General features: G+C 37.5%; 1 protein-coding gene across 1 annotated transcript; it reads right to left on the bottom strand.

Moving 5' to 3' along the window:
* Nucleotides 1-18,296: 18,296 nt before the first annotated feature.
* On the bottom strand, nucleotides 18,297-70,860 carry EMB3126 (Ribosomal protein L1p/L10e family). Its single transcript, XM_089797198.1, has 7 exons — nucleotides 70,206-70,860; nucleotides 68,218-68,397; nucleotides 67,277-67,331; nucleotides 48,399-48,526; nucleotides 46,533-46,616; nucleotides 18,840-18,965; nucleotides 18,297-18,649 (listed from the first exon to the last, which is right to left on the bottom strand). Exons 1-7 carry the CDS (start codon nucleotides 70,593-70,595, stop codon nucleotides 18,518-18,520), a joined length of 1,095 nt encoding a protein of 364 aa, XP_089653324.1. The 5' UTR covers nucleotides 70,596-70,860; the 3' UTR covers nucleotides 18,297-18,517.
* Between the last annotated feature and the right edge of the window lie 1,229 nt (nucleotides 70,861-72,089).

Below are 72,089 nucleotides of genomic sequence, written 5' to 3'. Positions count from 1 at the left end.
TAAATCTCACTTGGAATTAAATATTAAATTTAATCCTATTTGAGCACATGGCTCCTACCTTTAACCCTCACCTAACCTCACTATCTTAACTAACCCACCTTTCTAAACCTACCCACTTCCTAATCATGCTTGCTTTTCATAATCACCTTGCTAATCACCTTTTAATCCTAAGTGTGTTCTCACACATGTGTGAGAGATGTTCACACTTTCCTCATCCCTCATGTCTTGCATGCCTCTTGCACACTTGTCCTCTTGCATGAGAGTCAAGGTGTCTCACACATGTGTGAGAAGCCATGCCTTCTCACACCTCTTGCACACTTGTCCTCTTGCATGAGAATCAAGTTGTCTCACACATGTGTGAGAAGCCATGCTTCTCACACCTCATTGATCATGTCATCATCAAAGGTTTCTCACACATGTGTGAGCATATTGCCCCCTTTGAATGGTCAAAACCCTAATCCACTTGAAGTCTACTTGGCCTCCACCTCATTGACACCTCATCAATCCTAAGAGATCCTAGCCCTTCATCTTGCATTCAATCTCAACCATCTGTTGCATCCATTTTCCTATAAAAGGAGAGACCTCTCCTCATTTTCACAAGCACCATCTACCTCATTGTTATGCTACTGGATTTGTGAGCAACCACATCCCACAACAATGAAATCATCTACACTTGATGATTTCATGAGGTTTGCACTAGTGTTATTTTGAAGTAGATTAAGCTCTTTTTAATTCATGTCATCCTTATTTGCATGTTTTCTTACATATTTTGAAATTTGCATAATCATGTAGGAAGACACATTATTTGCTTAGTGTTATATTCCTTTATTACATTTTTATGCAACACATTTTGGCATGCCTGGTGGGACCCACTTCATGGGTTCAAACTAATCATCTAACGTGTGTTTGATTTTATTTGTGAGTTTTCAAGCTTGTCGGTTGAAGGCTTACACTTGAAGATCAAATTTCATAAGGAGCCTCTAATCGAGCCATAAAGCCCATCATCACGTTTGGAGGACATAAGGGAAGTCTTTGGACATACAACACTCTATATTTCATTTATTATTGCTTTATTTTCAAGTTCTAGGAGCGTATGCACATTGAACATATTTCTTTGCTAATGGGAAAATTTATTAAAAAAATACTCCCTTTTTGTTAATATATAAATTGTTTTAAAAAAAAAAGTGGGAAGATTTTTTTATTTCATTTCGTTTTGTCTTGTTTATGTGCTTTTAAAAAAAAAAAAAATCATTTATGTTTGCATATTAAAGGGGGGAAGATTTTTTAAAAGCATTTTTTTTTTTTTTTTTAATGGGGGGGTTTCCTTTATTTTTGCGTTATTCTATTTATGCTTTAAAATTTTTGCTTTTCTTATAAATTGGAAAAACAAAAAAAAGGGGCATTAGTTTAATTAAAAATCAAAAATCTAAATTTTAAAAAAACAACTTTTTTTTTTGTGCAGGCTGGGCACCCGCGACGCCACCACCGACAGTGACCGCTCTGTCCTCGCCACCCCCTGTCTCTCGCAACGACCGCTCTGCCCGCGCCACCCTCGTTGCTTCGCCCTCCTCTCCGCTGCTCCTCCCTACACTTCCCATGGCCCAAATTCCCATCTGTCACCACGCCAAAACCCCCACTCGGCCCGGCCGATGCCGCTAAACTGGTTGCCACCCGACTTCACTTCGCCCCGTTTGCAGTCACCTACATCACTAGCTCCGCCAAACCCTCGTTCGCGCCACCAGCTCCGCTCCAGCGGCTCCCCTCTACCCCACCACCACTTTTCTGCCCGCTCCAACCCCTCCAGTCTCCGCCTGCCTCTGTCGCGTCAGCCACCATTCACTACTCGGCCACGGCCCGTCGCAAACTCCCCCACCTCACTGCCTTCGCCTCGACCAAAACCCACCGCTTGTGAGATCCGCCGAACCTGCCTCCACCACGGCCTGTTTAAAAAAAAAAAACCTTTGCTTCCAGTCCACCAAGCCACTTCCCCCGCTCCGCGCTCCATCTTGCGGCGCCGCACAACCCTCCCTCCCTACGGCCACCGACCTCCGCAGCTCTACAACTGCGCTTCCCCCGCGGTCACCCACGACCGAAACCCCCGTTGCTGGCTACAATCACCCGCGGCCGAAACCACCACCACCCATTCGCTCTGCCTCCTGCGACCACCAGTAACCTGCGCGTGACCTCCACCTCGGCCCTACGTCCACCTCCCACGACCGCTCCACCACCTGCATCCAACCCTCTCAAACCCCCGCCCTTCAACCTCTCCACCTCTGCCCACCCTCCACCCATTTAAACCCTTCCCTTCCCACGTTTCCTTTTTAAAATATTTTAATGTTATTTTTTCATTTTAACAACACAAAACATTGCATTGTCCATTTTAGTTTTTAAAAATAAAATTTATTTTTTTTATGAACCATCTAGGCTTTCTTTTTTTTTAATTTTATTTTTCAAAACGTCCAAATACAAAAAAAAATTGGTTGACATGTCCTTAACCATTAATTTTTTGCTCGCAGCTCGTTGATGTCAGCACTGCATCAATAGTCCACTTGCCCTTTTAGGCCATAAGGAGCAGCCTTTGGTTTTTTGCTCATAACTTGAGCATACGATCTCCATTTTTGAAAAATAAAATATCATCGGAGAGCTGATTCAGAGCCCATCGTCATGATGCTAGTTTCATGAGATTTTGATTCTGTTTAATCTCTGATTTTTCTGTCAAAGACCAAACTTTGTGTTAACACTTCCATTGCAAGGTTTTCGATGCACTAACTTGTGTTTTTGTAGGGATATTTGCTCACTAACCATATTGCTTGCAGATTTTTGTTTCAATTTTGTTTTGAAAATGAACTTGTATGCTTAAACACTCATCTTTGAATGCATGGTTAAATGCTAAAACAATCAAATTCAATCTTGAATGCCTTAAGGGAATGGACATGTATGCCTAGGTTAGCAAACATTTAGAATTGGTGCTTAAAACGGACTCACACAATCTTGAATGCCTTAAGAGAAATTGATTTCATTTCCAACAATTTTGCTTATACAAATGCTCGATTTACTTTCTTGTTGACGAATCCGCATTTTCATTTACGTTGGTGACATTTCAAATTGGAAGGAACATTGTATGTTATAAACATGTGTGTCTTCAAGTAGATTAGAAAACCTAAAGTTTCATTGGGAAAGAACGCGTGCCTTTTGAACCCTAAGGCCACTTACGTATTCTCTCCCCTCGCACCTTCGGGTGATCTTGGGTGCACAAGAAATAAGTGGTCTTGTTTTTTCTTTTTTAGGAGGCCTGCTTGGGGATTTCATCACCCCTTGGGATGACCTCAACTCCAGTGTTCTGGTGGAGTATAAAAATCGGGAGGTGAATCAAAAGACACCTCTCTTAGAAGAAAAATATTGTCACTCCTGGCTAAGCCCCAAAGAACTTTATACCTTTGGGAAGTGAAGGAGGAGATTTTGGTTATCGTCTCCCCCCGGCTGTGTGGCAGTATTTTCTTTCATCTACAGATTTGGGCCTCACATACTTTGCGTATATCGAGGACACCCTCTAGTTGATCCTTGTACATCCTAGTTGCAACCTTATAGGATTGTTGGTGTGTTTGACATTCTTGAGTGTTTGAAACACACTTTCCTTGTACATATTTCATTGTATATATTTTTCATCTCAAATTTGAAAAACCCAAAAACATCATAAAACATAAAAATTCAAAAAAATCGTAAAAGTTCAAAAATCCAAAAAAATTGCAAAAACAATTTCAAAAACAACAAAAACAAGTCTTGGTTTAAGAGATCTTAGTCAAGTTGTCCACATCATTCCACGTTACATCTTCTTTCCATCCAAGTCATCACCCTCATACATCTCGTCTTCATCATTCAAACCATTCCTCCACATCTTAATCATCTCCATTTGTCCACATCATTTCCTCGTCATTCAATCTCATCCATAATCTTCATCCTAGTCTTGCTTCATCATCATCCAAATTCAATTTCCTCTACCAATCTCATAATGCATTCTTAATTCAATCCTCCACATCATCATTCTTCTAATCCAATTCCTTGTCAAATTCTATAATTTCTAATCAATTCTTAATTTAATCCATTTGCATCTTTATCCATCATCAATCTTTCTAATTTCATTTACACCTTCTTCTAATTCAACTTTTCACCAAATCTTCTGCTTTGGACATAGGAGCATTATCATCACCATTGGACTTTAATTCAAATTTCACATTCACTTGTTTGCAATCTCATAGGGTTTTTATCAAATCAAATCAAACCCTCATCCAATCAATATCAAATCAAATTCAATCAAATCCATATCAAGTCCAATTCAATTCAAATCAAATCAAGTCAACACAAAGTCCAAACTTGCTCCTAGTCCTAAGTTCATATTTCCTTCATCATCCATCTTTCTTCTTCTAACATCTATGGATCTGAGTTTGCTTAATCAAATGGGTGACAATCTTCAAAGGCAATATGGAGTTATACCTCCTGTTCAACCTACATATCAAATTCATCCTCAACACTTCATATCCAATTCTAATCCATTTCATGTTCATTATTCTTCTACCTTTGACAAGGGAAATCCACCTCATAATCCTTCAACTCCATACTATTGCATTCATAGCCCACCCCATTCCTCAAATGCAAATGACCTTGCCAAGGAAATAGAGCAACTAAAGAATTATCTCTTAGCAAGTCAACAGAAAGAGGCCACCTTCCATGCCATGTGTCCTCTTCCCCCATCTTTTGAAGATGCTAGTCGTCATGTCCCATCCAACCCCCATCCTCCATGCAATCCCCTACCCATAGTTCCACCTTCACACAATCCGAATCCTCCAAAATCCACATCATCCCCACCTTGCAAGGGGTATTTCTCATCGTTCTTGGCTAAGTGTAAAATTCAAAATGAAGAGAGCCAATCACCCAAAGTGATACCCCTAGTTCCATTTCATGATCTTCCTCCAAAGCATGACATTAAAGATTCCTCTCTAGATCCAAGCATTTCTCCATCTCATTGTTCCCCTATCCCTCAAGGTGCATTTACCCCTCCTAGTCCATCTCATGATTCCCTTCCTAACCAAGATCAAAACATTCCATGTACCGCACACCTTACTGATTCCACTCCATCTCAAGAGTTAGCCTCCATAGCTCCTCCACTTCATGAAGAACTTCCTTCCATGACATCCATTAATACTTCTCCATGTCAAGATTAAATCACCCTATCTCATGGCTCCATTCCCTCCACTCTATTCAATGACCCTATTCCATTGCATGATCCATGCATTACACTCCATCATCCTCTTGTAAGTCAAGATCAAAGAACCCATTCCTTTGCATTTCATGACACCACTCCATCACAAGATCCTTTTATCCCTCATAATCCCCTTCATGATCCTAATCCTTTGCATGACCCTATCCCACCTATCCAATCCACTCATGAATCCCATATACCTGGACTCGCATCTTCTGTTGAAAATGCTAACTATCCCATTGAAGAAATAATGTCTCAAGATGTTGGTACACCTTCCACTTCTTCCAACCCCACAATTCCTCCATCCAAACCTAAAGCTTACCATCAGTCATCTTCCAAGTCCATTCTAGGTCCTTATCTTCCATCCATTTTAGGTACTTATGTTCCATCACCAAATCCTTCATCCCTTCCTTCCGTTTTGGGCCCTTACATACATCCATCCACCATTTCCATGTTTTCCACTTCATCCCCTCATGTTCCTAGTAAAGATCAACAAAGGCACACATCCTTGAATTCCTTAAAATTTTCACCATCTATCCGCTCTCCATCCCACTTACCTTCATACACCCATACCATAGCCAATGGCAGCAAATTGGATGCTAAACAAAAAGCAAATAAAGCCAAAAATCCACAAAACTCCAAGGATCAACATGTCACCTCTAAAAGACATGTTCAAGAAAAGACAAATATGATCCAAAGAAAAATCAAAAAGCCACAAAGGCTCAAAATCAAAAATGCAAAATTTTTGTGGATACCAAAGCTACTTAATGTAGCAATGAATCTCAAAGAAAGATTCAAAATGACATCCAATTTTGCTAATCCAAAGGCTTCCCTCATGCATAAATCATCCATGCTTCCATTTTCCAAATCCATTTTGGGTCCTTATATACCCAAATCCACCTTCCTAAATCCATCGTCTCCTTCCTCCATTTTGGGTCCTTACACCCCACAATTTCCTCCTTTCCATCACCCTTCAAGGTGTGTGCCAATGTTGATCTTTTTGCCTCCTTCATCCACTCATTCACAAGCCTTCCAACCTAGCATCCATCAACCATATCTTCCTCCCACCCACTCCACCTCGTTAATCCAAACCTTTTCATAAGTCATTGCCCTCCATTCCCCAATCCACTTCATCCTCTTTTTTGCTACCCTACCAACATCTATGAGAAAATGATAAAAATTCCTTGAATTAAATATTTTTTTTTTTAAAAAAAGAGGAATAAATATCAAGGGATACCATCCACGTATCTAGATGCTTGAGTCCTCCCTTCATTCTCCTATCATGTATCCATTGCCTTCCACTTCCACTTATCCTTCCATCTATTCACTTTTCCTCTTCCACTTGCACTCTACACTGGGGGCAAGATCCATCCATACCACTCTTCCTTACATATCTTACATACTTCCAGTTACCATTCCTTATCCTTTTCCATCTTTGATCTTGACTTTCACTTTCCTTTCATCCATCCATAAGCACTTTCCATATCCTTTGTGCATTATACACACACCATCCTACATACTTCCATCATCCTTTTACATATTTGATCTTGACATGCTATCCATATCTTTCATTCCATAGTCCTTCTCATGTTCATCCATTTTCCATCCATACTCCTATATACTTCCATACCCCTTTCATATGTTCTTGATATTGGTTATCCCTTTCATTTCATCCACTTCATATCTCACATTGCATCCATACCCTTCATATCATTATCCCTTTTCCATACCCTTCATATCACTATCCCTTTTTCATAACCTCCCTCCCATATCCCTTATTCATTCCCCTTTCATACCCATGCTCGTGATCACTATTAGAGGCACACTACAAAAGGTTCATACATGCTTTGGAAAAGCACATGCCTCTCTTCCTCCACACGCTAGCCTTCGTACCACCTTTCCATTTTCATGCATCCTTTCCCACCATATCTTCTTCTATTTTCTTATCCTTCGTATGGGGCATTTGGACTCCTTTGAAACATGGTCCTTGGTTCTGCACTTTCTTACACCATATCATTTGGCCCCCTCATATCCTTTCACTATTCCTTGCATCCACCAACATCACGTTGCTTTTCCTCCATTTACCATACCTTGACCCTCCCTTGTCATTGGTTCCATTCTATTCATTCTCTTCCACATTCATTCAATCAAAAATTTTCTATCCATTCTATGCATTCGTTCATATCACATTCAATCTAATTCTTCCAATCACTTCAATCAAATTCATTCATCTTCTAATTCAATCAATTTTCCCTTCTTCTAATTCTTTCACATCAAATCAATTCTACTCTAATCATTCTTCATCCTATCAACATCATTCTTCCAATCTCATCCACATTCATTTCAATTTCATCTATTCCTCCAACTCCACCATAAAATCAAAAAATCAAAAAACATATCAACTATGCAATCAATACTAATCCAATCAATCTAATCTTGCACTCTTGTACATCAATCCCTAATCAATTCATCAATTTGACCCAATCAGCTGATAATCCATTAACCATATTCAAACATCATTATCATGGGATGAATCCTTCCCAATCCTTGGATGTGCATTACGCTTAGCATTAGCTTTTCCATCCTTAATCAATAATTATCAATCAATCCATTAATAGGTTTTTAGCTTGACTAGGGGCAAAATGTTGGTTTGCTTTTGGTTTTTTGTGCATGATTGCCTGTTACTTGTCTGCATTAGTATTTTTGCATTTATCATGGTCTTTGCATCTTACTGTCCTAGGAATCATGGTCTTCCATATCATGGTTTCATAAGGCAGATGGTTGTATTAGACTCTTTTTATCACGTACTTGACACATTGTCATCTTGGTTCCTCATACCTTGATGCATAGTGTTGAGTACAATATCAAACTTAGGTTGTTCACATAATTGCAGCATAACTCTCGTCCATCTTTCCATCCATTTCAAGAGAACATCCATGTTCTCCTAACCCGCATGTCCTCTCGAGCGAGCATACCCTTCCATCCTTGTCATCCTTCCTCATCCTTCCATGATTGCGGCATCATGCTACTAGTCTTATCCTCTTAGCCACTATATTTTATTCTTCTTTGATATAACATTACTAATGCTATATCAAAGAGGGGCAAAATGTAGACACCTAAAATTGTCCAAATACCCTTAACCTAACCAATTAAATAAATATTCATTATTTATTTAATTCTCCTACCTTAATTAAATAAATTTTACATTTATTTGATTATGTTTGCCTTACCTTGATTTAAATAAACTAAAGTTTATTTAAATCCTAACCCATTCACTTTAATTAAGTACTTCATTTACTTAATTAATCCCTTTCCTAACCCCCTGGGAATTAAATATTGAATTTAATCCTATTTGAGCACATGGCTCCTACCTTTAACCCTAACCTAACCTCACTATCCTAACTAACCCACCTTTCTAAACTTATCCACTTCCTTAATCATACTTTCTTTTCCTAATCACCTAGCTTATCACCTTTTAATCCTAAGTGTGTGCTCACACATGTGTGAGGAATCCTCACACGTGTGAGAGATGTTCACACTTTCCTCATCCCTCATGTCTTGCATGTCTCTTGCACACTTGTCCTCTTGCATGAGAGTCAAGGTGTCTCACATGTGTGAGAAGCCATGCCTTCTCACACCCCTTGCACACTTGTCCTCTTGCATGAGAATCAAGTTTTCTCACACGTGTGAGAAGCCATGCTTCTCACACCTCATTGATCATGTCACCATCAAAGGTTTCTCACACATGTGTGAGCATATTGCCCCCTTTGAATTGGTCAAAACCCTAATCCATGTGGAGTCTACTTGGCCTCCACCTTAGGACACCTCATCGATCCTGAGAGATCCTAGCCCTTCATCTTGCCTTCAATCTTAGTCGTCCGTTGCATCCATTTTCCTATAAAAGGAGAGCCCTCTCCTCATTTTGACAAGCACCATCTACCTCATTGTTATGCTGCTGGATTTGTGAGCAACCACATCCCACAACAATGAAATCATCTACACTTGATGATTTCATGAGGTTTGCACTAGTGTTATTTTGAAGTAGATTAAGCTCTTTTTATTTCATGTCATCCTTATTTGCATGTTTTCTTACATATTTTGAAGTTTGCATAATCATGTAGGAAGACACATTAGTTGCTTAGTGTTATATTCCTTTATTACATTTTTATGCAACACATCTGCATTATAGGCCAATAGTAGGACCTTGCCACTTGTTCTAATGTCTTGTCTATCCCAAAATGACCTCCAAGTGTATCATTGTGCTTCTCTCTAATGATATTTTCCCTCATTGATGACTTAGGGATGCGTAGTTTGGTTCCCTTGAACAATAGGGAATCCTACAACACATAATCAAAGAACTCATCATGGAAATTTTTAGCATAATCCAAGCAAGTCTTATAAGCCTCCCTAAAATCAGAGTCATCCTTATAGAGGTCTTTGATCTTCTCTAAACCCACACTCTGCAACTTGACTTCTTGGATTGCAAGAATCCTTCTTCTTAGAGCATCTGCCACCTTATTGGCAATCCCTTTCTTGTGGGATTTGTTCCACCTACTTGACATGTTTGTGATTTAGTTTATCTTGTCTATTTAGGAAACTAAGGGTGTGATTGTCAGTATAGACTACAGATTCTTTTGGCATGAGATAGTGCTTCCATTTCTTCAAGGCTTGTATCATGGAGTATAGTTCAAGATCTTGAGTATTTCCTCATTCAACTTCTCTGAAAAGAATGTAATGGGATGATTTTCCTAACTTAGGACTACCCCTATAGCATTTTTACAAGCATCACACTCCACAGTGAATACCTTATCAAAACTACATAACATTAGGGTGGGCAGTTTTGTAACCTTCCTCTTCAAAAATTGAAAACTCCCTCTGTTATTACAATCCACTTGAATTTGCATTTGACCCCTCCTTTGATAGTGTCAAGTATGGGAGCTACTATCCCACTGAACCCCTTAATAAATTTCCTATTAAATGTTGCTAAGCCATGGAAATTCCTAACATCACCCACTTCCTTAGGACTAGGCCAATTCAAAATAACTTCTACTTTACTAGGATCCATTTTTAGGCAACCTTTTGAAATCACAAAACCAAGATAAACTAGTTTAGATCTAAAAAACTCACACTTTTCCAAGTTGATGTGTAACTTTTCTTCATGCAATTTCCTCGTCACCATTCCAAGATGCTTCAAGTGCTCTTCTATGTTCCTTCTAAAGATCAAAATGTCATCCAAATAGACTATCACAAATTTGTCAATGAATTGCACTAATACCTCATTCATCAATCTCATAAAGGTGCTAGGAGCATTGCTCAAGCTAAATGGAATTACTAGCCAATCATATAGTCCTTCATTAGTCTTGAAAGTCATTTTCTATTAATGTCCTTGCGTGATTCTTATTTGGTGATACTTTGATTTTAAATCAAGCTTGGAATATATGCATGAATCTCCTAGATAATCCAATAAATCTTCAATTCTAGGCATGGGAAACCTATACATGTTGCAACCCTATTGATTACTCTTGAATAAACACATAGCCTCCATTTACCATCTTTTTCAGGTGCTAAAGTTGAAGGGCATGCACATGGCTCAAACTTTTTCTCACTAATCCTTTGTTTAATAGACTTACTTCTTCATTGTGTTGGGGTGTGAGTTTGTAGGTAGTTTTGATTGGCAATGTTGCCCTAGGTACCAAATCAATTTGACAGCTTATGCTCCTAATAGGTGGTAATTCCTTTGGTTGTTCCTCTGCAACCAATGAGGGGTATTATCTTAACAAGTTTTCAACCTCTGCAGGTGGTAGCTCTATGTCCTTGACCTCATCCTTTGGCTTCACTATTAAGGCATAACCTTTAAAATATTCCTCTTTGGTCATCTACAAGAATTCTTTACCCTTGATTAACATAATTGCATTGTCATCATTATCTTTCACCATGTGATCAGGTAGTGGATCCATTTTAAACTTTCTGCTATACTTCTCTATCAAATAGGTGTTCTTCTCTCCATTGTGTTGGGCTTTCAGATCATATTGCCATGGCCTCCCTAGGATTAGATGGTAGGCATCCATAGGGATGATTCTACATAGGACTCTATCTTTGTATTTGCCTAATTCAAAATCTACCCATGCTTGTTCTTCTACTGTAAAACTTTGGATCTTATTCAACCATGAGATCTTATGAGGGGCTACATGAGGTAATCTTTTGAGTTTACATTTCTCAACCATTTATGAAGCTATAACATTCTCAATGGATCCAAAATCAACTATAATTTTGCATCTTTTACCATAGGCCTTGCCTTGAGTCTTGAATATAGACTTCCTTTGTGGTGGCTCTAGCTTCAAGGGCATCTTCAGCATAGTCCTTTTTAACATCATGTTCCCTCCATCAAATATTGGTGTTGCACACCTAACTTGTGCTGCACTATTACTGTTGCAAGCCTCATCATTCATGAGCAATTGCTTCCTTCTATCTCCACCATTGTTAGGGGAATTTGTGGTCTTGAGTGGGCATTGAGCCATTGTATGACCTCGTTGTCCACAAGAGTAACTCTTTAGGACTTCATTCATCTTCCCCATCCACCTTCATATCCTCTTCCTCTGCCAAATGGTCTCCTGTGGCCTCTGAATCCTTGATATGAGAACCTTCACCTTTGTTACCACTGTTATTCTTCTATTCATTATGTTGATGATCTTTGGTATCCGGTCCTAATTTCTAGGGAATTTTCCCCTACCTCTGTGCTGATTATTTCTTCCCCCTTTGCTCCTAATTGAATTCACGTGTTTTCTCTTTATCTTCTCCCCAATCTTAACAGCCAACTGAAAACATTTTGCCACTATATTGGGCACAAAATGCTTACTTCTTCTTGAATATTGTATCTTAGACCAGTTAGATATCTAGCCACCTTCACACTCTTTGGTTCTATCATCCTCAACCTTATACACAACGTATGGAATTCTTCAATATACGAGCTCACATTTAGCTCCTTCTAGCTCAAGTTTTGTCTTCTCATGTGTAGTTGGATTTCATAGTCCTCGGGAACATAGGTGTCTCTAATCATGTTTGACATTACCTTCCATGAGGTAATCGTGTTCTTTCTTCTTGGATGAAGTTCCACCATGTGAAGGTTGCTCCCTTTATTTTTGATCATGCTAACTTCTTTCCCTCTGTTATCCCATGGCATTCAAAGTGACTATCAAGAGCTTCCATCCAATCCATTATGGCATCAAGATCCATCTTCCCCCAAAAAATAGTAGTGGCAATTGATTTTCTACCAAAGGATTCTAGGGCTCATCATCCACATATTGTTCATCTTTCTCTTCAATCTCTCCTCCTTTATTGAGATCTTCCTCAATCTTCTCTGTATTATTCTCTACTACCCAAACCTTTTTTTTCCAATTGTTCAAGCCTCTCTCTCAAAAGTCTATTTCCTTCCTCTTGTTCTTGTAACTTCTTTGCCAGCTTTACATTTGTCACAATCTTGTCCTTCTCTGATGTAGAACATTGATCGAGTGTGAACATCCAATCTTCAAGCTCCAAACTAAGCTCTGATACCACTTATGATGCAAGTGGTAGGTATAATTAGCAAATATGCTCACAATTCCTTCCTTAGGCTTCTCCTAAGCCCTACCAAAACTTCTCCAAGTCCCACAGGACCTACCACTAGCTAGAGGTGTGGTGAATGGTCTTTCTATCTATTCGCATTCACCTTCCAAACTCACCTCTACCTTATATACAACAAGCCTCAAAAGGCATCCAAACTTCACCTTACTCCCTTGCACCCTCCATGATCTCAAGCATTCCTACACTCCTTTACAATGTTTTCCATCTCTTCCCAAGGTTTCAAGATTAGACAATAGTTTTTTTGCACTCTACCAAACTCAAACAACAAACTTGCACTGGGAGACCTAATTGGGGCTCTTCCTTGTAGCCCCATTTCACTGTCTCATCCCTATAACACATAAATATTACAAAGGACCCACCAAAAAAATTTAGGAATGTTTCATAATTCATTGAGCCCTACCAAACTTCATAAGATGGGATCTGGGTTTGTCTTCCTTACCAATAAACTAGCGAGCCCTAGTTTAGGCATAAAAGGGCTAATACCACAATTTACTCTAAGACTTGCCTTGCTCTACAACCCACTTCCTAAATGAATATACCAACACCTAAGGCATCTCAAAACATCTCCAACTACATGGTTTCAAGCATTTGTACTTCTGCTGATATTTGCAATGCTTTCTTTGATTGTCTATTCGCTAAGCACATGAAGATGCTTAGCCTAATGACTTCCAAAGGAGTCTAAGCTGGTGGGTGATACCAAAACAAACTGAAAAACTTTGAACTCCATCCTATACCCCTTCTTCATGCCAAGTTTCAGGATTTTCCACTGTGGGGTTTAGGAGGGAGAGTCCATTTTGCTTCAAACCCTAGTTACAGGTTAGGGTAACCAGTGAACAAAAACAAATCCAAAACTTTATGCAAGCTTATTTACAATGACCAAATGATTTAGGCTCGTGGCTATACAGCCACGAAAATGCACTTTCTTTACATTGCTTTTTCTAACTTTTCAAAAAAAATTCTAAGTCCTCTCCTTCATAAGGAAGTGCATTTTCGTGGCTGTATAGACATTGCCATGATTTAGTACATCTTCTATAAGTCAAAAGTCAACTATCTATATTGGAACATGTACAAATTGTTACCAAATACAATCAAATGTCAAGTTGTACTTACTGTCCTGCAAAGAATCTTCCACCAAAAACTTGAAATTGCTGTATTACTTCAACTCCTCAACTCAACAACCTTTTCCTTGGTTGGTATACATCAAGATATAGATCAAATCTTTGGAACTTTCACCTTCTTACATGTTTGATCAATCATTCAATGGCCATGACTATTGGCCTTCCAAAAATTGTCAAAAAATTGCAAAATTGCTTAGCAACAAAAATTGTTGTTTGACAACATTTTTGACAAATTTTTCATTTTTATTGCTTCTAGCCTCTAAATACCCTCAAATGGGTTCAAATGCATGCTTAAACATACGAGACTCATTACAAACATGAAAATGCATATTTGTGGTCAAGTCCCAACATTGACCAACGTTGACTGACCCAAACCTTGAACATAGGTCTTATTACAAACATGATCAAAATTGCTTAAACGAAAACTAAAGATGCTTGAAATCTAACATATTGTTTTATGTCAACTTAGACACTTATCACCATCCTAACACATCAAAATTGTAGTTTAACCTGACTAATCGGGACCTTGGGCCCCTACACTACTATCTCTTTGTATGTTGAAAGCAGTCTCTTCTCTAGGCAATTCTTCATTATGTTTCATCCACATCTTAGATGTCTACAATCTCACAAGGAAAGTCTCTCTTGTAAAGTTAGGTGTGCAAGGAATAATGTGTTCAATCATCTGTGTTGTTTGGTTATAAGCAAGTGTCAAAGTCTTCAGTATTTTTCATAGAACTTCATCTTTTGTTTTTGAAACTCCACAACTCTTTCATGTAACAATCTCTAATATCCTAGCAAAATATCCTTTTACTGTTTCATCTTCCAACATGTTAGCATCTCGAAATAAACATATCTAACTTTGCAATCTAGCCTTTCTTGCATGATCATCACCTTCAAATATTTATTGTAAAGCAAGCCAAATCTCATTAGCAAGTCTCAAAGATTTTGCTTGTCCATATTCTACTTTGAGAAGGGTTGTCAATAGTGTTTCTCTAGCAATCATATTTTGCATGAATAGATTCTTCTAAGCTTCTTCGCAATCACCAAGTTTTTCTTCTTGAAATAGATCTATTTTACTTATTGCAATCAACCAAAATTCTGGACCCATGCATAAAAAATGTATCTTGATCTTTTATCTCCAACTATCATAGTTAACTCCATCAAACTTTGGACTTTCTCTTCTGTAAAACACGGTAGGTCTCCTCAAGCTGTTAAGCTTTTCCTTCAAGAACCTTATGCTTTGATACCAATTGTTAGAAAGTAAAGTCCACCAAGATAATATAGAGAGTGGGGGTGACTCAGTTATGAATTTAAAACAACTCTCAATATCTTTATTAATTCTAAAACATGTAAATGATAGATGCAACAAACATAGAATGATAACCATGCACAATAACACCAGATATGTTAACTAGGTAAACTCTTGATCAAATGGAAAACCATGGTGGGAATGATGCCCACAAGATGATGCACTAATATTAAAGTTCCTTGTGAAAGAATAGACTCTATTAGGAATCAATATAATACAATCAGTACATATGAGTCTCTGTTAGGAGACTTTAAATCCGTGTTAGGAGATTTCAACCCTGTTAGGAGTTGTGCCAACCCTATTAGGAGTCAAAAGGAGGACAAATGAGCCCACTATCCAAATAGCGTTTGTCCTATTCTCACTAAATAATACAAATATGAAGTAACAATTGTCCAACCAGCAACTTATCTTGCGAAATCAGTTCATTTTAAGCTCGAAGTGCATCAACAACATCAATCTCTACTTTGATCAAAAGATATTCTCATTCAGGTTCACTCATACAATAACTATCTGCATTGGATCTCACTTTCGAGTTCACATAACCAACGACTAGTCACAAAACCACACACTATCACAAGGAAATAACATTTCCTTTATACCACATCCTAAAGAATAAGTATTCAATCGGTCTCAGGGCAACCTTAAAATATTACAATACACATTACATCATAATCTTACATCTTTTCAAGATTACACAAAAATTGTTGTCTCGCAATCTTCATAATTTTCCATAAGATGATCTGCCCTCTTAAGGAAGGCATCTTTGACATGTCTTCAACCTCTATCTCAGTTCACTTAAGCCAATTCCATCCTTGTGAGGAGATAGAATCAAGACAACAGTACTTACTTTCTAAAAACACAATATGAAAGTTGCCTTCGCTAAAATCCTCATAGATTTGATCAGACTTTATATTTTTGTGTGTGCTTTAAATGCAATTTGAAAGTTGCCTTCGCTAAAATCCTCATAACTTTGTTCAAACTTCATATTTCTGTACATGTTTTTAGCTATAGCATCTAGACATACCGTATAACATAATATCAAGTGTGCATAAGCCAATATTCAATCCTCAAACAACACCAAACGCTTGTTGTTTTGTAAATATGTCAGTCTTCACATAATAACAAGTATGTTGACATCAATGCCGAACATTGTCATGAAAGCAACACATAGCCACTGAATTATATCTCCAACAGTGCTAATATACTCATAGGAATATTATCTGCAATTCTGCTTACAATGTTTGTGTAAGAAATGTGATCAAGTTTACAAAACCATACGTCTAATACATTTTGAGAAAGGAACTTTGTTATGTAGAGGCTCAATAAATATTGTTAGTATTGTCGATGAAGATTTTGGTTAGAAAATCTTGTATGAGACTATGAGAGGATGTGTGCAAAGGTTTAAGAATATCTGTGTTGTGATTGGGTATGATAGTTTCTTTTAAGTTTATTCTAAGTTTGTAGAAAAATCTTAACAATTGCTAATAACAAACATATGTTTGATGACAATCAAAAAGTGTTTGGTGGGTTGATGATTAGAAGAATTCAATTCTCTTTTACAAATTCTTAGTTGCATAATGCATTTAATTTTCCAAAGGTTTCATGGAAAGTGATCTTATCAAAAAAAACAAGACTACACGGAATAGTTGAAGGATGGCATGGGTGTGTGTGTGTGTAGTTTTGATAATAGCAATCTCTTTTTTTTTTCTCATCAAGAATGTCTCATCTATGGATCGATGAAGAGACTCTGTGTGTGTGTCTATGTGCATGCATGCGTGTGTGTGCTTGTGTGTGCTTGTGCGTGTGCGTGCGAGACAGGTGTGTGTGTGTGTGGGGCAGGTGTGTGTGCATGTGCGTGTGCATGTGCGTGTGCGTGTGCGTGTGAAACTAAAATCAATTGTAATGTAAATGTGTTTGTTGTTGGAAATAAGTTCAGACTGATGAAAGTGTGCTCATATTTAAAAGAGTCAAAGAGTTTGGTGACTCTTTAGAGTTGGTGTTCTTAAACAATGTAATTAGAATTATTTGTAAGGCCAAATTAAGAAAATAGATCTTAGCAACATTTCTCACAAGTCTTTACCATCCTCATTTTTTATGCAACTCTTTTCAATTGTAGTGCTAATTCTTGTTTTATTAAAAAAGTAAAAAAATTATCTACTACTAAAATATTAAGGTAAAATACACTAAAGAACCGTGCTTTCATTGAAGGTTGATGCTCCGTATTTAAAACAATTTCCCTCCAATGGCAATACTAGGGAAGAGGACTCAGTAATTGGGCACCCTAACTTTGCGCTCCTCAAAATCCCATGTGAGAATTTCAAATCACTCCCATTTTTTGACAGAAGCTTACTTGGCAAGTCCCCTACTTATAACTAATATTTCAAAGCCACATCATCAAATATGATGCCACATCAGCATGTTTTTTGCCAAGGTGTCCAAAACAGCCCAAAAAAAAAGTGAGACCAATCATAGTGCATTGGAGACCCCCATACTTGTGCAATTGATGTGGCATCACACTATTGGTTGTTTTTTGGGAAAAGGGACACTTTTCATTCAATTATGGCTAGTCATCATTAGCAACAACTACTTCAAAGTCACAACTATTGGTACAATCTTGTCAAAAATGTTGGATATTAAATCAACAAGTGTGGGTGTTAACAACTCCTATCACAACCATTGGAACACACTCAACCACTGGATCCTCTCCCCTAGCTAGGTTTTCCCCTTTCCTCACTTTCATCTATTTATGGACACAAATGAAAAGAGGAAGGATCCTAGGAAGTATCATAAGCATCTGATAGTTGAAGGAAATGTAAAATAATTAGGAAACAGTAACATATATCCTGCATAAACCTGTACTAATTGCCTATAATTGAACCAAACATTCAATACCTGCTAACTCCTGATTTTACAATCATGTAAACAAGAAAAAAAACTAGTAAAACATAAACCGTGTCGGTTTAGATCCTAATGCATATAGTAAGTTATACGATGACACAAGAAAGCTAAAACTCATTAAGTTGAATGCCAACTGTAAACATTTGAAAGAAGAATCCCTCAAAAAGCTCACTCAGTCTAATCTAGATACATTTGAAAGAAGAATCCCAATTCCTTTTTGTGAAAGGAGACATTGCTCCCGTCCGTGTGAATAATCCCCAGCAAAACAAACCAAGATTATACTATACACCAGCCAAAATGAATAAACCATGAATCTCATGATGGAAACTTAAAATCGCGGAGTTCTTTTATGTCCAATCTTATGGAGGGACCCATTGTTGCACATATGTAGGCAGATTTCCAGTAAATCCCCTTAGCCCCAGTTGGCCTGTTAGACTCAACAGATTTCTGCCAAAAATGAAAGGGACTGTCAGTTGTGTTTGGAGCTAAATAGACTTGGGCATTCTAAAAGGGATGAGACAGAAGTCCAAATTCAATTTCTTTTTAATCATCAAAATACAAAAACGTAAAAAACATCACTGAACCACGTATGCAAACAGCATGACCGTAAGTGTTTCCATTTAAGGGTGATACTTACAGCTGCGGCAATTAGATTTGCAAGAAGATCCTCCTCCGCAAAGTCTGTCTTCCCGAACGGAATATGAGCAATTCCTGTCTTATCTGCTCGATATTCTACTTTACCCTTTTTGAATTCTGATATAGCCTGAACAGGAGAAGCATTCATAACCACATTAATAGGTAAGAAACCATTCAATATCTGGAATGCATAAAACTTTGATCCTTGTCTTGTCTTGGAACTGCAACTTTGCACACAAATCCAATGGGATAGAGATCACATCTTCATACATTATGATTAACAAATATGGAGTAAGAGATAGCCAGGAGAAAATTAATATGGAACTCTGTATAAAGAAAAAAACCAGAAAACAAGCACATATGCAATATGGAGAATCTTTATAGTTCTCAAATAGAAGCAGAAAGGGAATGAATTACGAGATCAGCTAGCTATGCCAATAGGGCATAAAGGTGACAGACTCGGTAATCTTATGCTTGCCCATAATCCTTGATAAGATAAAGAAGTTTGTACAAATGACGAAAGCACAGAGCGGCAACATGGAAATGGATCTGCATCTTCAGTCCATAAGGAAAGGAAAGAAAAAACAATCTGTGAGAAGAACATCGAGGTAAACTGTAAGTATGAATTATCTTATTAAACTTCAGGGTAAGGAATGAATTACAGCCATCAGCAAGGATCAGAAACTCATACTAGTATTAAAATTTTGAGATTATATGCCATTTGACATTTATCAACTTGTTGGGATCTGAGATTGCTAACTGTGGGCTCATCTTCAACCAGATTGCCTTAATTATCACACTCGTGTATCAATAAGATTACTAAATTCCTTTTAACAATCAAAAATAGCCCCAGGGGCACTGAACAAACATACAAGATTAAAATTGATTCATTGACTTCCCTTGTGGTTTCACCATATGCAAATCCGAGCCCAATGACTGTAAATCCATGTGGAACCATCATGAGGGCTGCCAAGAACAGGGATGGAACACTTTTGTTGCATGCCCCTCATGAGAACTCCCAAGACTACTGATAGATGATTGCTTATGCAGCTACATTAGGGATCTCATTACCTTTGTAATCAATAAGGATCAGATACTGGCACAAAAGCTTTCATAAATACATGCCATCTGAGATTTATGAGCTTGTTTATCAGCATTCAATATTGCTAATTGTAGGCTCCAGCCTCAAAGCAAGTTGCCATAAACATCACATTTATGCATCAATAAGATTATGAAGGTCCTCCGAATAATCAAGAATAACAACACTGGGCCACCAAATGCACAAATGAGATGAACTGACTTCCCTTATAGTGCTGCCAAATGCATATCCAAGTTCAAGGACCTAAAATCCAGGTGCGACAGCCATGAAGGCTGCCAGAAACAGGAATGGATGAATCTCGCTGCATAGCTGCCACATAACTCTCGAGACCAATAATAGGTGATAGCTGGCATCCCCATAAGGATCAAGGATAGGAAGGAAACTTTATTAATAAAGTAATGAGAAGATGTTAACAATTAGTTCGTAGATACCTCTAGATCAATCTTCTTGACCTCATGTATAAATATGTTAATCATAATGATGGCAGAGCTAGACATAAAAAGTAATCATAATGCACCAAACAAGATCTCGCTCCTATCAAAAAAATGTAGATGCCCCACAGCATAAACATTTTGATAACACAATACACTCATATCAAGGGAGGTGAAATGTATGACGAGACTTGTAATTTCAAAATAAAGAATAAAATATATTTAAAAGGAGTTGAAAAATCCACTCAGCACCCAGCCATTGCCGATAAGCATGGAGGGGATGGATTCAGTACTTTCTTGCTTTCTTATATTGCTTGATTAAGACAAAGCAATTTGTACCAAAGTCAACAGAAAACTGGGCTACAAACTAGAAATGAATCAGCAAGTTAAGTCCATTAGAAAAAAAGTCAGCAAGTGAAAATTAACATGAGTGATCTATGAAGGATCTTATCAGACTCCTGGTGGTAAGGATTGAATTATAGCCATCAGTAAGGATCAAATAATGGTATAAAACCTCTCAGAGATATATGCTATTTGCCATTCATCAACGTAACCACCCATTTGAATTTAAGATTGCTAATTGCATATTCTAGCCTCCACCCAAATTACCTTAACCATCCTGCTCGTGTATCAATAAATTAGGAAGGTCCTTTTACTAATCAACAGTAACAACCACAGGGTTACTGAATGCACATTTAACATTGACTAACTTCCTTTATACCAATTGATGGAGAGGTTACATTGATGGTCTACAAACTTCTTTAAACCCCTTGGTCAAGTTCTTATACAAGCTTACCCCTAGAGGCTCAAATGCTTCGTGTAGACTTCACCATCCTTCGGTACACAAGGGAGCAAGTTTTTGGCAACACATTTGATCTTCTTACACATTACTACACCCAACCGTGGATGACACAACTTCTCACATCAAATGCCCCCTTTTGATAACTTGACAATCTATGACTCCTGTTTAGGTTAAATAGGAACGCCAACACTTGATCTATGGGGAATCTTGCACCATGACTTGTTGACCGCAGATATGTCTTATTGGACTTGAGACAACACAAAATGAACACTATGAACAGACCCATAACCAGTTCTTTACATACTTGCTTTGTTAAGGGAGCCTAACTCTAGTAGCCCTATTTTCAGACAAATCTGACAACTCTAAAACTTCCCACACAAGGGCCTGAACAAACTTGATTCTCAGATAAACTTTTCCAAGGTACTCAACATACTCCAGAATTGGATCTGGATTCTACTGTCAACTGGTCAAACCAGGGGTGATTGGATAGACCTAAAAGGAGCAATTAGGCCTATTTTACGAAGCAAGTGCACCAACCAGAGTCTTCCTCACACAACCTTGCTGCATCATTTATCATGTCCAAAAACACCAAATCAATCAGCATAATGGGTCTGCTCAATCATTTGATAACTCTTCTCAACAGTTTTAAACTCTTCCTACCTGCCATATAATGAATGTCAGGACTAAGGTTTGGTCATTCTCTGAAATGCCTCCACTTCCCAATCTGAAACTAAGTGCATCTTAAAATACATACAAAATCCTAACTTTTCACAAAGGGATGGGATTTTCCTATGGTGGAAAGTCATGGCATAATTAGTTCAAACCCTAGGTTAGGCGAGGGTTTGCAACCAGTTTCAATAGAACTTGAATAATTTACACAAAACAGAATGAAATGACCTCAAACCAAATGCAAACGAGAGTTAACTCATTCCTTCAAACTTCCATTGCACCAGATCCTTCATCCAATCCGTACAAGCCATACGATTGCAGAACAATAGTAAAATTGAAAGGGAAATGGAACAGTTTATTGGTTCAATCCAAAACTCCAACAAGAATTCAATGCTCCAATCCTCTGAGGCATAAATAACCTTATTTCAACTCACTCAACCAACTCCAACTGAAATTCAGACCATATGGTTGTTGGGGAGGCAAGTTACATTTTTTGCACAAGTTGCTTAAAAGTTGCATTGCAACATTTTGACAACTTTGACAAGTTTTTACATTCTACCTTCTACTTGACAAATTACATCTATTTTTTGGTCAAACATGACCTTCAACATGACAAAACATCAAATTTATCATTTTCCTATGGTTTTTAATCAAGCTCGACCACTTTGACCATTACATACCTATTTAGGACCTTGTGGATTATAGCCTTACAATTTGGTCTCAACACCTTACAAATTGAACTGAAATGGTCCAAGGGACTTATTACATCACAAGCAATCAAACCCCAAGGTTTAGCCTTCATGGATCTCTTTATGCTTCATGGCGTGCTCCTGCACCACTGATGAGCAAAAATACATGTAGGGCCACCATAAGGGGCTCTACCAAGAACAGGAGTGAAAGAGTACAGTTTCGTGGCAACTGTAAGACTCCCTAGACCAATAGCAATCAATTGCTTATACAAGGCATTCCATGACCAAGGATAGAAAGAAAACATGTACAAATTGGTTCATCATAAAGAGGGATACATCATAACTAGAGCACAGACAGACATAAGAAGCTATTACAATTTACAATGCACCAGAGAATGTCTCGGTCCTAATAAGATGTAGGTGTCCTTTACCATAGCATAAGCATCCAATTTAAACTTTAAAATCACCAATCCTGATGATTTGGAGAAGTTTCCCTTTATCTGATGTTCCTAATCTATGCCTTTACAAGGCTGGCTTTGTAGTATGGATAGGCGAAAGGAATTCCCTATTATGCAAAGTTTCATACTTTGTATCAGACTGCATTAGATAAACAAGGTAATTCATGTCATGGAGTGCCTTCCCTGTACCTACAAATGCACTAGATACCACAAAACATTTGTAGTGTTTGTGAATGAGAAATATATAGGCTTAATACCAAGGCTGATGATTAACAGAACCATTTGTAGAAGAGATCCTATGTTCTTTTATTTTTTACTTCGAATTATCACTGGATCATTGCTCTAAACAACAAATTTCATGAGCAAAAGGCTTAGATATTTGTTAGGAGTTGAGACATTGAAAATGAAAAGAACTTTGCAAAAAAAAGAAGTGAGAATTTTTTTATCGTTTATTTGAGTCACATTCATCATCAGCATGAAGAAATGCATCATGACAGTACAATCATGATATGTGATCAAAAACATTGAAGAGAAAAATCACAATTTTTTTGCAGAAGCTCTTTTTTTTATTTTCATATTTTTCAAAATCAATCATATATTAGGAAGGTAGGAAAGTGTATGAGAAAATCAAACCTTAGGTTTAGTAAAGAGCTGAAGATAAAAACAGCAGAGCCAAGAGAAGTATCTCGATAGGATACACACACAAAGAAAAGCAGAAATCTGAAATACACTTACGTAAAGCTAACTCAATATCCAATATTAATAGATATACATGATATCAAAACAGATATTGAAAGAACCAATAAGCCCATATTACTATATCAGCAATGTTTACCGTACAGGGTAAACGGATACTTATCACATGTAGTATAGAAAGATATAACACAAAACAGATACTTTATTCATATACGCAATATGCACTCCAATGCGTACAATATGATTATGATGATGTCTCAATAGTCCCTACGGACGACATAGATATACTTTTCCGAAGGGGTGACTTAACCATCACGTGCCCTTTCGGATGCAATTCTACCCATCGGCTACGATATAGAATTTACCGACATCATTCCCCCCCAAAAAGTAAAGTCATCTCTGGACAACAATAACAAAATATCCGAGACAGATTAACAAAACAAAATAGATCTTTTTCCATCACATCACATTCACATTCTCACATGCTTGCACCAAACTGGTCTCCAAAACACGTTGCATCTGTAGCCTCTGCTAACACAATACTGTCTCCTTAGCCAATCTGACCTTGATAGCCATTTGTGCAACGTTCTCTGCTTCCAACTCCTGGGTACACTGAGCCAAGTGTTGCTCTATTGCCTCCAACTGGATGGTCAGCTCCTCCTGAACTCTCTATGCATCCACCAAGACAGCCTCACGTCCAACACCTACTCTAAGTGCCTCAAAGCATAGAACCCCTCTTTAAAGGCTTGCTCCAGTGCTCTCTCCACCTCTGGTAGACAAACACTCCATGCCTGCAGTAGCTCCAGGTCTCATCAACCGATCACACTTCCCACAACTCATAACTGAACTAATTGGAGGTCTAGGAGGCAACGCCCCCAGCAGAGTCGAGGGGCAGCGCCCCTGCCACCAAGACCAAATTAGCACCCTCAAACCCACTCAAAAGTCCATGGAACACACCATTTTTGTGATTTTCTTCCAATCCCATACTCTTTTCTGCCAACCGCTTATGTTTTCTTCACTACCTGTTTATGTGTTTCCCTTGGGTACCATATGTTATTCATTGTGAATTGTTATGATTTGTCGTCATTTTTTTTTTGTTTTTTTTTTCCAATGCCACACAATAGGGTCATACTTTGTAGATCTACCTGTCCGTACAGAGGTACTCTTTCAACGTCTCTTCTTCAATCTCATGACCGTACAATTCTTATCTCCTTAGTAGCCATACGGCATAGACTTGGCTTACTTGTTTTGCTAAGTCTGTACATTATGAATGTGCAAGCCCCGTACAGTATTCCACCTCCACCATATGGTGATCACTTTGACTACCCGTCCTACTTCCTGTTGTTTTATGGTCATACGATGTTGGTTTTAACCTTCCTCACTATTGTATGGTGTTTGTAATATACAATATTCCTCTCCCACAAAGGGTCGTACGGTACACCTCTTTTTCCCAAAAGTTCGTACATCGTACAATAGCCACTATCCTCGATATGAAATACTCAAATCTTACAATGTTCTCCATATTTGTATGGTATCTCCTCTCTAGCCGTACAAAATGTTTCCATGTGTTTTTACTTACCGTACGGTATACTCTATATGCCAATGTATACGGTGTCTATTTCTTGTAACCTATTCTTTTTCCACTTCCATACAGTCAGCCGTGGAGTACACTCTCTACTTTCCTACTACGACACTGTCATACAATTAGCTTCTAAACACGTTCTCATGTTTGCTATTCCAGACCGTATGGTATGAATTACTTCCCTTTGTTCTCCTGATACCGTACAGTGTAAAGTATTGATTACTTTCCTTTGCTCTTGTGATGCCGTATGGTATGAAGTACTCTCAAGCTTGCTCTATTATAATATTATTATTTATCTCTTTGATTTCTTATTTACACATACTTATTCTAATTATTTATATTTACATATATACATCATTCCTTGTTTTATTTATGTTCACTCTCTGAGTTGTTCATCCACGGAGGCGTGTTATTTCTTTCATGGTAGACTTTTAGTTTCGACCCATTCATTGCACTGGGCACTTCCTTCTTGTCGAGCGTCCATAATTTTATTACTCCATCATCACCCACTTAGCGGATTTTATATGGCCCGACCCACTTTATTTTAAACTTGCCTGATCTCATCTTGTTACGCCCATTATACAACACTAGTTGGCCTAGTTGAAATCTGTTCAACTTCAAATGCTTGTCATGCCATGCCTTATGCCTGTTCTGTGTAACTACTGTTGCCCATTGTGCCTGCAGTCGTCACTCATCAAGTTTACTTAAACTATACAGTCTTTCCCTCGAGCTTTCCCTATCTCCTAGCTTGTTTTTTATCGTGATTCTTAAACTTGGTACCATGAATTTCCTCGACTGCCACTCCGTGCCGTCAATATCTGTATTCTTAATTCTAGAACCTTCACCCTGTACTGCTAAAGTTTTTATTAAGCCCTTCCTCTTTGTTTCTTGTGCAAACTGTACAATGTGTTTTCTTTGCTATTGGCACCTTTCTACTAAATTTGTGGTGCAGTGTAACCTTTTCTTTCTACGCGGTCCATTCACCATGTACCGTACAGTGGAATCTTTCCTTTTGCTAGGTTCATATGGTATGTTCTTTCTCTTGTACTAATCGTACAGTATGTTCTTCCCTTTAGCTTCAGCCGTAACTATCTTTCCTTATTTCATTGAACTGTATTCCTTCGGACATTCATTTTCCTCTCCTTTATTACCTTTGTCAACCCTTAACATATTACAACTCGGAAAGAGCTCGTAGTCCTCCATCTGCCAATGGAGTAGGCCGTTCACCAAGTCCAGGTCATCATCGTTAGACCCTCCTTCCAATCTCAATATTCCCTCTTCGTCAAGTTCCATTCTTTTCTTCCCCTCGTTGTCCCCTCTACCTCCACCTTCGCCTTCAAAATCTGACGCTACCTCCTCACCTACCATCTGTATAAGTCGATTACAAATCTCCAACCTCCGCCTACCATGGATAGGGTATTCCATTGCCAATCATGTTTCACCTTTGCCTGTACCAACGAGCCCCGTCCAAGGATGGCATCATACCCTTTTCCTTTTAACGGAATGACCACGAAATCCAATAAGAATGGGTGCGTTCCGATGGTTACACACTGCGCCATCAAGGTCCCTAAGGGCTTGATTCCGTGCTAATCGATAGTGAGTAATTGAAATGTAGGTGGCCGCAACGTAGGTTGTCCCAACTTTTTCCATATATCCTCTGGTAGTACGTTTACTCCTAACCCTCCGTCTACAATTGTGTTCGTGAGTACGATTCCCAAGATACCCATCTCTACTACTGTTGGATGTCTTCCCGTAGTGAGTGCCATTAGCATTAGGTCTGTTGTAGTCGCTCTGCTGCCATCCTTTCCTGTCTCTTTCGTTGCTTTCGGGAGTGGTGCCATGTTCAGTATCATCGTTCGTAACTGAGGCATTGTAAGGTCATTTAGTTTCATAGGAACTTCCATTTGCATTACCTGCCTTATAATATTTTGTTCTGCCAAGTTCCTCTTCGAGGTGCCAATAGTGTCTTTCATTTGTAATTTTTCGGCTTCCATTTTTTTTTTCCAATTTCGTTTGTGCTTGATGCAACCTATTCTTCTCTTCCTTTGCATCTAGGTACATTGCCTTCTTTGCTTGTTCGCGAGTAATGACTAGTGTCTCCTCATCACATGTTTCGATGTTTAACAAGTTCACCCCTTGCTTCAAGCATTTTGAATCCTCCTCGTCTCTCGGACCACACCATCTGCATAACAACTGCGACGTTTCCTTCATGGTACAATCTTCAGCGAAGTGCCCCCAGAGGTTGCACGCACAGCATTGTATCATCAGTCGTTCACTCACGTTGTACTGCATTTGACTTCGGCCTCCATTGTTATTATTATTACCACCTCGTTTGCAATAGTTATTGTTCCAGTATCCTCCTAAGGTTGCGTCATTGTTCGTGTTTGTTCCTATTCCTATAGTGGACACTTCTTGAGTCAATAACACTTGCTGATGTCCCTTTGTCTTCATATTGAAAGGGCATTCCTTTGTGGAATGTCCCGCAATCTGGCAGTTATCGCAAAATTGTGTTTTTGGGCAAGAACCCTTTGTGTGGCCCTCTTTACAGTCTGTACACCAAAATTCCCCTTTCACCGAGTCGGGATTCTTTTTCAAATTTTTGAACTCCATCATCCGTAACATATCCTTTTGCAACGCTCGTACCTTCTTACTTGATTCTTTGTCACTGCTACTACTTTCGGAAGATGAATCATCTAAGTCCGACAATTTGTGCTTCTTTTGTTTGTTTTCTACTCACTCTCTAGATCCATCGCCTGATTATACGTATCTATGTACAATGCTGGAGGTACAATCTTCATTTTCTTTAGTGTCAATCGTAACCCTTCAACAAACCATCGTTTCTTTAATCCGTCTACCAATGGGCTCTCCATCTTCCCCACCAATTCGTTCAGCCTTCTTGCATATACACGAATCATTTCGTTCTTTCCCTACTTCGTACTATATATTTCTGCTACAATTTCATTATCGTCCCTTAGTAATCGAAACACTACTATAAATTCTTTCTTAACGTTTGGCCATGTAGTTAGTTTCTGAGGATCGACATCTACAAACCAATCAATCGCTGCACCCCATAGGGTCGCCGAAAACTATCGGACCCAATCATCTTGGTCTGTTACACCTTTCGCCGTCCATATTGTTTCACATGTTTTACAATGTCTAATCAGATCTGTCATCCCATCACTGTTGAACTTTGGCAATTTTTTCTTTAGTCCTACCATTGCTACTTGCTTTTGATTTTGTGGTACTTGTTGTGTGCCCACGTTGTTTAGAGCACCCGCAGTGTTCTGAGCAACCGCGTTACTCGATGAGATAAGATCTTCCTCAAGCGAAGTTGTTCGATTCTTTGCCTGTACCCATTCATCGGGTGTATCAAGAACGAAGAGTTCACTCCAAGCTCGTGCTCCTTCAGCACTTCGACTTGTGCGAGTTACTTCCCTTCCCTTCAAATTCTCTACCCTCAACGTATACAAGTTAAGGAACTCCTCTCTTGTCTCTTCCACCAAATTCAATTGCTATCGAGTTTCTTCTAGCAATTCCTCGGCACTCCTCGGTCTACTAGGTGAATGCACTCCCTCCATCTATGCTCCTTCATCCCCTCGGTGTCCGTCGGTAAGCTACTGAAGCTTCTGTCTGCGCTTCGCCTGTTGTGCTAAAATTAATACTTCCTATGTTGTGCGTATCTCATCCTTCTCTTTTACCTTATTCCTATCTTTATTAAGCAGATTCGGCATTAATCTTCATAACACTTCCTTTGTTCCAAGTTCGACTGGCAACGACACCAAATGTTTTACTGTATAGGTTAAACAGATACTTATCACATTTAGTATAGTAAGATATAACACAGAACAAATACTTTATTCATATATGCAATATGCACTCCAATGCTTACAATATGATTATGATGATGTCTCAATAGTCTCTACAGGCAATGTACATATGCTTTCCCGAAGGGGTGACTCAACCGTCATGCACCCTTTTAGATACAATTCTACCCGTCGGCTACAATATAGAATTTACTGACAACAAGCAATAAAATCCTTTAGCTGCAAAGGGTGGGACGGGTTCCCTAGCTGGCATAGGATTTCTTCAATGTCATATAGACTGTAAACTTTAGACAATTAATTAGGATGTTGATGCTTATTTATGTTACATCAATGGATTTGATAAATTAAACTATAACTCAATAGCTAGTCAAGTTGTAGAAAGCACTGAAATTGATAGAAAATGCACTCTGATCACATTGAGATGATATTGAAGATGTAGGAAGATGACTGGAGCCAACCGGCTGACTTACTAAAAATAGACAGCTTTACCAAGAGGCTTGGAGAACACCCCAAGTGGTGGAAGTCACTTCTAAAAGAGGCGTAATGGTCCATTCTGCCTATTGAGCTCATTTCCAGGATCCAAATTCACTGAACCAATCTTGAGCACTCCAAAATGTTTGGGGTTCTAGCCAACTCACCAAAAAGCTTTCAGGAAAACTTCTAAACTGAGCTATATGCTCCTAAACCAATCTTTCTCAGAACTAGGACATTACATCTTCGGAGAGCTGAACCAGTGCCTCCATATGGTTCATATCATACCCAAGATGTATACCAATGTATTAGAAGTGGCAAAGGTCTCAAATCAGATCATGGCTTCAGCTTTCAGATTGAAAAAAACTCATAGCTTTAAAACAATCAGCAGAACCTTTGTCCATCTTATTATTACTGATTTTTCTGTCTTATTATTACTGATAATAACATTTACACCTATTATCTATGCCCAAGCAACCCCTAGCTACCAAAAACACACAGTAGTGTGACTTGTATTTAGAAAGACAAATATTTACTAGATTTTTAGTAATGACTGCTAAGTATGTAATGTCCACTTTTTGGCTAAGTTAGGAAAGCCGAGACAGTTGCTTCAACTTCCTTTTCGACTATGTCAACTGAATACAATTTAAGCAAGTAATGGAAGATAAACCAAGGTTAACAGCAATTTCCGATATAATTAATAAAAATATGTGCAAGTGATATAGATATCAATTTATTAATAGAAGTGTTTGATATGCTGATATGAGATATGCTATGTAGATGATGTTCACTTATAGTGATAGTACGATTATGCTATATCTGATATACAGTAAGAGTATGCAATCGATAATTATCGTTTTCAGCAATGGCCACAATATTTGGTAAGCCAAAGTATGTATGCAACAACTGTTGAGAGGATGTTGCCTATGGTAATGTAATTACTATATCTGATCATACTTTATAGCATATGCAATGAGTCTGATATGTTGCTTATAGCAACAATATTTCTATTTCAGATATGGAATTAATTACTTGCAATTTCTGATTATGGAAATTGCTTTAGCAGCAATATAGTTGCTGGGTCAAATATGGATGATTCTCGCAACATTAATCTGATACTATTTCTGATATGTCTATGACTATTACTTGCAATCAATGTGGATGTTATGTCTGATATACTCTCCTTAGTTTCTGCAATTCTTAGATGCCATCTCTATTTTGCCAATATATGCCTGCGCCAAAATGCCAATGGCAAATTCACTCTAAACAGAGCAGATCTGTTTAGGGATTTAGAATAAAAATAGAGTAATAAATGATACCAAATGGAGTGTTGTCCATAGATTTGGCATTGTGTAGCCGACTTGGGTATGTCGTCAGAGATTTTGTATTTTGTAGCCGACGTCGTCGGTAAGTAGTTTGTAGCGGACATATTGTGGCCGACGGACTCCTTTAGGAAGGTTCCTCGGATAGTATTTATACCCCCTCCAGGAGATCGCTGTAATCATCAATAATCATAAGCATAATGTAATGTTCTGGCATATGCGAATAATAAACGGAGTTCTGCTGTTCGTGTTTCCATTATCTGTTTGCATTAATCTAATTTAACCGTACAGTAAATATTTGGTGCCGTTGCCCAATGGACCTCGAAAGGCAAGAGAATGAAGAGTAATGCCGAATCAGCTGAACAAGAATAAGAACAAGCTGAAGGACAAAGATGAAATTTGCATGGCTCAGGGAAATTTAATTCTGGCACAAGCCGAGCGTCAAAGGAGATTTCAGAAGATTGCCGACGGACACCGAAGTGCTGAGGAATTGTTGGAGGAGACTCGCCAACGGGTGGAATTGGTGGAAAAAGTAAGAAAGGAATTTTTAACTCGTATTCGTCGAGTGAAAAGAATCCAGACGCAAGGGGATCGACTCGCACGGCTCTGAGTGCCGAGGGAGCACTAGCGTGGAGTGAACTCTTCGTCGGGGATACACTTCCGCAAGGGACAACTTCAAAAGATCCTTCTTCACCAAGGTTCATAGCTATTGAGACCACCAGTGTGGGAGAGCAGACTCCCAGTGTGGGAGTGCAGATCGCCGGTGTGGGAGTGCAGATCGCCGATGCAGAAGTGCAGATCGCCGGTGTGGGAGTGCAGATCGCCGGTGCAGAAGTGCAGATCACCGGTGTGGGAGTGCACACCACCAGTGTGGGAGTACAAAGCCATGGTGTGGGAGTGAATAGCGCCAGTGTTGTAGGACCGAGCAACGCCTATTTACAAAATCCAGTTGTGATGGCGGGACCCAAAGAAAAGCTGCAGAAGTTTGATGCCAATGGTAAGGCCGATCCCATTTGACATTGTAAAACATGTGAAACTATTTGGAGGGCAAATGGCATAACAAATGCAAACGAATGGGTGAGGCAACTTTCAGCAACCCTACGAGGTGTAGCAATTGATTGGTTTACTGATACAGATCCACAAAAGCTAAACAGTTGGGATAATATTAAAAAGGAGTTTCTAACAGAATTTCAATTGTTGCGTGATGATAACGAAATTGTAGCAGAGATATTCAATACTAAGCAGGGGAAGAATGAAACTGACCACGTCTACGCTAGGAAATTAAAAGATATGATAAGTAAAATGGAAAATAAGTCGGCGGACAGACTGCAGAAAAGATAGTTCGTGGAAGGCCTACGCCCGAAGTTGCAGAACAAGATGAAAATTGTGCCGCCATCGTCATACACAGAAGCATATAACAGAGCAATGAACTTGGAAAGTGAGCAAAAAACAAAAAAAAAAAAGAATAGTTCCTCTGACTCAGATGACGACGCGTCCTCAAGAGAGGATAGCAATGATGATGAGAACAGTAGCAAGAAGGTCAGCGCTCTACAAAAGGACATGATCCGTATGATGAAGGAATTTAAAAACATGCAAAAGGAAACAAAGGCAAGCGAGTTGTGGTGCATGGAATGTAAGACTGAAGGTCATACTAAAGGGTCCTGTCCAAAGAACCAGTTCTGCGAGATTTGCCAGATCATGGGACATTCCTTAAAAGAATGCCCCTTCAATATGAAAACCAGAGGACATCAGCAAGTGCTCCTGACACAAGCAGCTTCCACGTCAGGAGGGAACAGAAATGCAAACATTGATGGTGCCACTTCGGGTGGGTACAGGAATAATAGTAGAGGGCAAAACAACAACAACAATGCAAACAATAACAATAATAATGGCAGCCGAAGACAAATCCAGTATGATGCAAATGGATGGCCGATCGTTCAATGCCGAGCATGTAATTTGTGAGGTCCTTTTGCGCAGGATTGTACAACAGCAAACACACTGAAATTATTATGAGATGGTGTGGACCCAGCGACCATAAAGATGCTAAGTGTCCAAAATCCAGAGTAAACTTGATCATTGTCGGGACAAATGAAGAAGAGGTTCTAGCAATTACATGGAGACAAGCAAAAGAGTACCTGGACCCAACGGAAGAAAAGAGAAAATTTAGGGAAGTGCGGGCGGAGATAGAAAAGGCATCGCAAGCAGAGACATCTCAGTTGAAGGACACCACCGGCACCTCAACAAGGAACTGCGCTAAGCAAAACATAATAAGGCAGGTGATGCAAATGGAAGTCCCGATCAAATTAAGTGACCTTCTCACAATGCCCTAGTTACAGACGGCTATTCTAAATTCTACACCGTTTCTAAAGGCAAGGGAGGAAACCGGAAGGGATAGTAGTGGACTGACGGCAACAGACCCAATGCTTCTGGCACTCTCAACGGGAAGGCATCCGACGGTCGTCAAGATGGGGATCCTCAGACAGGTTCTGACAAACACAATTGTCGACGGAGGGTCTAGTGTGAATGTGTTACCGGAGGATACCTGGAAGAAGTTGGGAAAACCAACGTTGTGGCCAACTACATTCCAGTTGCTCATGGCAGACCAGCACGGGATCAAACCATTGGAAACCTTGAAGGCGCAACCAGTAACTATTGGAACGCAACCATTTTTATTTGACTTTGTGGACATTCCATTGAAAAGAAAAGGATATGATGCTATTCTAGGATGGAATTGGTTAGTGCAAGCAAAACATGACTGGAAACGAAATACCCTATCAATGGAGCACGGAGGCAAAAGATTCATAATTGACCTGCACACACAAATGGTAGGTGAGGAGGCAGCATCGTCAGATTCAGAAGGTGAAGGCAGAAGTGATGACGAAGGAAAGAGAATGGAACCGGACAAAGGAGTATTGAGACTAGGAGGATCGAATGACGATGACCTAGACTTGGTGAATGGCCTTTTCCATTGGCAGATAGAAGACTACGAACTGTTTCCGAGCTGTAATATGTGAAAGGTCGACGAAGGTGAGAAAACAGAGGAAAATGAATGTCCGAAGGAATACAGAGAAGCGGAAAAAGGAAAGGTGGTTGTGGCTGCAGCTGAGGGGAAGAAATACAATCCGAACCCAAAATAAATAAAGATCCCACCGTCCGGTACATGGTGAACGGACTGCACAAAAAGAATGCATCGCACCATAAAATTAGTTGAAGGGTGCCAACAGCAAGGAAATACTCTAGGTGAGCCACAATCACAAGCACAATGGGCAACGGAGGTGACACAAAACAGACGCAAAGCGTGGCGTGATAAGCACCTCGAACTGAACAGGTTTCAGCCGAGGTAGTTGGTACTAAGTATGACGGACAGAATGAAATTAAACCAGGAAAGTTTAAGGACAGATGGGTCGGACCATACCAAATCCGGGAGGTAGGCGACAATGGAGCAATAAAATTGTGGACCTTGGACGAGCAAGAAGTGCTCAGGCAGTCAATGGGTCGAAGCTAAAATTGTACCATGCACGAAAGAGTTCGTCGTCGTCACAGCAATGCCAAGCCCGACCGTCTCCCTTGTCGTCGCAGGTTGGTGATAACGAGAGGGAAAATTGAGCAGTTGAAAAAAAAAAATTATTTAAAAAAGTGTCGAAACCTGTCCGCGAATTCACTCCGCAAAATGCTGCTCCGTGGGCAGGATGTCCGTGTGCAGTGATTGCCGTTGGCCCGTGGATAGCTTCCCCGCAAGCTACCTTAGCCTCCGCAGATGCCTTTGTTTCCCGCGGGCGTTTGGTGTCCCCGCAAACTTTATTCTCTCCCTCGACTGTGTTTCCCGCGGACTCCTTTTGCTTTCCGCATGTGTTCGTGTTCCCGCGGAAGCTTCTCATTTCCCACGGACTTCTGTTCTTCCACATGTGTTAGTGCATCTGTGGAGTTTGTTTGCATCTTTTGCAGACTGCCTTGCTTGCCTGCAGGCGCCTATTGTTTTTCCACGGACAAGTGGCTGTTGGCAGTGTGAGTTTTGTCTCCATGTATAGTCTTTTTTCCACGGATGCTCTTATTCTCCCCATGGCTTAGACCTCTTCTTTCCGTGTGCACCATTTCCTCTTGTTCGCAGTGGCATCTTCTTTTCCGCAGTGGCATTCTATTCTACCATGGTGGCTGCCTTTATCTCCTACGGACGGGATGCCTCCTATTATCTGCATCAGCGACGGCTTCACTTCTTCAACCTCGGTGGAGTATTATCCATCCGCGGGTTGTTTTTCTGTAGGGTTACACTTTATGCTTCTACAATGGTGTGTTGAGTTCGGCGGTCAATGTTTAAATCTCGTGGAATAAGCTTTCAATCTCCCACGGATAGATCTTCAAGCAACAGGAAGGGAGCCATTCCATACGGTTAGGAACTTGAGAGGGAGAAGAAGATTGCAGTACACCGGTAGACGCAGAAGAAGGGTGATAGGAGGTTTTCTAATTTATTTTATTTTATTTTTTTAAATGACAAATTGAAGTAGTTCGTAATGAGTAATGGATGATGCCAAAGGAAAGGGAAAACATCAGCGATTGCCAGAAAGAGTGTGGGATTAGAAGAAATCTCAAAAATAATGTGTTCCATGCATTTTTGTGTGGGTTTTGGAGTGCTAATTTGGTCTTGGCAGTGAGGGGCGTTGCCCCTCGACCCCGCCCTGTATCGCGACAGGGAGCGTGCCTGGGGCGCTGCCCCAAGACCTCGCGGGGGCGCTGCCCCTTGACCCCTAGCCGTTGGGGATAATCAGTCATGGGAAGTCTGACCAATTGATGAAGAGGCTGCTGCAAGCATGGAGTGTCTGTGTACTAGAGGCACTTGGAGTAGGTGTTGGACATGAGGCTGTCCTGGTGGATGCATAGAGAGCTGAGGAGGAGCTGATCATCCAATCGGAGGCAGTACAACGACACTTGGCTCAGGGTACCCAGGAGTTGGAAATAGAGAAAGCAGCACAGGTGGCTATCAAGGTCAACTTGATTAAGGAGACAGTATTGTCTTAGCAGAGGCTACAAATGCAGCATGGGTTGGAGACCAGTTTGGTGTTGGCTTGGATGAATGCGATACCGGTGTTGCAGAAACAAATCTATCTTGTTAGTCAGTTAATGTATTCTGTTTTGTTAATTTGTCTAAGATATTTTGTAATTGTCGTCCGGAGATGACTTTCTCTTTTGGGGGGGATGATGTTGTCCGTAGATTTTGCATTGTGTAGCCGACTTGGGTATGTCCTCAGAAATTTTGTATTTTGTAGCCGACATCGTCGGTAAGTAGTTTGTAGCGGACATATTGTGGCCGATGGATTGCTTCGGGAAGGTTCCTCGGATAGTATTTATACCCCCTCCGAGAGATCGCTGTAATCATCAATAATCATAAGCATAATGTAATGTTCTGGCATATGCGAATAATATACGGAGTTCTGCTGTTCATGTTTCCATTATCTATATGCATTAATCTAATTTACCCGTACGGTAAACATGGAGTGGGAATGTTACTATTTTTATATCACCCAAACTGAAAGGTTGGCATCCTTGGCAATGAGGAGACACTTATTTTCATTATCAAATCCCTCAATAATTACTAATCATATGTTAACTGTTGTATATGAATCAGTTTGTTATATGATCGCACCACATTATCATCTATTGGATTTATATTCTCATTGTACCTCTTCATTATGCAATGTTCATTATCATGCCATATAGGAAGTTGGTTAGTATTCATTTAATAGTGATTATCGATTATGCTTGTTTTCTTATTGATAATTATTCTTCTTTATGAGTTTTAACCAAACCTTGATCCTGATCGATATTGCTACTGATCACATTGATTATCACTGTCCTTGTATTTGGTTAAGATCAATATGTTATGATAACCAATCCTTAGTCTTGATCAGCTGCCACTTATTGATATCTATCACTGGGCCGACAGCACATGCTGCTGATATTCCTCTCAAATACTGCTTCTTGGTTTGGTCTCTATTCAGTATACTCAATTATGTTCATCCTTGATCAATGATGCTAGCTTCCAATGTTAATCATACTACTGATTCTCTATATTGCTCGTCAATAACTTCTTTGATCCTTCAAATGCTAACAAAGTATTTGACATCTCCTGATTGATATCACGTTCTTCCATTGCACATGCCGCAGACTATACTGGTGCTGTGATACTTTGTCGCTATGACAACCATATGAATGGACTCTAATATAATCAGTCTTCAAAACTTCACCGACATTGAGGTTTTGATAATTTGCAATTTAAGTCAAGTTGATTCGCAAAGACTACAAAATCATTACCGAAGCACACATCATAGGGTCTTCTATGGTATTGGTTATCTTTATTACTGCAGACGAGCGTCACAAGAATAAGATATGTGGAAGCAATCTAATGCTTTCCTGATAGCAAAATGACTCAACTCTGAGTTGCATTGTTGCTGGAGAATTACATGATGCTGAAAATCGATCTATTCATAAACAATGTTCATTGCAAATCTGTAAAAACTGAGTGCCCAAATCTGTAAGTTGGTCTGTAGTTGCATTGGGAGTTCTCCTAACTAATATTTCTAACAACAGTGTACAAGACTTGGAATTGTAGAAGCCCAGAGGAAGCCAAGTTTAAGAAATCCCACTCATGAGGTCCTACAGTATTGCTACAGGCCAGGCAAGTTTTCTACATCAGTGGCAAACCATGTATGCAGGTCCAAGAAGGCATTGGAATTAATTGTCGTCTGCCACGTCAGCACACAAGAACCAAGAGAGTACATCAAACAACATTTGTGCAATTGCCTGTCAGAAGAATAGGTCTGAGTCTATGTGCCTTCATGTGTAATATAATCAAACTTTCCAATCAGAACCAAATAGAATGAAGACGTCACATTAAGGAGACTTTTATCGGGAGATGCTTAATTTGGAAGGTGCTTATACGTATTTGTTGTTCATAATCTTTTATGTAATATACTCTATGTTTTTCATATATCATGGCATAAGTAGTATTTAACACATGTTGGCAATGAAGTAAGATGTGGCAATTTTGTTGGCTGGCTATTAACATCTGGCATCATCTATCAAAATGTGATTTGTCTTGAAGCATAGACTATGAGATGGAGGTGTGTAACATATAGATTACTAGGTTGCTACTTTTGGACAAAGGGAAGACTGTTTTAGACTCTCTTCATTCCCTGTGCTGACTCCTGAGGTTTCCATCTTTATAATGTGAAGCATATCATTGATTCAACAAAATGTACAGAATCATTGTTGTCAGACAGCGTTATTTACAAAAATGAAGTATTCAATTTGAGCCTGTGTTATAGTGTAAATTACAGAACATCGTGTTTATTTTATTTAATAATCGCAATATATACATGGAAGGTGAAAATTCGTGCAATGAATATGCTTGCAATATATCTATCGGGCTCAAGTATTGAAACAGTGACACATCTGATATGGTTTAGTATTGACAAACCAATATCTGTTATTATAAACATATATTAAATCCATAAGATTAGTGTTAATATGATTACTCATTCTATTGAAGTTGCGATGCTCCTCATTCTATTGAAGTTGCGATGCTCCTGAAAGGAGAGTATATTGTTTAGAAACAAGCCATGATGGTTGGATAGCAGGTGCAGTTAAGATTGGTTGTCAATCTCTTTGAGCAAGAAATCCCACAAATTTTTCCTATTTGTAAGAAGGGTCCCATTTCCTCTTTATGAATATTAATAGTTGGTCTTGTGGTTACTGAAATGGTCGTGTCACAGTTACCAGGTATTTGTAGTGCAGTTTGGACAGTTAAAAAGAGTGTAAATGACGAGTTTGATGCATAAATTGTTGTCTCCTTTGCCGATGCCACTGTGGTGTTGTCTATGGATGAAACAGTTGAGGAAGTCAGTGACAGTGGATTTCTTGATATAACTCCTTCCCCGGTTGTATCTTGTGTAGCAGAAGATTTGAATTTTTGGATTATGTGCATACTTTGCTTGCTAAAGTGATTGTAGAAAGAAAGCTAGACAAATACATTTTGGATGGAAAGCTTCAATAGGCTCTGGAAATTGCACTTGAATTCAGAAGGCTCAATAAGTTAGAAGAAGCAATCATAAAAAGTGATAATGCTTTTGGAATGACTTTTTGTTGCATAAGTGTTTCTCAAGCATTTGTTAGTAGAAGAGAGTATCAGTGTGAGGAAAAGAAGAACGGTGCATTAGGAATGCTGCCAAGGCATTTGTGCAAGTGATGGTAGCATTTAGGATTATAAACCAAAGTTGGAACAATAGGGATCTCTCAATGAGAGGGAGCGGACTGCAAGGGGATTCTGTTCTAATCTTAGGATGGTCATATTCTTGTCTGATCTAGGGCTCAATCTTATGAAAGTAGCTCTAAGGTGATGTTGAATCTAGCACTTTCAGCCATATGTAGATCATGCCAAATGATGAGAGTCTCTTGGGGCAAGTTATCTTCCATGATTGGGACCATGTGAGCAAGGTATGCTTTTGTGATAGAGGAAGCAGCTAGAGGATCTGCTTCAGTTGACTTTCGAGGATCTTGGTCATATTTATTCAGAGGGAGTAGACCGTGTCGAGATGGTTTCTCTAGTGTCCACAAAACTGTAGTAGTCACAGGACTATGATACATAAGATGGAGTTTCATGTGTGATGCGAACTCCAATATTGTATTTCATGATAAGTCAAAGCATATGGAGATCAAATATAACTATATTAGAGATATGGTTCAAAGGAATGCTATTCAATTGAGATGCATTAGCATTGATGATCAAATGGCTGATATTCTCACAAGCCCCTTGCCAGAGTAAAGTTCATGAATTTTCAAGACAAGCTTGGAATCGTGGAGAACCCTTGTTGAAAGGGAGTCTCAGCATCATTGTTTTCTACTGATGTACTATAATGCATTCTTCTCTATGAGAGAGAAGTTTGAGGTGCAAACCCTTGTTGATGCACTCTTCTATGTGAGGGTGAAGTTTGAAATGCAAGCCCTTGTTAATGCATTCTTCTTTGTGAGGGAGCAATCTGGGATGCAAGCCCTTGTTAATGCATTCATCTATGTAAGAGAGAAGTTTGAGGTGCAAGCCCTTGTTAATGAAATCTTCTCTATAAGAGATTTGTTTGAGGTGAAATCCCTTGTTCCACCATCTGCAATTAGTCATGGTAGATCCACCCTCTAGGAGTAGCCATGGTGAATGTCATGTGAGAGACTCCATGACTTAGCACTCATGTTTATTCACCCTTTCGGAGAGCCATGGCAAACGTCATGATGAGATGACGATATCATGTTGAGTGATGTCGTGATGGACACTTGTGCTCATTTGCATTTTCCGCACATCGGAGTAGCCATGATGGATCCACCCTCTAGGAGTAGCCATGGTGAATGTCATGATGAGATGACAACATCACGTTGAGTGATTCCATAATGAGCACTTGTATTCATTTGCATTTCTATTTGTGGTAGTAGCCATGATGGACACGGCCTTTAGGAGTAGCCATGGTGCATATCACTACATTACTCAGATATCGAGAAGGATTCGTAATTAGCTGAATAGTTTTTATTTTACCTATGGTTGGATTCCTTCAAGCCAACATAGATATCATAAAAGTTGAGATAATATAATTATAATAAGATAATTTTTATATTGACTATTGAATTATTGTGATAATTATATTATAGATAATATAATTATATTTGTACTTTAGTTATGATAATTATATTATTGATAATAATATTATTGGAGTAATATAATTATATTAGTTATATAATTATTATGATTATATTGATAATATAATAATTATATTTATTGTGATAATATAATTATACATTTATTTATATTACATAATAAATTATATGAGACATTTGTACAATTAATGGGGACACATGTGAAAAGTGGTGACCCTTGGTGTAGGCGCGCCACCAATAGATATAAAGGAAGATGAATCTTCCTCTCTTGGTAATGGAAAAAACACACACAATCAGAAAAACAACAAATGCCCTATTAAAAAGTTTAACTGAGTATTTGACTATGTACTAAGCAATATAAATACAAACAACAAAATCAATTTTCTACATTTCATGGGTTAAACTCTATTTTATTTTCTGTCTATGCCATGAAAATGCCTTTAATTTAAAATTTAAAAAACTGTCTCTTTTTCTACATTTTTTTATGATTTTTTTGAAAACTAGATCTTTTCTCGGGTTTTTTCGGAAAAACTTATACTTTTGGTTTGACAATTTTTTCTCCAAATGATTTTTTCTGCTACCTTTTGTATGGTTTTGTTAGTTTAGGCTTTAATTGATAATGAGCATATATGGGGAGTGTCCCCAAATACCTTCGACATATTCCCCAGCATTAATCCTAGAGTCAGAATGTTATTTCCACCATTTCTTTCATACAGGATTTCAGCCTTTGCCATTTGAATATTATGTTTTCAAGAAAAGTGAATGCCTTTATATTGACATTCAAGCACCGACAAAGTTTTTCCAAACATTCTTGGCTTACAAGAACCATAAAAAATAGCTAAGTTGCAGGGTTGCTGGAAACAGGTTCCACGCCCATTCTAGAACCGTACACCTAGAAATGCCCAAGCGTCCTGAAGTTGTACACCCTAGGTTCCCTGAAGGTGCACTGTCCTACACGCATTCTGGGAGTTTGCACCCAAGAATGCCCAAGGAACACCTCGGATGCCTAATTAAATAGTAAATAATAATCAAAAACTGACAACAAAATAAAGTGCGCTGGGGTGTGCCCTAGTTGATCTAATGTTTGATAACAACCTACATGCATTCCGGGAGTTTGCACCCAAAAATGCCCAAGGAACACCTCAGATGCCTAACTAAATAATAATAATAAACTGACAACAAAATAAGAGGGCCCCGGGGTGTGCCCTAGTTGATCTAATGTTTAGTAACAATGCCGCTACAAATTTGAATCTCTGACATGCACATGTGCTTAACGAAATCATAAATCTGCAATAATATAAAGCTGAGGGACATGTTGAAAAAAGAATTCCATAGGCAAAACTAAATAAACCAATTTATTTGTGATAAATCATGGTCTGATTGTGATTTTTTAATAGATCGCAATTTAATCCTCAATAAATTGGGAATAATCACTCCTTGAAAATGCGTCTGACATTCTTTCCTAGAGTTGGAATCCAATTTGGTTTAGACTGTCATCTTTCTGGTTCATGCTCAATCATGAGTAAATGCGTACTTTTAATATGATGTTAAGACTTCGAGAAACTTACAGTTGATAGTTATTACTAATAAATCAAATTACAAACTATAAATTGCTAACAGACTAAGAATATCAGCATAACTAATTGATCAAAAATTCACATAAGATAGAGATGAAGAACGAATGCATATCATTTCTATGATATTAGAGCAGTGAACTACATATGACCAAGTCAAGTAAGTTATGCTGAAAAACTTGGGGCCATTCATAACCATAGATAAATAAAATTTTAAAAATTTCAAATATATTTTGTGATAAGACCACCTTTTGAGTTTGCAAGTGAATCTGCTAAGGTTTATCAGATTTATCTGGCAATTTAGATAGTAAGTATACCTCCTTTATTTGTCCTTATATAAATATGATATCTCTGCTATTATCATATAGTTTGAGCAGAACATACATATATTGCTGATACTATTGCAGAAGATGCTGTGCTTTTATCACCAATAAGGATAGCAAATATTACTAAAGCTGTGTTAGAGGTCGCTGTGCCTTTTCTCACCGAAGAAGACTGTGCATATTGTGTTCGCAGATTTTACACGTCAACAAGTTAAGGGCCCACTATGCTTCTGCTCCACTGGATATGACATGTCTGACTAGTATATTCTCGACCAATGATGAAGCCGGTGATCTGTAAAAGACAGAAGACGTTTATATGTTAAGTGTACGGTATTCTTTCTTTTCGATCTGCAGGATGAGTCGAATCAAATATAAGTTAGAAGGAGAAGTCACGTCTGATGGGAGTGACTCCACCATGGAGTCACGTCTCGTCCGGCACGTGACTCCTAATAGTAGTTAATACCGTGATTTACTTTAGTTGATCAAGCTCAGACTTGATTAAACAGTCAAACTCATATTTCTTTAGTTAATCAAAATCAGACTTCTTTAGTCAATCGGTAATGACAGTCACTATTAAATATTTATATTTCTGAGTAGTAAATGAAAGTTAGCATTATTAAATTGAATATATATATATATATAATTTGATTTATCACACATCAATAATAACAATATTAAAAATTATAGTTATATCACTTATACATATATCTATAAATTTTCAATAACACTTTATCCGACTGAACTAAACATTAACACTCCCTCTTAGTTTAGAAGGATAACAATTTGATAAATATTACACCATTAGTAATATTAAGAATGGCACACTTTTAAGGATATCTTTGATCAGAAAATATCCACCATTTGGATATCACATTAGATATCATGAGTATTGGCCTACCAGAATATCAACACATAATATTCACCAAATACTCTGAGTATTTGTTAATTCTGTAACATTGAAATCATACTGGTCTGATGGAACAGATCATACAGATCTGATTATGCATAAGATGCCATTGTAAAGAAAGGCCTATAAATATAATTGTTTAGTTCTCAAGTATGATCGGCATCTCCCTTGAGGTAATCTTGTTTTAGTTTAACCTTGAACAAAACTAGTTAGTTTAATTACTAATTAATGTATTCCCTAATAGGTGCCGATTTTGAGAGAACAATTCTGGCCGACCTAGAGAGGGACCTGTCCATTCTAGGGACATGCCCCTTGGGTGCCATATTTATGAAGCTTATGTTTGTGGATAAAGGAAACACAACAAATCCAAGTCTGCTCCTTTAGCATACATTACCTCACATGAATTATAGCAGGATATACGTATTATTGCAGAACTACTATCTCAGAAAGAAGGACCAATATTCAATCTGAAATTGATCAAGACAATCTCCAGCACTTAGAAGGTATTATATCAGTTTGAATTAGTTGCAGAATTTGCAGAATATTTACAGTATTGACCTATCAGAATATCAACACATGATATTCATCAAGTACTCAATAAGGTAATGGCCTACACAATATCAACGCATGGTATTCACCAAATACCTATCATATATCTATACAAACAACTCATAGACTGTCAAGTGAATGACATCTATTACTTAGTTGTAGATTTACAAGAAAAAATTTATCATTGATATGTTTCAACATTTACATAAAAATGAATATCATGATTAAGTATTGTAAGATCATCACCTTCCAATAAATTCTGCAAAAACAAGTGATAATCATTTGGAATTCGCCACGTCCTCATTATGTACACAAATTCAAATAGTTATAAGTTACAACATAAAATTTATAAATAATAAAGTACAATAATCAATTATTCTGACACTATCTCAAAAATTGTAACCATGCCAAGTTCACTTTGAAAGTTTTACGCATTTATTTTGCGATAATTTAGAGAACTCCCTCTTAATCCAATATTTCATATGTATTATGGATATTTTGAAGTTCTTCAAAATGGACATCTCTCCGAATCTATATCAGATTCCCTGACTTTGGCAAAGGAAGCTTGATGTTTCAATCTATCAGGACATTTTGCTGCTGAGTGACCATAGTTGTCGCATCTAAAGCATTGCATTTTAGAGTAGTCTATATGTTTCCTTTTCCCTATGAATTTCTTCCTTTTATCAACTTGAGTTGTGAGAATCTGAATATCACCTCCAATATAAGTATCACCAATTCCTCGAGATATTAACATACACTCCTCTTGTATGCAGTCAGTTTTAAGTCGATCAAGTTTAAAAAGCTTGGGTCGAGAACATACTCCTCTAAAAGTTTCCCATGATGGTGGCAGTCCTTTTAGTGCTATCGTGGTTAATTCTTTTCCATCATAGATGTGACTGATCATAGAGAGTTGGTTCCTTACTTCTATTATTCTCATGAAATATGAAGAGATGGACTCTCCTTTATTCATCTTAATGTTGGAGAGTTTGTCTTTTAGTATGAGAAGTCTGCTGGTATAGTTTATCTCATACATTTCTTCAAGTGCTTTGAACATTTCATGTGTGATGTCTAGTTTTGTAATGATGGGAAGTAGATGATCCTTAACACAGTCCACTTGTAATTTCATAGCCTTAGTATTGGCTTTTTCCCATCTACTCAATTCATCACCCCCCTTGGGTGGTTGGTCTGATTTTTCAATAAACAGTTTTAGATCATGCTCTTTCAAGATTAACATTAATCACAATTTCCATGCTGCAAAATTTGAGTCACCTTCAAGTCAGTCCTCTAGTCCTATACCATTCACCATTTTGGCAGATGTAGGGTTTAAGAATATTTGAGCACATTTGGATAGATAAATCTAATAAGGATCGTCTCTTAGACCTGCTATGATACCATGTTAAGGTTTATCAGATTTATCTAGCAATTTAGATAGTAAGTATATCTCCTTTATTTGTTCTTATATAAATATGATATCTCTGCTATTATCATATAGTTTGAGCAGAACATATATATTGCTAATACTATTGCAAAAGACGTCATGCTTTTATCACCGATGAGGATAGAAAATATTACTAAAGTTGTGTTAGAGATCACTGTGCCTTTTCTCACCGAAGAAGATTGTGCATATTGTGTGTTCGCAGATTTTACAAGTCCACAAGTTAAGGGCCCACTATGCTTCCACTGCACTGGATGTGACGGGTCTGACTAGTATATTCTCAACCAATGATGAAGCCAGTGATCTATAAAAGACAGAAGACATTTATACGTTAAGCATTCAGTATTTGTTGTTTTCAATCTGCAGGATGAGTCAAATTAAATATAAGTTAGAAGAAGTCAGGTCCGGTGGGAGTGACTCCACCATGGAGTCATGTCCCATCAGGCACGTGACTGCTAATAGTACTTAATACTGTGATTTTCTTTAGTCGATCAAGCTCAGACTTGATTAGATAGTCAAACTCAGATTTCTTTAGTTAATCAAAATCAGACTTGTTTAGTCAATCGGTAACAGACAGTCAGTATTTAAATATTTACATTTCTGAGCAATAAATGTAAGTTAGCATTATTAAATTGAATATATATATATATATATATATATAATTTGAATTTATTGTACATCAATTATCACAATATTAAAAATTATAGTTATTTTCAATAACACTTTATCGGACAGAGCTAAATATGAACAGAATCCACGTGCCAAATAAGTTCAGATTTACATTTGTATGAGAAATACACAGGAGGAAAAACCATAGCTACTAAATGATGATGAAACATTGACCTAATCATAACCTTAGCAAGATGCAGTATGGTACCATATTTAGACAACACTTCAAGATAAAATTGCTCATATGTTCTACACTTACTTATTTGATTAATAGATAATTGAGTTTTGTTCTGATATCTATCCACCAGCAATTTTGAATAGTTTGAAAAAATCATTCTCATAATTTACCGACAGTAAACTGGTTGTGAAGGAAGTAAGACAGATTTGATCCTTCAAAAGGCATACAAAATTCAGGTAGATAATAGCTTTCTTGTTAAGCAAATATGAAGTAACTAATGAGTAAACAAGAATAAAAGACCACTGAAATGTCAAACCTTCAAATACCTGTGGAATATCTATGGTGACAGTTCCTGCTTTGGGATTTGGCATAAGTCCACGAGGGCCCAATAATTTCCCCAAAGGTGCAATCTGCAAACATTGGTACAAAAACATTTAACTTGGACAGCCAACATATAGACAGAAACAAGAAGGATGTAAAGCTAGATGCATCATAGCCCATCATATAAAGACAAGAAAGACATTTACCTTAATCCAAGATCTCATAAATATTCCATAAATGGATCTAAAACTTTGGTAGAATTCACAAACAATAAACTTCCAGCATAAAATAAGCAGCAAATACAAACATTGTCTCAGCATTTTTAACAGAAAGAACAAGAATTTGCATTGCTCTTTGCAGAATATGTGGATCAAAAGTAAGCTATTACACCATACAAGCTGAATATCAGCAAATTCACATAAACGGTGACTATACACACATAAACTAAACACGGTAATTTTGCAAAAGATTCTATATACTTATTCCATTTAACACCAATGCATCATAATTCCTGGCTACAGATCTCTGTTCTTGACATTCATAGAAGTCATCTTGTTGTCATGTTATCAGACTCGTCTATTTTGATATTTATTTATTTCTATAAAGTGCTGAAAAACTATTTACATTATCATGATATTGGAAAAGTCTAGTTGTTGAAAACCAAAAGCATATAAAAAAATGTTATTTTTAATTCTAATCTGGAACACAAATGAATTTCTGACCATCTCATTTGAGGATGTCAATTCATTGTAAAGGTTGCACAAAGACTCAAGCTCCCAAGATCACTTGCAAAACAAAAAATATAGCTACCACAAGAGAGTAGCAAGAATATATTGCTTGGTTATGGAAACAATAATACTACAATGATTAAATCAATTGACACATAAAGTACAAGCGAGATTTTCCTTATACAGACAAGGTGAGAGATATATGAACATAAGATTATGACATGTATCACAATAATCTGACGTAAGAAATAAAGATAAAAGTATCCTAAATTTACCCTAAGTAAACTTGACTAGTGTGAATAGAACCTAGGAGACACACCAGTTAATTAATATACTTTGTGCATACCAATAGCCTCCTTAAGCCAATAGTGGCATGTTGTGATGGTTAAGTTGTTGTGTTGTTATCCTTGCCATCAAGGTCCAAATCTCATGGGGATGAGGTCCCCCGTTTGTGGCCTCACTGGTTCATAGCTCCAAGTCAAAGCGTTTACCCCTCTTTAAAAAATAAAAAAAATAGCCCCCTTAAGTGCATCTTAGCTATGCTACCAAGCACTACTAGTGAAGCTCAGGTACATGTACGGATATTATTCCAGTTTGGGTACAGCCTTGCTTATTCCTAGGGTGCCACCTAGGCGCTCAGGTTCATGAAGGATCTACAATGAGCCCAAGTGGTACCCAGGGCATACTTGCAGCTTGCGATGCTAAAAGTGTTTTTTTACAACCAATAAAAACAATTTTTTAATCTATGCACTCCTCTTCTGTATTCATTCACCCTAAAGTGAGGGTATGTGGTGTTTGCAAGGCATTAGGCAATCACAAAACACCAAGAATAGAATTCTTTGTCTCACTTTAGGGATTTGAAGATTGCTTCAACTTTTTCCAAGGTGAGGGCAATGGGGGAGTAAGACCTACACAAAAAGGTTAAGAATCACTACCAACGAAGATTTTAGCCTTCAAACATAACTACATTTTTTAATATGCAATGAATTTTAGAAAAAAATTAAATTGCTTAATATATATTTTATTTTGACATAAGATTTTAGCATGTTGTTATTTTCACAAACTCAGCTCTATGAAACTCAATTATTGTGAATCAGAAAATTTAGCGTTGTATTAAAGCAGATAGAAACAAGAGTGCACAACCTTTGGCATCATGTCTGGGGAAGCAATTAATCTGTCGAACTCCATAAAGCCTCCCTTAATTTTTTCAATTAAATCTTCTCCTCCAACCACATCAGCTCCAGCATTTTCTGCTTCGAGAACTCTTTCTCCTGCAAAATACCAAACATATATATACAATTAAGTAGAAAAGAATGTATAGCCAAAATCATTTATTGAATGCTGTAATAGATATGTTTCATGGCTACATTTTAAGGTAGATTTAGTCCTTCCTATTAAAACTTTGCAAATAAGATTGAACTAACTTAACATACTCTGCTTCAGTAAATACAGGATCTATTTGTTTTGCTTCATAGCATATACCGAACTTTAGCAAATAAGATATAATCAATATCTCTAAATTTCTCAGTCAGCAAAGTGCAACTGCCTTGCAGAATATGATGCTTCAGTGATGCTTTAGTGCCTAGGGCTTGAAAATGAATAATTATAGACTTCTGTCTAGTTCATCCAACCAATATACTTATTAACATATAGAACAATAATGCTTGACTATAATGGAACATGCAGGCAAACTGTACACTATTAATAATCAGGACCACCTGTCCTTAGTGGCTTTGACAGATGAATCCTATAAACAAGCCACGTCCAAATTTATGCATCCAGCATTTTTGCTTTTTTGAATGACCCACGTTCAAAAATGATAAAATATGGGAATATTCTCAGGGTTATTCAATTAAGTTCACTCCCATAGAAATTTCACTAATTTAGGACAACCAACTCATCTTCACCGACCATGCCAAAGCATTAAAACACTAAATTAACATACAAGGCAATTAGCCGTCACTTTGTTGTATATTATTCTCAGAAAAATTGTGGTTTACACTTATGTAGTATATGAGGGAAATTTACAACTGTGGACAATCATCCATGTCATAATTGGCATGCATCAACCATCACACAGACAACTTACAAGTGTTAACCAAGTTAATCTATTATACAAAATTACAAATATCTCCACCAGATGATTTACAGGTAGGAACTACCAGGGGGGCTAACAAAAGCTACATAGAAACGGTACCCAAATCTCAAATCGTACATTATTCTCTAGAATAATGTACAGTTGTCCACTTTGTTAGAACAATTTATAGCCACATTCCTAAAGGCCAATGCGATAACTCCTATGAATCAACCACCACAGAGACATATTACAAATGTCAACCAGGCTAATTAATCATGTGTAATTCCACCAGATGAGTAGGCAGAAACTGCTTCAGCAACTACTACAGCCATATACAAATGGTATCCAAAACTCAGTATTATCATGTGACATTTTACAGAAATCAACCATCACATTTACAACATTCAAGCAATAATTGGAAAAAATTAAGATAATAATGACTATTATTCTGGGATAAGAAAAACAAGCATCAACTACCAAGGAGAAAGCTTGCAAGCACCCACATCGCACTCTACTATTTCAGCAAAATTAGAGGAGACAGCAGAATTCAGCATTTATCACTGTCAGCTGTCAACACTCCCACCACTATCATTATGAGAAATTGATGTCATACAACAGCATGTAACTCTATCTCTAGTGAAAACTAGTCCATGAGTCAAAAAAGAAATAAATGATCAACTTGCCTCATGCTAAGTCAATATGTACCTTGTATTGATACCAAACGAGCAACATTTAAGTAGCAGTCTGATTTATTACCAAAATATACAGCAAAACATTCAAATAAATCAGTTGCAACGATGAGATCCTAAAATCTGCTTTTATTTTGTTTGAATATTTGGTGTAAGGATTTCCTCAAGTGGATTATATATGCAGTTAATGGCTTCCCCTTCTAGTAAAGGACTATTCCGAACCATAACGCTTGTTCTGGGCCATTTTGAGACACATTTTGTTTGGCATCTCTATCAACTCATGGAACAAATTGACATTAGAATAGCTGAAGCCTGACAATGACTTTTCCAACAATTTAAACATTCAAAAACCAAAGACAATATTCAATATTGTAGATTTGAAGACCATGATGTGTTGGTTCTCTATCAAAAAACCAGAGTTCATTAATGCATCCAATCAACCGATATGCATGCCATTACTTGTTCTTCTTTTCACAGATCCTACCCTGGAGGGTCTGTAACCATTACCAGTATAATTTAAGTACATGTATTAGTCCTAGTACAGGTGCTTTCACGTTTGTTTCTTATCCCAGATACCAACTCTCGTTAAAAAGGAACACTAAAAGAACACTGTTGCTCTCAGTAGAAAAGTCATAATAAATACAAAATCAAACAAAGAAAAGTTATAAAAAAACACCTAAAAAACACTTCAATATTTATTAGCCAACCAAGCTGCTACTAATTCTACTGCATCTAGTTCTAATAGCAATTTCCTGTATGCGTGCTCCCAATGATGAGCAATATGATTATATGTTCATAACTTTGTGTAGTTCTTAAGCTTGACTATGACAATGGACTATTTTCTTCTTTTGAACAGATAACAAAATCTATGTCATCTGACATATAACATATGTCATGACTGATAATTTGAATCGTCAATTACCATGAGTGTTTTGTCATTTGTTTCTTTATTTTATACATATAGCAACGTATTATTATTAATTTTGTTTATTTTGTAAATTATTCGTAATCACATTTTTCACTAACCAACTCCAGCCATAATAGACTTGGAAGTTTCAAAAAGATGATTGATCCGCATACTTGAATGGTGTACCCATGCTGGCAAGTTAGGTTTGTGACCTTGTAGTAGTGATTTTAAGTGCAAAAAGGATTACAAAAAGCAACAACTGTAATTCATGTAGAAGCCTCTGGAAGCAATGAAGATGGAATGATTTTATAGATACTATTGTTAAATGAGTTGGATTAAGTTGCATGCATATTCACAAGTAGTCTCCAATTGACTATATTTAAATCAGTAGATCTGCACCATTATTCATTTTCCCTTATTTCCATTTCAAAAAAATCCATAAGGATCCAAACAATAAATTCACTTTATCAAACATCCAAGTTTCAATAAGATGCGAGCAGAAAACAATGACCAGTCTTTCCAATGACAAAGCCATCAGATGTAATAGGGTGATATTTTTTATATTGTCATAAGTGTTTTGCCCTTACGGAAGAGATGGTTTTTCCCATTTCAAACATTTAGCAGAGTAAAAGTAAAAGAATTGTCTTCTCATTTTTGAAGATATTTGACAATCTCAATGATAAATGTGCTCAATGCATAGTTTCAGTTGTAAATATATGTCTGAGAAGAGTTAGCAGTAAGTGTTACAATAAGATGAGTACTGTATGTATTTTATCAAGAGCTCTTTGTAACTACCTGTGGCCACAGAAGAAGAGGAAGCTAGCCATTTGTTGCTTCCATCTGTTTTCTGACACAAACTGCTAGAGGGTCAAATGATCTAATTATTGCCCAAAGTACACAATGAAAGTACCAGACCATTTTTAGTACCTTAGATTCTTGCTCTTTTTAGCCCATTATTTAGAATCTTAGTTTAATGGTCATTTAGGCTTTATTTTTAGTTGTCTTACTCTATTCTATTTTTAGACAATTTTTCTTTGTCATTACAACTGTTTATAGTCTATAAACTCTGTACATTTGGTGTATTGTTAATGCAGTGTAATCAGTTTTTTTAAAGTTTCATGGTATCAGAGCAGTAAACATTTTGGACCAATTTTTCTGGAGAAATTTGAGATCTTTTTTTTCCACCTTTTGCAGTCTACTCTAAACCCGCCAATGGTTTATACGAATCCGTGGGCTCAAAATCACGAAGGTTTTCCCTCAGCAAAATCGCGAGAGTTTTAACTTTTAGTGGATGAACAAATAATTTTTTGAGTGTTTACTAACATAACTTTCTAAACGATTTTTCGGCATTTAACCCTTGTGCAATGTTGAGAATCGTGTCATATGTGGTCTCACTGCCTTCTTTTAAAAAACAACCATCATTTAATAGTGTTTCTGCATTTAAACATGATTTTTTCAGAGTTGTTAACTGTCCCACTTCTGTACCTACAAATGTGTTTTATTCTGCAAACACAATTTCTTCACATCTGGGTTTTTTCACTGAATTTTCATCATTTTATTCTGCAAGCCACGCGACCTACAGGAAACATTTCGGGCCATGGTTTTTCACTGGCAAATCTACCATTAAGTTTTTGTAGATGCTCCAAATCTAGAAGTACTCAGAACTTCAAGAATTTCAACAAACAGTACAGCAATCAAAATCAGTGTCCTTCCAATTGCAGCACACCAGCTTCACAGAATTTGCTGCCTGCAGGGATACAGTCAACAGCAGCAGACCACCCAGTTCATTCCATTATCCTAAGCAAAAATCTCCAATAAAATGTTTTCAGTTTATCAATGCATTTGTGCTAAATATTAGCCTCTGTTTGTACACAAAAAATGCTTATTACTAGTTGTTCTTATCAGATGATATAGTTGTACTACACCAAGAAGCTACATTTTATTGTGTTCATAAATAGATAATCTAATAACTCATTAGTTTTGGCCCTGATCTTTCCTTAATATCTTTATTTTTACTCAAGTCTGATATTGGCTATAAATTTCTAGTTGGATCCTAAAGTGATACTGATTGTTGGTTGCTTGCAAAACCTTTTTTGGTGTAATAATAAGATTATGCTATTGGGTTCGTCGTTTTTCTTAAATATTCAGTCATAACCATCAGCAATAATCAGAAAGGGTATAATACCAGAACTACACAAATTGTGTTTCCAAAGGCATCACAGTTAACTTGAAAAACTTTGCCAAAAATCCATGAGCACAAACACAAGCTCCTCAGTCATCTTCTTCAAGAATTCAAATGTCTTAGTTGTGGCAATAATCCACAAACCTCTATTCAACACACAAGTTAATGGCTTATAAATAACATTAAACTTCTAATGAATTTCCAATTACATTTTGCCAACCCGTTGAAACCATAGTTACGAGACTCTACGAGTCCGAGCCAAAGTCCACCTTTCCGAGGCAAATGGCCTCTAGACTCGGACTCGGCAGAGCCCACGTGGACTTGCCGAGTCCTGAGGTCAAGACTCTCGCCGACAGCTAAACCCATAAAGAGCAAAAATAAATTAAAATAAAATTTTAAGTGATTTGTTTTTGTTTTGTATAACATCCAATTGACCTAAAAAGGTCATTCCACCCTTTGCTAATGCTTGAGATAGAGAGAAAAGAGTAAGAGAAGAGTATTGGAGTTTTGAGAGAGAAATCAGCAAACCAATTGGCTCTCCCATATCAATTGCTAATGGGTTGTGCAACTTTGTAGCTTACACTTAAGCATTGAAAGGATCTAAAGGAAGCATTTGGAGGACGTTTCTACAAACTTACTTGCATTTTCATTGTTTAAGCAAATTTGAAGAGGTAAGCAACAAGCTGCATTTCTTTGTGTTGTTTTGTAAATTGTTTTACATTCATATTTTGTACTTTCCATTTTGATTACATTTGTTTTAGTCTCTACTTCTAATATCTACTATTTAAATTTATTCTAATTTATCTTGATGACAACTTGACAAGTAAGAACTAAGAAGCCCCTAAAGTTTAAAAATCTGATTTGATGCTAATTTTTTTCTATTTATAATATATTCATATTGCAGCAGCAGCCACATTGACATCATGCCTCAGGGTGAGTCTTGTGGAAGTGGAACTAGGGCTGCGTGTAACCCTGATGCAGACCCAGCTACAGTAGCAAGGGATGGGGGTTGGAAACACGCCATCCCAGGTCACAAAAGGGGAGTTGTTACATGTTGGCATTGCAGTGTAACATATAACGAGGAAGGCATAAATAGATTGAAGTATCAACTAGCACATATACCTAGGCGTGATGCAAAAAAATACAAAGAAGTACCTCAAGATGTTATGCGAGACATGCAAACTCTTCTAGAGAAAAAAATGGAAAAAAAGGAACTCAAAAAAAAAGCAACAAGAAGAAATGGCACAACTAGCTCAAGAGGGATCTTCTAATTTTTGCTCTCCATTATCTCCTACTCCACCTACTACTGCTATTGCTTCTACAAGTGTGACCATTGGGCCTCACATTCGTAAGAAAAGATCGACACTTGATTCCATCTTTATTCCACGCATGGCTCCAAGTGCACAACCATCGCTTGAGAGCATGGGTTGGAACAAGGAGAAGCATGATAGTGCAAAATTGGCACTTGGAGACTTTTTCATCTACAACAACATTTCATTCAATGTAACAAGGTACTTATTTATTTAATTTATGTCTTACTTCTCTTGCTTTCAAGTTTCAAGAGACAATAATATGCTTATTTGTTTATTTTAATTTGTTTTCAAATTTAATAGTAATAATATAATATACTAATTTGTTTAGATTTTATTTTATTTGTTTTAGGTCCCCTTATTGGCAAATTGTAATAGATGTCATTGCTGTTTGTGGTCCAGGGTTCAAAGCACCTAGTGTTGACGAGCTAAGAGGTCCTATTTTGACCCAAAGGGTGGCTTATGTAGAAGGTGCAATTCAGGAGCAGCATGAGGTGTGGAAGACGAAGGGTTGCACAATCATGACTGATGGTTGGACTAATAGGAATAGAACAATCCTCAACTTTCTTGTCTCCTCATCGTGTAATTGTAGACATTAGAAATTTAGAAGTAGAACTTGTACTTAAAAACTTAAAATCTTGATTAAGAAATTAAGTTTATAAATTATGAATTTATCATTGATCATTATACTAATTTGTCTCTTTTTTTTCAAGTGCCACGGCTTTTTTGAAATCAATTGATGTCTCAGGAAAAACAAAGAATGTCGAATATCTTTGTGAAGTAATGGAAGAAGTGATAAAGGATGTCGGTAAGGTGAATGTGGTGTAGATAGTTACAAATAATGCACCAAATTATGTTGTTGCAAGAAAGATTCTTATGGAGAGACACCCTTACTTATTTTGGACCCCTTGTGCTGCTCACTGCATTGACCTCATGTTAGAGGATCTTGGTAAACTCTCTTGAATAAAAACAATTACAAAGCAAGGAAGGAGTGTATACAAATTCATATATAATCATACATGAGTCTTCAACCTCATGAGGAAATACACAAATCAAAAGGAGTTGTCTCATCCAGGGGTCACTAGATTTGAAACCAATTTTCTCATGTTGCAAGATTTGCTTAATTCAAATGGAGGTTTGAAACACATGTTTGTAAGTGAAGAGTGGATCTCATCATGGTATGCAAAGACCGTTGCAAGGACTAATACAGCTCATCGCATTTTTTATGAGGGTTCCTTTTGGATATCGATCGCTAAGATTATGAAGGTAATTTTCGTTTTTGTCCTCATTTCAACTTTTTTGTTTAAGAAATTGTGTTATAAATTATTGTTTATTTTTTAAAGAAAAACTTAAAGCTGATTGTTTCTCTTTCAACTTTCATAATGAATGCAGTTCATAGAGCCGCTTGTTGTTCTCCTACAAATTCCTGATGGAGAGAAGCCCTCAATGGGCTACATTTATGAAGGCATGGATAGGGTGAAGGAGACCATTCACTCTTTTTTTGCAAAGAATCGATATAGAGATGGGCCTATATGGGTTGTCATTGATAGACGATGACACAATCTACTTCACAGGCCTATACATGCAACGGCCTAATTCCTTAATCCAGCATACCAATTCAGCCCACATTTCAAGGTTGATGATGAGGTGTGTAGTGGCCTCTATGATGTATAGAGAATATCACCTGATTCAAGAGTTGGAACAATTGTAGTCCGTGAGATTGAGTTGTTTATGAAAGCTCAAAGGACTTATTTGCATGGGAGTTCTGCAAGAAAAATAGGACAGAATTGATGCCTAGTAAAAATCTATGATTCTACATCCTAATTTCTAATTCTATTACCATTTTAAATTGATAAAGTCAAAGTTATTGAATTGATTTAAAATTTTCTTGTTTCAGATGCATGGTGGGAGATGTTTAGCACTAAGGTGCCAATTTTACAGAGGATTGCAATTCGCATCTTGAGGTAATCATCTAGTACATCAAGATGCGAACGCAATTGGAGTCTATTCGAGCATATACACTCAAAGAAGTGAAATAGATTAGCAGTGCAAAAAATTTAATGATCTTGTCTTTGTTCACTACAACCTTCACCTTTGCCATAGACAGATCCAAGGCACCGATACATCACCGATTGTATTAGAGACTGTTGATCCACATGCAAAGTGGAACACTGAGATTGTTGATCCTGTCTCCAATGATGAAGACGTGAAGTGGGTTGATCAAGTGGATCGTCTTACTTCTCTTGCTTTCAAGTTTCAAGAGACAATAATATGCTTATTTGTTTATTTTAATTTGTTTTCATATTTAATAGTAATAATATAATATACTAATTTGTTTAGATTTTATTTTATTTGTTTTAGGTCCCCTTATTGGCAAATTGCAATAGATGTCATTACTGTTTGTGGTCCAAGGTTCAAAGCACCTAGTGTTGACAAGCTAAGAGGTCCTATTTTGACCCAAAGGGTGGCTTATGTAGAAGGTGCAATTCAGGAGCAGCATGAGGTGTGGAAGACGAAGGGTTGCACAATCATGACTGATGGTTGGACTAATAGGAATAGAACAATCCTCAACTTTCTTGTCTCCTCATCGTGTAATTGTAGACATTAGAAATTTAGAAGTAGAACTTGTACTTAAAAATTTAGAATCTTGATTAAGAAATTAAGTTTATAAATTATGAATTTATGATTGATCATTACACTAATTTGTCTCTTTTTCTTTAAGTGCCACGGTTTTTTTGAAATCAATTGATGTCTCAGGAAAAACAAAGAATGTCGAATATCTTTGTGAAGTAATGGAAGAAGTGATAAAGGATGTCGGTAAGGTGAATGTGGTGCAGATAGTTACAAATAATGCACCAAATTATGTTGTTGCAAGAATGCTTCTTATGGAGAGACACCCTTACTTATTTTGGACCCCTTGTACTACTCACTGCATTGACCTCATGTTAGAGGATCTTGGTAAACTCTCTTAAATAAAAACAATTACAAAGCAAGGAAGGAGTGTATGCAAATTCATATATAATCATACATGGGTCTTCAACCTCATGAGGAAATACACAAATCAAAAGGAGTTGTCTCATCCAGGGGTCACTAGATTTGAAACCAATTTTCTCATGTTGCAAGATTTGCTTAATTCAAAGAGAGGTTTGAAACACATGTTTGTAAGTGAGGAGTGGATCTCATCATCGTATGCAAAGACCGTTGCAAGGACTAATACAGCTCATCGCATTTTTTATGAGGGTTCCTTTTGGACATCGATTGCTAAGATTGTGAAGGTAATTTTCATTTTTGTCCTCATTTCAACTTTTTTGTTTAAGAAATTATGTTCTAAATTATTGATTATTTTTTAAAGAAAAACTTAAAGCTGATTGTTTCTCTTTCAACTTTCATAATGAATGCAGTTCATAGAGCCGCTTATTGTTCTCCTACAAATTCCTGATGGAGAGAAGCCCTCAATGGGCTACATTTATGAGGGCATGGATAGGGTGAAGGAGGCCATTCGCTCTTTTTTTGCAAGGAATCAATATAGATATGGGCCTATATGGGTTGTCATTGATAGACGATGACACAATCTACTTCACAGGCCTATACATGCAACGGCCTAATTCCTTAATCTAGCATACCAATTCAGCCCACATTTCAAGGCTGATGATGAGGTGTGTAGTGGCCTCTATGATGTATAGAGAATATCACTTGATTCAAGAGTTGGAACAATTGTAGTCCATGAGATTGAGTTGTTTATGAAAGCTCAAAGGACTTATTTGCATGGGAGTTGTGCAAGAAAAATAGGACAAAATTGATGCCTGGTAAAAATCTATGATTCTACATCCTAATTTCTAATTCTATTACCATTTTAAATTGATAAAGTCAAAGTTATTGAATTGATTTAAAATTTTCTTGTTTCAAATGCATGGTGGGAGATGTTTAGCACTAAGGTGCCAATTTTACATAGGATTGCAATTCGCATCTTGAGGTAATCATCTAGTACATCAAGATGCGAACGCAATTGGAGTCTATTCGAGCATATACACTCAAAGAAGTGAAATGGATTAGCAGTGCAAAAATGAAATGATCTTGTCTTTGTTCAGTACAACCTTCACCTTTGCCATAGACAGATCCAGGGCACCGATACATCACTGATTGTATTAGAGACTGTTGATCCACATGCAAAGTGGAACACTGAGATTGTTGATCCTGTCTCCAATGATGAAGACGTGAAGTGGGTTGATCAGGTGGATCGGGAGACTAAGGCAGTAGTAATGGCAGTCGAGGAAACTGGAGCACAAGGAGACAGAGTGCAGGACCCTGAGGCTAGGAGTGATCTGATAATGAGGATTATGTGGGTGAGGATGAGGATGAAGATGAGGATGCCCCTGAGGTTCAGCCTCAGACAGAGGGAGAGAGGATGGCTCTACAATCTTCCATGACTTATCTTAGGCATACTTGTAGGACATAGGCTACTATGAGCCTTAGTCTTCTACACTCTAGTTGTTATTTTGATATATGATTTGAGCTTTTGATACCATGAATTTTGTAATCCATGAATATTGTAGACATTTGACACTACAGTGACACTATATTTATTACTTTATATTATGTTATTCAGTTTTTTTCTTCAAAAATTCACTTTTATACTTATGTGATCTATGCAAAATTGTGTATGTGTATTAAGTAGCTTCTATTTATCTCAATTATTGTGTATTTGATGTTAATTGACTAAAAGATGAATGAAAAAATCTTTAAATCCTTAAAAATCTTTGAATTTCATGGGTTTTTCAATTTTTCGAGTCTGGTCACTGAGTCCAAGTCTCAGCCCAATTTTGACTTTTTGAGTCAAAGGCGAGTCTGAGCCCCATAACTATGATTGAAACATTTGACAAGCAGGTGTTGATGGAGAAATAGCTTCAGATTAGAAGAATGTAATTAGCAAACTTGAGGAAGTGACTCGACAAAGACTCAATGGAGATAAGATCTAACATGGTACTCGCCCTTGTTCAACACCACACACATCTATTTCACCTCCTTTACATCATGATGAGGCTCGTCATATTGAGAAAAGGTTGTACCCAATACTACCCCTATAAGGACAAGCGCCTTACTCATTCCACACCTAGGTGGATAAGGAGTTTGTCTCTTCCACTATACCTTCACAAGTTGGGCTTGGTAGTTCTTCCAATCCTTTGTAGGGGTGTTTTATTGTACACTTTCTTTTAAAAGATCCGCATGGTAAATAATATGACTTCTTACAAAGTATGAGGTCTATGGCTAAAGCTATTGCCAACAATTCCAAATTTTGTTTACCATGTCTTACCATGTCTCATTGCAGAGGGTAGAACGAGGGCTTTCACCTCACACTTCTCCCTGAGAAGAACGAATTTCCACCATGCCTCATTGCAAAGGATGGAATGAGGGCTTTCACCTCAAACTTCTCCTAAGAAGAATGTATTTCCGCCATGCCTCATTACAAAGGGTGGATCCACCATACCTACTCACAAAAGGTGAAACAAGGGATTTCACCTCAAACTTATCTCACAGAGAAAAATTCATTAACAGCATGAATAACAATGGTTAAGATTCTGTCACAAATGAGACTCCCTCTCAATCGGGACAACTTTGATCACCATAATAAGATAGCTAATTCCAATTGGTCCAACAATGAGCTTTAGTAATTACACTACCACATAAGCTTGCAAAGAATTAGACATCTCTCTCTGTTATGTAACCTCCCTTTGAAGCTGAATAGTCTCCCTCTAAATATTATTTCCTATATATGATTTTCACCTTTTAACAAAGATATATATTATCAATTTAGTCCCATGACTATAAGCAAAATCCCCATGTTTATGAATATCTCATCATCTCATGGCTTCTTGATGCAGCCTATAACCAAGAGAAAACAGAAATTAAATCATAAAATCAATCTACCATGACGAGAAATATAGAAATCAATGCCAAAAGCATAAACTATTCCCAGTAATATAACAACACTTCATGATCAATATTCAAAGATATAATCACTAGAATACTTATCTCTAGTCTCAGCACACACATAGATATGAATTAATACTCTATGATAATTCATATCAACCAAATCTCAAGTTTTATCTTTGACATAGTCATCAAGCCATCTAAAATAACCTAGTTAGAAATCGCAAGCTCTTGGATTATATCAAGTCAGAATAAATACGTATATAAATCATAAAACCAATAAAACATACTCAATAGATACCCCACTTTGATAATACATACGTTGAATCTTCAGCCCCGACACACAAAATATAAATCGTATATCCTTCAAACTTAATCCACGAAAAAGAAAGGAATCTAGTCCATCAATAAGGAGTTTTGCGTGTCTAAAATTCATTAACGTCTCACGTCATAAAACTTACCAAGGAACATGAATCAATCAAATTCAATAACCCCAATTACAAAATCAACACTTACCTGGACCTTGATAGCTTATGAGAATAATTTCTTTTGGAACCATACATGAAGATCGAACATGTTGCAGTAAGGATGACAGTGCTTGATGCTGCCAAAAATATGGAGGTGTTCGTTGGAGCTCGGCTTAAAGACAATCTCTTCTATCGTACAATACCATGCACATCCTGTTTATTTTACTTGCTCCAAAAACATTAATTATACTACATATACTTGTGTCACCGGAACAATGAAAAATAATACTACTCTTTGAAGCACTACAAATAAAAATACGTATCACTGTCACACATATAAAGAGAGGGTGTCATTTGAGAAAACTATGAGAACTGACAGTGCCGGAAATGCAAGCTAATGAGGTGGAGATTAGAGTCCTAGATTGATCTAATGACCTGTCCTCCCACATTAAGCATGTACATTGTCTGCAAACAAACTGATCTCAAATGACAATGAAGCTTCTATGAGAGGCACGCTTGAGAATAGACTGATTATAGAGATGACCTTGATTCCATTAATAAATGCATACCCTAGTTTCCTGTCAAGCGAGAAAGTCACATTTAGGCGATCATTCAAGACATTGATAGAGAATTCCCTAATGAGGTATGCATGTGAGAGGGCATTTGCAGTCTATGTAGCATTGAAGATGTAAGGCAAGGTAAGCCACTAGAGGCAACAAAAAAAATTGCAACTAAATGTCAGTATGACTAATCAAAAACTAAGGGTAAAAATGAAGCCCAAGCCAATACCAACTGCGGGAGACAATAAAGGAATAAGTGACTAGGGTTGTGAAAATGCGAGCACTCATGTAGGACGTAGGCGATGGGAGTGTTGGATCCAGAGATGAAGCAGTTGCAAACACAAGATTTGCCACAGTGGGTAGAGAATAGTTGGACTCCTCATCTCCCACGCATGACGGCACCTTGCTCCCACTCACACCACAGTACATCAGGATTACCACTCCAGGTGAGAAGGAAGTGATTGTACTGCATTGTGAAGTACCCAAACTCAAAAACCTCTAAAATAGATCCTACCCATCCTGACCCCCTGATTTGGGTCATCTCATTTTTCTCTTATATTAAGCGTAGCATTGCAATGGCATCCAAACCAAATGGGTGAGGAACACCAAAAAGATTGATCATATACATGAACAATTAAACTCATACTTAGAACACAAAAACACTTGAAACAACTAGAGTTGAGAACAAAGAAAAGCAACCAAGGCATAGGTCCAATAAAATAAGAAAATTATATGGCAGGTATGAAAGATATGAATTAACAGATGAACATAAGCTCTGAATCGCAGCTATCAAACTCCAACACTTACAAATTGCCTACAAGATTCTCAAGCAATCTGAACATATATACAACTCCTTTATTGCTTTTATATAGCTTAGATTTGATACCATGTTAATGTTTTGCCCAAAAAAATGAAAAATAGCAATTAAGAAGAACAAAAATAGGTACAAAAGATACAAGACATTTATCCTAGGAAAACCCTCCAATCTAGAGGGAAAAACCCAGCCACACCAGAAAAATATACTTTTATTAATAAAATGTTCAAATACAAAGCTTTGCACTTGATATTGTGCATCATTACGCTAAGCAATAACATATATTAATTGGAACGAGAGACTCTTCATATTACAACTGAAGGTCTCTTCAATTTCCAAACACAAGAATCTTCATGTTTCCACATGCAGGACTCTTTGCATGACACATGGCTCTTCATATAATATTATCTCAAATATTAACATACATATCTTCTCCATCGATAAACACAATCCATAGGTACTATCTCAATTTCAATATATGTATCAAAATCAGAGATAAAGATCTCTACAAAGCTACAATCTTCAACAAAAGCCCCTTTAGTTTTGATTAATGGTCATTAAAAAAGATAGTGCCTGAATTGGAAAAATAGTATTTTTCCAAGGAGGCTGTAGTGCTTACAAATTCATTTGAGAAGCAGTACTCTCACTAGAATGGTAGTGATACTTTTGTCCACGAGGGTTTACTTTTCCTTGTATATCAAACTTATAAGGAAGCAAAATAAAAGGAAATTGTTTCAAGGATGACCTTAGCTTCTTATCTTGGATGTAAGCAATTGGTGGTAAAAAATGATTCTTTACTTGTGATCAGTGGTTGTTGCAAAAGCTAGTGCTTGAATTGGAAAAATGTCATTTTTTCAAGATGGCTTTGGTGCTTGCAAAAATCATATGAGAACTGCTATTCTCACACTGCTTCAGAAAAGCTAACTTGCTGGCACGTTTGTTGGCATATGCTAGAGTAGACCAGGATCCCTTTTCAGCTCTCTTCACTAAGCAAAGCACTTCTTGACCAGGATTGGAAAAATTGCCAATTCATAAACCTACTAAAATTGTTTATACGTGTTTTTTCTTAGGATCTTATGAAGAACACTAAATTGGTGATAGACGATAATCACTAGAACAAGTGTTTTAGATTTAATGGACATGAGGGTTGGGGCTTGGGTATTGTGTGAAGAAGAGTTTGATTTGATATTGCATATGTTGTGAAATTAGGCATATATTGGCCTCCTCCAACAATGTTTTTGCATTGTCAGATGATTTTGACCCTGTTTCATATCACAACACTACTGTTTTGCTTTCTCTAAGTTTGGGTTTGGTTGCAAGTGTTGTTTTGGCATCTTGGTTTGTTCTGACAGTATCATTTTTTGGTAGTGTATTTTCCATAATGACACATTATCATGGCTCTAGAAATCCTAGGCAGCCACCTCTTCACTCCACTACACCTCCCATATCATTATGCTTTATGACATTCCTGGGCAACCACCTCTTCACTCTACTCCACCTCCGTACTACCATTTGTTCATCTACTCCACTATTATTGAGGCCATCAGATCTTTGAGATGCAGCAGAGCAGCAAATGAAGAGAGTTTCTAGGCAGAGCTTTTCAAACTTGGTGTGTCGGTTCTTGGATCTTACCTTCCTCAACTCTTTAATAGAGTGGTTTGCATTGGGTTTCCTGAGTTCTGGTCTAGACATGTGGTTTACCCTATTCACAAGTCTGGGCCTGCTTCTCATCTGGGTAACTATAGAACTATTATGATCGGACATACTTTTGCCAAACTTTATGCCACTGCTTTGAAGACCATGTTATCTAGTGAGCTTGATAGAAGAGGTTGTAGAGCTAAAGGGCAGGCTAGTTTTCAGGCAAACTATCAGACTATGGATCATGTATTCACACTGCGAGCTATCATTGAGGAGGCTGGGCACCGCTCTTAGAAGGTCTATTGTTGTTTTGTGGACTTTCGTAAGGCTTTCGATTCTATTCCTAGGTTGGCCTTATTCTAGAGACTTCATGAGATTGGGATCTCAGATATGTTGCAAACTGCTATTATGAGGGTTTATGAGAGGGTAACCGGTAGGCTTAGGACTCTGGAGGGCTTTTCTGTTCCGATTTAGAGCACCATTGGGGTGAACCAAGGCTGTCCTCTTTCTCCTACACTGTTTGGCTTGTATATTGATGAGTTGGAGAATTTCTTTGTGAACTCCTCTCAACCGGGCGATGGGTGTTATTCGCATCATGTTTTGATCTCCATTCTCCTTTTTGCTGATGATGTGGTTCTCTTGGCCTCTTCTCCTGACAGCTTGCAGAGACTCCTTGATGGCCTAGCTTCTTTTTGTGATCAACAGCAGCTTGTGGTCAATTTGTCTAAGACTTGGGTTATGGTCTTTAAATGTTTAAAGACCTCTCATCTTCATTTCTTCTTTCCGAGTCAGGAGGTTGAGATTACTTTCTCTTATATGTATCTCAGTGTGAAGTTCTCGGGGCCGCGCTTTAGCTTGAGACCAGCTATTCAATCCAGAGTTAGTAAAGGCATGGGTTCCTTGGCCTTGTTGGAAAGAGTGCTTCAGGCATCATTTCCAAGATATATCATCCAAGTTGTCCCTTTTGGACTACTTGGTTCGTCCAACAATTCTCTATGGCTCAGTGGCTTGGGGGCCTTCTCTTATTGCTTCTGATTGGGCTTCTATAGAGAGGGTTCAAACGTTGATGTTACAGCGTATCATAAGATGTCACAGACTCACCCCTCACAACATTGTCTTAGCTGAGTTTGGAGCTCATCCTCTCAAACTTGCCGCCATTTTTGACTTGATTTGGTTTCTTCATCTGCTTCGTGGTTTTATGGAGTTGAATGTTCACTAGCACAAATACTCTCATCTAGCATACTGTTCTTCTGTTGAGATTATGAGATCCGACACCTCTACTAGGTCTCGTTGGTACGCCCAGGCCACCTCTTTGTTGGGTTCGATTGGTATTGAGATAGATCGTCTTCCTCCTTACTAGTTTTCACTTGATGCTCGTGCTCATCTTCTCCCCTCACATCAAGAGTTGAACAAGCATGTTAGACAAGATATTTACAGACAATACATTACCACTACCTGGAGTAATCCCCCGGGAGGTCTACGACCTAAGATGGCCTTCTATGCTGAGTATTTTCTTGTGGTTTAGGATGGTATTATTGCTTGCCTTAATTATCTCTATCGGCACTGGAATCATCCCTTGTGATTTTCTTTAGGCTCATTCAGGGTTGGTTCTCACGACCTCAGGGCTCAGACCAATCACCATATGAATCGGGCTGATCAGATATGTCAGTTGTGTACTTTGGCAAAGGTTGAGACTGAGATCCACTTCATTTTTCGATGTACTCTTTATTATGAGATCAAAGGGAGATTTTACTACCTTTTCAGAGACTGTTCTTCTCTTTCGATGTTCTTCAGCTATATTGACCAGCGGTGTCTTGCACTTTATCTTCAGGAGGCCACTCATCTTCAAGAGATTGCCCTGCAATCTTTTATACCTCAGGGGCATACTTCAGACCAGCTCATTACTACCTTTTTCTCTCCCTTGTCCTCCTTCACAGCGTTGGAAAAGGCCTTCCAGTACTTCTCATTCCAGATCGATTAGACACTGCACCAATCTCTCCAGGCAACGACAGTCCTACAACAATTCCACACGACAGTCTAAGACTATGGATCATCCACAGGTTTACCCCTCTATTATTGATTTCTTTGTGACAAGGAAGGAACCTTAGTCCTTACCTTGTCTTCCTTCTTGTTTTGTTTCGGGCTTTTGTTTCTTCTCAGTCACCGTTTGGTGCTTCTACTTTGGCCGGCTCTTCTGTTTGTATGCTTAGTCCCATAAACCTTGTTGGTTTTTCGTGGACATTAATATTATTATCTTATCTTATCTTATCTTAGAAAGGATGAATTCTGATAATCAACTTTGTGCTACTATTAATTACAAGGATCACACAGTTTTTGGCTTGGCCAAAATTGTGTTGGTTAAAGCAGGTGTAGATGATGATGGTCCTTCCCAGTTGAAAGCATCCATTTGAGAGGACTCTGTTTAGATAACAGTGTCGATTGTGCCATTTGTAGAGCATGGGGTCTAGTACCTTCCTCTATTGTTGCCCTCTTTGTTCAAGGATATGTTCTATGTTGATGATGTGCAGGATGGTATTAAGGCTTTGGTTGAAGTTTCAAACACCCAGCTTCTCTAAAGGATGATATTCTCTTGACTTAGGCTGGACAATGGAGATTTTTATGGTTACTCATAATAGTGGGCATTCAGAAAGGTCACCGTTTCAGGATGCCTAGTTGGATGCAAGTGATCTTGTGTGGCAAAAGAAAAAGTAGGTATTTTACAAAGTGACGTTTCCTACATTGGCTGGTGGGTGTAATGATTTTGTGTCAGATGGTGCTGCTAAAAGGAAGGAAGAAGTCACAGTGATGGGTATGGTAAGTTGGAGTATTGATCCTGCTGGTAAGGTGAGCAGGTGGGGAGCCTGTGTTTAAGCTTGCGGCTTTGTATCTTTTCAGATGGTATTTAGGGTGGTAGTCTGCTTGTTTTTTCTTGAGATGCAGTCAGTGTGTTGAGGCTTCAAGTTTTGACCAATTTGGTCATTTTTTTGGAACTATTTATTTCTGTGGTGACGGCCCCTATTGATCTCCCACTACTTAATCAAAGAAAAGCGGATATAAAGGAAGAAACTCTGTGAAACAATCAAATAATTAATAAAAAGAATGTGTATGATTTAAGTTAACATACTTAATTGTGCACAGAAAACGCAGAAAATGAGGATTTTGATAGAAATTGTTATGAAAACATCTAATCTACTCCATTTGCAGTTCACTGTAGATCTAAACAATGATCTTCCTAACTATTCAGAAGTCCTATTTACAAGACACAAATAGGGGAATCACACAATTATTTCTACCCACAGTTCAGATATATTGATGGAAACAAAGACACATCCCATCTAAAAGCATAACCACTTTGATACAAAGTTTAAGCTTATATAATCTGTTCATATATCTCTAATAACCTCCAGAAACTCAGTCTTTAAATGCATGACAACATTAAGAGAACACACCTTGTGAAACCACAGCTATTCTAACAGTTTGGCCTGTTCCTTTCGGTAAAATCACCTGAAATCAACCACATAATATCATTCACCCATTTAAATATGTTCATTACAATGAATGTCTAAAGCTTTGATAAAATATAGCAACATGAAATGATTCATCTGAATAAACGTAACTTTAAAAACAAGCTCTTTACTAACACTCTGCATAAAGGAAAGTCACTTTTACTGGCAGAGAAAACACTGAAGCTAATTTGTTCGGTTCAAGCCTTTAGTAGCTAGGTACTGACTTCAAAGGCATCAGAATTTCCAAGATTCCTGCAGATGAATAGAGGAACTTTGCTTTCAAAACTGAGAGATAGTTAGGAGAGATAGTTGGGCTTAATCAAATTGAGGAATGTCAGAATGTTTCCTAGTAGAAACTGATTAGTCCAATAAGCAGCAACATATAGAACACTCTGAGGCAGTGCCAGACAAAGTCCTCACACTAGAATTTAGTTGCACAGCTTAGAGCTATGGACCCGACTACCAGATTCATTCTCAACTAGATTCATTTGAATATATGCATGTTCACAACCCATTGTACTTCTGCACAAGAACAACCCCAAGATCTTTTACATCTATCCCTATGCTCCCCACGCACACAATCCAGAAAATTTCCGACTTTGATTCCTCCTAATTCCATGGCCAAGGAAAATGACACAATAAAGTAGGCTAAAGTTGCTCTCTTGCAGAATTATGTTGAAACTGTAAAAAACATCTGTAAATGTTATGCAAATGTACATAGGACTTAGGTTACTGAATTCTACCACACATGCACTTAAACTAGACCATTTTGAACTCCATGTCTAATGCCACACTTTGAATGAAAAATGATATACATAGATAATAGCAATTTTGCACTCTAGCATATCTAAAATAAAAAAGTATCACAGCTGTCTCAAACTCACCGTTGCCCTTAGTTGCTGATCGTTATATTTGGGATCGATATTGAGGCGAAAATGGGCTTCTGCTGTCTCTACAAACTTTGTACTTGCAGTAGCTTTCATCAAACGAATAGCAGTTATAGGACTATATTCTTGTTTCTTCACTCGCACCTTCTGAATTTCCAAAAACCTTTTTGAACGTTCCTGTAAGAACATAATGATTTTTATTAATTTCATGGTAAATGCATCAAATCAATGACCACTTTTCATCATATACTCACTGCAACATATTTTAAATGTAGAAATGATGTTATAAAATAAATCATCACTTTCTTCCAAAAAGACAAGAAAACCCAATAATGGCATACATTGCATATGAGATGAAGTCTCTTCTCTTTGAAAAAAAAGCGAGCTTAGAGCATCAAGAATGCTCCAAACCTATGTATTCCCCCTTTTAACAAATTTGCCTTCGCATACCAAATTCTTAGATGGCCAAAGACCTAAATAGACAAGCTTATAAACCAAATTATAATGAGAGTATAGTATAGTTACTCAAAGTTAGGTCTACCCTACTGATCTGATAATTTAATGGTGAAAACTAACAGGAAGAGACTGACAGAACAGTTTGCATGGTTGTTGAAGTTTCCGACCACAGTGAGAGCATTTTTCATGAATTCTCTCTAGAATAAAAAATGTCATTTATCAATTCAAAAGGCAATGAAGCTGAGTCCACTTGGGAATGAAATCTTAGAACTAATATAAAAGACACTTTTACAGTACAACCTAGGCCACCTCCAAAGACATGTCCAATCGGCACTCACTAAAGGAGCACTAATCGAATTAAATTTTATATATAATGGTCTTTCCCAGCTTTTGAAGTTAGGGTTATATCTACTTTGTACAAAATGGCAATCCAGAGTTTAAAAATATCTTCAAGTAAACCAGTAGCTATTTTAAGTATTTTTTCTTCAAACAAAGAGCAGCAGCATTGAATTCGCTTCTTATTATATGCTGTTGAAAGATTAATTTCAGTAATTACTAATTAAATCTGAATTACATAGTGCACAAATAATTGAATCGCCCACTTAAGAATCATTATGATGTATATTTTATTTTACATACTTCGAATTAATGAATCTCTATTATTTAATATGAAGTTAAATTCCAGCAGTCCATGGTCTAGTGGCCTGGAAAAGAGATTACCATGATGATGACCTGAGATTCAAGCACTGCATGTAGGCAATCTCTATAAAGATGGGTGCCAGACCCAAAAAAATGGCAGAGCAAAAACCCCTGCATGTGGTTTACAAGCCTAATTACAGTCTAAGATTGATAGTGAATTATTTGCTCACAAAAAGACAGCGAATCAGTGTTACAATTTAACAAGAAAACTAAACAAAGGTATGTGCAAAGCAATAACAGATTCCTAAAATATTACCCAAAGATCAAACAGAATTCACTTTTAAGCAACTTTTCTTAGAACTCAAATATTCCTGAATCTGTCAGCTTATGCACACTTGCTGACATTAAGATACAGCCGAAACTTCTAATTAGGATAGGCCTAACATTCTAGATTTCTATTTTGATTTGATGTGTATAATGGTGTCCCTCACTCCACCAAAGAAAAGAGAAGAATATGCCAACCAAATTCAATTGAAATCCAAGGAGGAAAAAAAATATGTTAGTTTAGACAAAGTGATCTAGGCAATTTCAAAAGAAAGATTTATTTTAGCAAGTGCATAATGATTGGAAAATCTTTCCTGGTTGAAGACTTTTAAAACCTCTACAGTAGGCCAGTATTTGACCATTGTTGGTTTTTCTAGCGATGAAAATGACTAAAAATCCCGGTAAAACATGTGCATGTACCACCTAATCGGAATCAATCTCCACCTACTTGTGGGGAGCGGAGGCGTTGGAATTAACGCATTCTAATTCCCATTCCCATTGTGAATACAAGTATTCCCTTTATCTTACTACAATTTTTATAAACCAAAGAGAACGTTAAAACATACTCTGTCACGCTTGAGTGGCAATGCAGCCTTTCCTTTTTTGGATTTCGTAGTGGTAATCACAGCACCCTCACCATCCTCTTCTTCGTCCTCTCCCTCTTCTTCCTCTGTCGCATCCTCGTCTTTTACAAGAGACCCTGCAAACCCTGAAACAGCACTCACTCTTACTTTACCTATTACACAAGGCTTCGCATTTCCCGATATCTTCTGACTTCTGGGAAGAAGCAAAGCAAGTTTTCTGCTGTACCTTGATAGGTCACCATACCTACTTAAACGCCTTTGGATGGGCTTCTGAACTACCGGTGAATAAGAAATGGGGGATGGTTTGGAAGAAATGCTTAAACTGGTAAAGGAGCAATCCACTAAAGCATTGATTGCTGCTAGAGTTGTCATTTCTACTAGTTGCAAACTAGAAACCTAAAAACGGCAATTGTGAGTCTGCTATAGGGGTGTCATAAAACCTCTTCGCAATTCACAACCAGTCTATAATCTGCAAACGAAAATTCTTTCTTCTAGCCGGTTCTCAGGTGTTGTGTTAAATGCCACAATTGTGGCATGAAATGACACTACTCAGATAAATGAAATCAGCCCATGGAGAAAACTAACAGTGGCAGAAATGTGTGCGATGAAAGACAAGAGAATTCCCAAAGGATGGGATGAAAATGCAAAGAAGAGTTTGGCATAGATAAGGGTGTGGTTTTATCCGAATGAAGATAAGAACAGTCCTTAGTCACACGCTTAACCTGCTAAAATAAAATGATCTCGTAAAACCCAAAATTTCTGAACGAAGAGAAACATATTAATTGAGAATCTGCTCAGCAGTTTTGTTCGTCATTTATCCACGTTTTAAGTACCTTATCATTCTCTCTTGCTGTGAGGTTATAGGATTGTAATGTTTTATTTAAATTTATTGGTCCTTGTGGGGGGCACTAATGTTTTGTTGAGCTCTTGACTATTTATTTGTGTGATAGATATATAGTATTGTATTGTGATTGATTCTGTATATTGTTAATCTAGAAATTTATCTTTTTACTGTAAGATTTTTTTAAGTATTTGTTGGTCTTAGAAGTTTTTTAAAAAATTAAATAATGTTTTTCATATTTTGTATTTTTTATTTTAATTTTTTTGAGAATATTTTTTTCACTGGTTCTTTATATTTTTATGGAGGTTCAGCATTAGTTCTTTATATTTTTTCAATAGTTTTTACATATTTTTCCTATTCAAAAATCATTACATAAAGTAATGAAAAATGAGATATAAATTAGATTTCTAATGTTTTTAAAAAGCTTTCTTAATCTTTTTAGAAACTTATGATAATTTTATTAGAAATTTGATTATTTTGGATTTTGAACATTGGAGAACTTCACAACCAATTTTTTCATCTAGTTTTAGTTGTGGTTTTATTAATTTTAATTATGAAAAAATAGGTGGAATTATAGAGTAACATATTGTTTTAATGTTTCATTTAATTTGCTAGCTAATGTGTGTGAGAGATATTTCTTATGGGAATAGTTATGGGTTGTTTCAATGGGAATGTTTTATTTTGCACTTCTTTCTTTAGCATGTTCTTAAGTAAGTTGTGAGAGGAAACAAATGGAGCAAGGTTTGAGCAATAGTGAAAGAACATTATTGAAGTTTGGTGATTGGTTGTTTTTGTTTTGTCTAATTTTTTGGTTTAGTTATGTCACAAGTGTTGTTAGAAGTAGTTATTGTCACTAGTTCATTGTTAAAATGGTTTCTGCTCTATGGTTTAGATTGTGGTCAATGTTGTATTATGAAAATGGGGTTGGTTTTGCTATGTGAATTATTGTTTTATCATTGTAGACACTAAAAATATTAATCCAGTGTGAAAAATAATAACTGGATAGCTCTTTGTTAGAGTGGTTA

Source organism: Cupressus sempervirens, chromosome 8 (assembly GCF_028749045.1).
Source record: "Cupressus sempervirens isolate cs-2001-9-10 chromosome 8, ASM2874904v1, whole genome shotgun sequence".
NCBI classification, from domain to species: domain Eukaryota; kingdom Viridiplantae; phylum Streptophyta; class Pinopsida; order Cupressales; family Cupressaceae; genus Cupressus; species Cupressus sempervirens.
This window is presented reverse-complemented; position numbering and strand designations above follow the sequence as displayed.

Excerpts from the sequence above, each read along its gene's own strand:
- EMB3126 (XM_089797198.1), bottom strand. The coding sequence starts at position 70,595 with ATGACAACTCTAGCAGCAATCAATGCTTTAGTGGATTGCTCCTTTACC. Across the intron at positions 68,398-70,205 it reads TGCCACTCAAGCGTGACAGA|GAACGTTCAAAAAGGTTTTT; the intron begins GTATGTTTTAAC and ends ATGTTCTTACAG. Across the intron at positions 46,617-48,398 it reads CCCCAGACATGATGCCAAAG|ATTGCACCTTTGGGGAAATT; the intron begins GTTGTGCACTCT and ends CAATGTTTGCAG.